Source organism: Phacochoerus africanus, chromosome 10 (genome assembly GCF_016906955.1).
Source record: "Phacochoerus africanus isolate WHEZ1 chromosome 10, ROS_Pafr_v1, whole genome shotgun sequence".
Taxonomy (NCBI): Eukaryota; Metazoa; Chordata; class Mammalia; order Artiodactyla; family Suidae; genus Phacochoerus; species Phacochoerus africanus.
Genome location: NC_062553.1, coordinates 86,585,097 through 86,657,185, shown reverse-complemented (window position 1 = coordinate 86,657,185; position 72,089 = coordinate 86,585,097). Strand labels below are relative to the sequence as shown.

At 37.5% G+C, this 72,089-nt stretch overlaps 2 protein-coding genes across 4 annotated transcripts; one reads left to right on the top strand and one right to left on the bottom strand.

The window, feature by feature from the left end:
• Positions 1 to 1,840: 1,840 nt before the first annotated feature.
• Positions 1,841 to 11,965, top strand: SCOC (short coiled-coil protein). Its single transcript, XM_053743533.1, is given in 5 exon segments — positions 1,841 to 1,882; positions 1,884 to 2,022; positions 8,648 to 8,719; positions 9,080 to 9,163; positions 10,768 to 11,965. Coding segments are annotated over 5 exon segments (480 nt in total). The 3' UTR covers positions 10,911 to 11,965.
• Positions 11,966 to 18,334: 6,369 nt separating this feature from the next.
• On the bottom strand, positions 18,335 to 71,879 carry CLGN (calmegin). Of its 3 annotated transcripts, none has more exons than XM_047799265.1 (16): positions 71,694 to 71,879; positions 69,046 to 69,151; positions 55,659 to 55,811; positions 52,837 to 52,910; positions 51,845 to 51,903; positions 47,472 to 47,613; positions 42,849 to 42,930; positions 41,306 to 41,498; positions 37,677 to 37,866; positions 26,706 to 26,819; positions 26,431 to 26,581; positions 24,478 to 24,693; positions 23,219 to 23,344; positions 22,865 to 23,024; positions 21,499 to 21,599; positions 18,335 to 19,513 (listed from the first exon to the last, which is right to left on the bottom strand). In XM_047799265.1, the coding sequence occupies exons 3-16, from the start codon at positions 55,800 to 55,802 to the stop codon at positions 19,433 to 19,435; spliced, it is 1,833 nt and encodes a 610-aa protein (XP_047655221.1). In that variant the 5' UTR covers positions 55,803 to 55,811; positions 69,046 to 69,151; positions 71,694 to 71,879; the 3' UTR covers positions 18,335 to 19,432. The 3 variants fall into 3 exon arrangements, with proteins under 3 accessions (XP_047655221.1, XP_047655223.1, XP_047655222.1); XM_047799267.1 differs by having other exon boundaries at positions 71,744 to 71,879; XM_047799266.1 differs by lacking the exon at positions 69,046 to 69,151 and having other exon boundaries at positions 71,744 to 71,879.
• Between the last annotated feature and the right edge of the window lie 210 nt (positions 71,880 to 72,089).

Sequence of the window (72,089 nt, the reverse complement as noted above, 5' to 3'; positions counted from 1 at the left end):
GTAATCCCACTTCTAAATGTATTCTCCAAAGAACTGAAAGCAGAATCTCAAAGAGATATTTGCATATACCACAATCATAGCAGCATTCATAGTAGCTGAAAGCTAAAAGCAACTCAAGTGTGCACTGAGGAATTAATGGATAAACAAAATATAAATACACACACCCATATACACAATGGAATACTATTCAGCCTTAAGAAAAAATCCTAACATGCCACAACATGAATGAACTGTGAGGATGTTATGCTAAGCAAAATGGGTTAGTCACAAAATACAAATACTGTATGATTCTACTTACAGAAGGTGCCTAAAATAGTGAAACTGATAGAGACAGAAAGAGTAGTGTTTGCCAGGGCCAGGCAGAACAGGTGAATGGGGAGTTGTTTAATGGGCACAGAGTTTCAGTTTTGCAAGATGAAAAGTTCTAGGGACTGATTGCACAAAAAGGAGAATATATTTAACGCTACTGAACTGCATACTTTAAAATGGTTTAAATGATAACTCTTTTATGCATATTTTACACTACTTAAAATTAAAAGCAGGAAAAAAACCCAAAACCTGTTCTTCTAGTGAAAAAAAAAAAAACAAACCTCTCTTTTTAACAGTTCTCTTAGTCTTTGATATTCTGCAGTTTCACCATAATGTGTGCAGGTATGGAATTCCATATTTTAATCCTGCTCAAGAATAAGTACTTCTTGAATCTAATTCAAATATTTCACAACCCTGAAAAATTCTGTTATTATTCTTTGAATACTGCCCACACCCATTCTCTCTCATTTTGTCCCTATTAGATTTACGTTGGATCTTATTTTCCACTTATTTAGCTCCTACTTCGCATTCTCCTCATGGTGTGTGTAAATTTTCATCATGGTGTGTATCTTAATTCTGGTCAAGGCACAGTTTTCAAACACTGAAGGAATTTTAAAAATATATTCCTTAAAAGAAGTAAGGCTCTATCTTAGCAAACTGTTTTCAAACACTGAATGGAATTTTTAAAATATATTTCTTAAAAAAAGTAAGGCTCTATCTTAGCAAACTGTGCTAGAAGTCAGTCAAGAAATAGGAAGACGTATGGCTCACCTTTATAACTCAGAAGAATGTGTCAAAGCAAAAATAACAAATATTAAAAACAAGCAGGATGCTGCTTTGTGTCAAGTGCCAGGTATCTGTGAATGGTATAAAGCCAGATTACATTACATCACAAAGCCTGGCACACAGCATTTCACACTGTGTCTATACCTTGAGCAGGACATTTATTTACTCTTAAGTTTCATTTTATGGGTTGCGGTGAGAATCAAATGGGATAAAGTGATCAAAAGGGCTATACACCAAAATAGTACTATGGTATTTTCTCAATCCTAAAATATTAATAAATGGTCAGGCGCACTGCGAATTTTATAACAGTTTGGGTAAGATGCTGTGAGGTACAATCCATTAGGGGTGCACTTAATGGGAAATTTAAAAATATGGAAAAGTCTGCTTTTAGAATTGAAGAACCTCAGTACTTTTCCCGTTATGTTCACACTTGCCCTCTTCTTGATATTGAATGACTTCTCTCTTGCCCAACGTTCGATTTTACCAACCTCCTGCCTGACAGCTGACAGAATTCGCCACACTCCCTTCCTGGCCTCATTTTCAGGGTCCTGCTGAAACTGAAGAGCGGCTTGTCTCAGGTTGGCTTTCACACGCTTAGTTTAGCTCCTGTACTGTCATTGGGTGTTGCGATTCCTGGACCCGCCCACAACTTCCTCAATTCTGATTGGATGCCGGTGTCCTTTTGTTATGGCAAAAGGTGGATCCCGGGGCTTTGAGATTGGACAATTGGGGCGTCGGGCAGCGAATGCGCAGGCGTGACTTCTTTAGTGGGGATTGGCTGACGACGGGGGCGAGACGGGGCGGGACTCCCGCCTCGGCGCAAGCTCTGTGGGCAGAGAGGGCGGGGCTGCTAGTGCCAGTCGACCCAAGTATCCCGGCCTGAGGCGTCCTCCCGATCCCTCCCCCTGCCGGCGCCTCTAACGGCAGGTGAGGGCCGTCGTGGGCCGTGGAGGGCCTAACCCCGGGCTACTGGCGTTGGGGCCTCGGTATCGCCGAGGGCCTGGAGGGCGGGGCGGGCTGGATGCCGCCTGGCGCTTCGGGGACTTGGGAAGAGCATCTTACGGCCGGGGCATCTGCCGGTCGACTGGGGCCTGGCTCGCTGCAAACCCCTGCGCAACCTTTTCCTCATCGTCTCATTATTGGGCCCAGAGGTTCCTTTGTGGGGGGCCACCCTCCTTCCCTGGCGCGGACCTTTCCCCGCAGCTCCTGAGTCCAAGGCCTCTGTCCAAATCCTGGCCTGAAATGGGACCGCTGGAGGGGCGTTCGGGTGGGATGAGACCAGGCACGCCTGGACTTGACCGCGGCTGCTCTGCAGCGATGGGGGAGAGGACGCCCAGGCGCGGGGAGGGAAGCGAGGGAGCGGTAAAATAAGGGCTGGCGACATCCTTTCAGGGGCTGAAACCAGCCATTGGCTTGGTGTTTCAATGGGCTACTCTTCAGGATCCTGCTGGACAAGTTCGGGGGAGTTAGGGTTGGAAAGGAGAAACCGGAGACATTCCTGAAAGGGAAGACTTTTGTTGTTCAGTGTTTTGTTCCAGTACTATGACGTAATAGTTTTAAGGACAGATGCTGTGCTCTTTTCCCATCACTGTATCTGTACCTGAGGTTCCAAAGCTATGCCTGTGTATTCTGTGCCTATACTTACTAATTGATTAAATTCAGTATAGCTAGCCACGCTGGGGATCTAGTTTATGATCAATTCCTTAACCTGGTGGAATTTAAAATTAGACTTATCTAACCACAAGTCAGTTTGAAGGGATCTGAACAAGCGTTGCTGAAAGTAGATGCAGCTTGAAGGGAATGAAATTTGCCTTCAGTTGCTTAGATAATAGAAATATCAAAGGAATTTGACATCAAACTTTGCAGAATGTTTGGCACATTTAGATTAGGGTCGTATTAATGTGTCTTTCATTGCATCGGGAAAAAGCAGGGACTTCATGTTAGACCTGAGTTCAAATTCTTGATTGTTCACATTTGTAAATTGCAATGTCTTGTTGATTTGATGAATCAGTAACAGATGTAAAGAATTTAGTATATTAATGCATAGTGATGTTATTTTAGTAGTCTTATTAGTTTACTAGTAAGTGGATAACATGATAAAAACGAGTTTTAGATGCAGAAAAGTTGGGTGGTTGAGGTTGGACTGGGAAGTCTCAAAATCTCAGGTCTCAGATGTAAGCTTACCTGTGGTGCTGTGGTGGAACAAAAACTAGACTGGGACATTGACTGTAGTCTTGGTTGTTGTTAACTTCTGCTAATGATCTTGGTAAACCGTTATCATTATCATCTTGGCCTAGGTTTATTAGTAAAATGAGGCAATTGGACTAGGTGATTTTTCTAAAATTCTTTTTGTGGCCTGAAATAGAGCTAAAAGGTAGAGAATAGCTTACATTACTGAATACCTTCTGTGTATTGTTGCAAGCACATTATATGTATCAACTCACAAAAATCTCAAGGAAACTATGAGGTACTGCTGTTACTAAGTTCATTATAAAAAAGAAGAGACAGGCTGAGATGTTAATGGTTACCTAATGGTCCAGAGTTTATAAATAGCAGAGCTAGGATTTGAATCCAGGTTATCTAAATCCGAGTTCTTAATCACCATATTTAAACTGCCTCTTGTGAAGAGGGATGTCCTGGTACTCTTGGGAGTACAGGAGAAGAAGGTAGAGGTGTATTCCATAAGATGCTGGTCCTTGGTTACAGCTGGGTGTGTGGGCATAGAAGATGGGCCTATTATTGATGCTTGCCACACTTGCTAATCCTTGTTTTCTCTATACTTCCACTTCCTGGCCTTAAATTATCAAATTAATTCTAGATTCTCTTCCACTAAGGCTAGATGAAGATGGTCACCAAAATTTACTGTGATTTTTGAGAAAAGTTTTATGAAATCTGACCTCATCTTAGGTCAGAGTCAAGGAATCCCAGACAACTGTATCCATTTTGGAGCTAAGGCAGATTTCGGTTAAACAGATTATTTTTACTATCCCACATTTATTTCATTGTTCCCACACTTGATAGTTTGGTCTGGATTCTCACTCTTTTCATGTCAGATTTGCATTTATGTATAGAAGGAGTTGAAAATGAACTCCTTTTTTGGGGGGAGGGGGAGCCGCACCCACAGCATGTGGAAGTTCCTGGGCCAGGGACTGAACTTGTGCCGCAGCAGTGACCTGAGCTGCTGCATTGACAGTGCCAGATCCTTAACCCTCTGCACCACAAGAGAACTCCCAAGATGAACTCATAAAAGCACATTTGATGTAGAATCAGATTGATATGAGAGCAACTACAGATTAAGAAAAAGAATTTTGTCGTTGAAAAATGCTGTCTTCTATCATGTTTATGATGTAGTAAGTACTTGCTAACACAGGCATTGCAAAGTTTGAGAACTTATCCTGTTTTAAAGAAAATAAAATCCATGGCTAAAATACTTTGATATAAAGAACTCAACAAACTTTTTTTTTTTTTTGTCTTTTTGCCATTTCTTGGGCCACTCCCAAGGCATATGGAGGTTCCCAGGCTAGGGGTCTAATCAGAGCTGTAGCCACCAGCCTGCGCCAGAGCCACAGCAACTCGGGATCTGAGCCGCATCTGCGACCTACACCACAGCTCATGGCAAAGCCAGATCCTTAACCCACTGAGCAAGGCCAGGGATCGAACCTGCAACCTCATGGTTCCTAGTCGAATCTGTTAACCACTGAGCCATGACGGGAACTCCTCAACAAACCTTTTGATGCCAACAGTAATTTTTCCTCTAATGAGCCCCCTCCACCCTGTTCAACTTTTTTTCTTTTACTTTTTCATATAACGTCAAACTGTTGATAAGCTCTGGGCAGATTTGCTATTGTTTGGGTTATATGTGGCCAAAATTTCAGAAACTGTCTTCTTTTTTCCTTAGCTACCACATTGGTCAGTATGGAGGACTTTGGTTTTATAGAAGACTTTTGGGCAAAAGTATAACCATTCTATGCTAAATCTAATTTCACAGTCGAGGGCATTGATTTTCTGATTATCTGTTGCTTTGTGTATCATGTAACTTCCCAGCTGCCATGAAAATCCTTTTTCAGCTGTATTCATAAAAGACTGGATATTGAGTTCCCCCTGTGGCACAGATTAAGAACCTGACTGTAGTGGCTTGGGTTGCTGCAGAGACCAGGGTTCGATCCCTAACCTTTGCAGTGCATTAAAGGATCCGGCATTGCCACAGCTGTGGCATAGGTCAAAGCTGTGGCTCTGATTCAGTCCTTGGCCCAGAAACTCCCATATGCTGTGGGTGCAGCCATAAAAAAAAAAAAAATTAAAATTAAAAAAAGACTGGATATTAGAAATTTGAAGCATTTAATATGCAGGTTTCCCCTTTATTTATTTATTTTTTGTCTTTTTGCCACTTCTTGGGCCGCTCCCTCGGCATATGGAGGTTCTTACAGCAACACCGGATCCTTAACTGAGCAAGGCCAGGGATCGAACCCGCAACCTCATGGTTCCTAGTCGGGTTCGTTAGCCACTGAGCCATGATGGGAACTCCCAGGTTTCCCTTTTAGATATGAATGTAGAGCCCATGAAACCTTTTGTAAGCTGAAATGGTATAAAGTGATGAAGCAGTTAGGACACATCTTGCTACCAAATGCATGAAATAAACAGAGTTAAAGCACAGATATGCATAGTTCAACGCTATGGCGGTTTGATGCTGAGTGTAGTTCTGGGGAAGGAGCTTGCTGGTGTCACTCTCTCTGCTCAGAGTGAGCACTGCCTCTGACAACTGAAACAAGTGCTTAATGCTATTTTGCTTTCTGCATCTTTTCATGAAAGCAAAATCGTCAGATTTCTTTTGTTTAGCAAAAACAGGTACAAATATAGGTCTCTCATACATGTGACATGGCATAAAGTGAACTTTCAAAAAACAGCAGATATCCATATTATGTTTGCAGAAAAAATAGCCAAGTCGAAGTCTACTGTTGCTGAGCATTCCCAAGATCAGTTACTTTTGCTTTTGGCTGTCACTGTCATCCCTTCCAGACTTTAGCTAGGTCAGTAGTTGAAGCGGTATGAAAGTGCACTTCTCTGGGAAAGTGCTAAATAAAGTTTTCACTGCTTACACTCTACCTCTTCAGTTGCAAAGACACATTGATGAGGAGAGGAATAATTTCTTTTCTTTTTTAGGGCCCCACCCGAAGCATATGGAGGTTTCCAGGCTAGGGGTCAAATAGGAGCTGCAGCTGCTGGCCTACACCAGAGCCACAGCAACACCAGATCTAATCCAAGCCCCATCTGCAACCTATAGCACAGCCCATGGGCAACTCTGGGCCCTTAACCCACTGAGCAAGGCCAGGGCTCAAACCCACATCCTCATAGATACTAGTCGGTTCTTAACCTACTAAGCCATAATGGGAACTCTGGAGAGGAGTAATTTTTGAAGTGTGGTCTTGGAATACCACAAAGGATTGAATAACTTAAAGAAAAATTTTTTGAAACAATTTTTGTGATTAGTCTATTTGGATTTTTGTAGATGTGTATTTATATATTCACATACACATTTGTATCACTGATCCCTGAACACAGGGGTTAGAGGTGCTGACCCTCTGTACAATTGAAAATCCACAATAAAACTTGTACACTCAGCCATCCATATATGCAGTTCTGCATCTGCAGATTAAACCAACTGCAGGTTGTGGAGTACTATAGTGTTATTTATTGAAAAAAATTCAAGTATAAGTGGACTCACATAGTTCAAAGTCCTGTTCCAGTGTTAGGTGTGTGTGTGCATCTGAATCCAGCTAATGAGTAGCTAAAAGTTTCTTTGTAGTACAAAGAACCTGAGAATTAAAACCATGTGAAAAAATGAGGGAGAGCAGCACTAATGCTGGATAAATTGCTAGAAGACTAGGGTAGATTTTTTTTTCTTTTTGTCTTTTTTGTTGTTGTTGTTGTTGTTGCTATTTCTTGGGCCGCTCCCGCGGCATATGGAGGTTCCCAGGCTAGGGGTTGAATCGGAGCTGTAGCCACCGGCCTACGCCAGAGCCACAGCAACGCAGGATCCGAGCCGCGTCTGCAACCTACACCACAGCTCACGGCAACGCCGGATCGTTAACCCACTGAGCAAGGGCAGGGACTGAACCCGCCACCTCATGGTTCCTAGTCGGATTCGTTAATAGGGTAGATTTATTAAGCATTATTTTTATACCATTTGTAGCTAGTTAATTCTTGAATAATGCCACATGTGAAGGAAGTTTAGTATCTTTCTTAGACTGAGTGATAAATTATTCAGAGAGGTAGTTTATACATGTGTACACTGAGCATTCTGGCTCCATGTTCATGCTAGTATCTGAAGTGTCACACAGTTATATTAACTGAAGATGTGCGTGGACATACAATACACCCATTACTCTTTCCATTGTGATTGGAGTTCTTATATATAGATGGCCTTGTTCAGTAGGTTTGGATTCTACTGTTAAGCATGTGGAGGCTTAACAATGCTTTGGGTACAGTAGGTGCTCAATAAATTCTTGTTGCAAGAGTAAACAACACTGACAAGTCTAAGTTGCTTCAGTGAGTAGACTGGCTAACAGATCTGTCTGCAGTAATTTGGTAACATTATTTAATAAATTTTGAGCACACTGCATGTGTGCAGAGCAGAACATGTCCCACAGGAATTTGGTGCTCTAATATTTTGGACCCTTTTATAGAATCAATAAAATGTTAACATTTATTTACTTATTCACTTCATAATTGTTTTAACCATAACCAGGAGGTAACAAGTGGACATTTTTCATTTAATCATATTAGTGTTTCAGATACCTAGTATTTTTTAAATTTTATTTTAAAAAAGTGTTATGTATAAAATAACACTTTAATAATGAAGAGTATTTTTAAAGAGGTATGTTTTCCTCACTCCCATCCTTAATGTAAGAGCTTTTTTCACTTTGCTATGTTTTTGTTATCCATACTTAGGATTTTTCACATAATTTACATCAGTGAATTTATAATGTCAAAGAGAGTCTTCTGTGTTATTATAGTTGTATTTTTAGTAGCCACTCCATTAGAAATGGCAACTATATTTAACCAGGCTCCAATTTATGTTATTTTTCTGGTTTATAAATAAGGTTGAAGAAAGATTTTTGTGGATGTTTTTTTCCTTTATAATTTTTCCTTAGGCTAAATTTTCCAAGAGTAAAATTACTTTGTTAAAAATGTTTAAATGTTTTTGTGAATCCTGCTTATTACTATACTGCTTTCCAAAAAGATTACTTACATATTTAAAATTTGTGACCAATATTTTGTGTTTTTCTGTAACTTTACTAGCATTGATTGTTATCTTTTAGAATGTTTTAAGAAGTATACAGTGGTATTTTATTATGCAAGAAACTCAGTATTTTCTCTTGTTTACTTAATACTTCTCTTTGTATTTGTACATTTCCTTTGCCTATGTACCCACTGAGTACTTAGTCTTAGTAAAGCACGTGAAAGAGCCCTCCTGGGTCACTTCTTTTGAAAAACAAGCATGTTGAAAAACGTTGCTCTATGTGTCTGTGTTTCTAACCTTTTCTTATTGCAGACCATTCATCAAGAATTTTGTATTCAAGGCCCAAAAGTTTGTCACCGAAGATGATGAATGCTGACATGGATGGTATGTTCTTCATTTTCCTTGATGTATGTTTCTGGTTTTGTGGAACAGACATTGCTTTATTAAGCAATGGAAAGAGCAGAGAATCAATATTTAGAAGACTTGGATCTTGGCTAGTTTACTTATTTATAATCCACATAGTTCCAGAAAAGATTTAGGGCAGCTTCCATTCCTTAACTGTGAATGCTAGCAGAACATTTGACCTTCACCTTGGTGTCCTCATCTGTGATGTGGGATATAACTTTTACTTCACCGGCTCTTGTATAAGTAAGAAAATGAATATAAAAGTTTTGCAGATCTTTTATGCTCTACTACACAAATGGTAGCTAATATTAATAGTAAATATGAACCTTTTCATTACAGCAGTTGATGCTGAAAATCAGGTGGAACTGGAGGAAAAAACACGACTTATTAATCAAGTGTTGGAACTCCAACACACACTTGAAGGTGAGCTTGCATTTTGTAGTTCTCTTGACTGTAACATCCAATTAATTGAAACTGTAAGCATTTGTGTCACTGTTATTGTCACAATTTTTTAAACTATCAACTTCAAAGTCTACTTCAATAGCTTCTTTCCCTCCTGCTTGTGGTTTTGGCTGGTGATTTTAAAGAACAGATGTTTCAATAAGGAAGTCAAATCATGTTTTTATCTCTAAGGCCTAACATGAGACCCCTTTTAAGGCCCTGCATTGTTACTAAATCCTAATAAAGTGTAAAGGGGGAGTTCCCGTCGTGGTGCAGTGGTTAACGAATCCGACTAGGTTGCGGGTTCAGTCCCTGCCCTTTCTCAGTGGGTTAACGTTGCTGTGAGCTGTGGTGTAGGTTGCAGACGCGGCTCGGATCCCGCGTTGCTGTGGCTCTGGTGTAGGCCGGTGGCTACAGCTCCGATTGGACCCCTAGCCTGGGAATCTCCATATGCCGCAGGAGCGGCCCAAGACCAAGAAATAGCAAAAAGACCAAAAAAAAAAAAAAAAACAGTGTAAAGGGGATTGATCTGTTTTTTCATTTTCTAAACATCTTCCATAAAATTAATTCTACCCCAGAAACATCTCTTGGTTTTTAATGAAATTAAGAGGTGGTGGTGTTTGTTTTGAAATCTGATTGAGCAGATCATGTCACTTCACTGGCTTCCCATTTTAAGGCTACTGAAAGCCAGGTTACTATCTGAAGTCTCAATTCCTTTTCACCTTTCAGAGTCCCACTACACTCTGACTCACACTTTGTACCTCAGACACTGTAGCCTCCTTGCTGTTCATTCAGCAGGCTTCTACTGAGGATCTTAGTTGCTGCCCCCAGGTGTTTGAATCTTTTCTCTTGGTCATTTGCACGTCTATGTGGCTGACTCCTTCACTTCTTTAGGTCCCTGGTGAAATTTCCTTAATCAAAATAGCCATCTCTGACTATACTATTTAAAAGGACAACTTCCTTTTTGCTTCCTGAACCCTTACCCTTCTTGTTTTATCTCCTGACCCCCATCCTGAGCCCCCTAAATGCACAAGTGCCCACATACGCATTAGAATGTAATTCTGTAAGAGCGGGGCCATTCTTTATTACTGTTGCCTCTAGAACAGTGCCTATCTCTTAGAACACAGTCAAAATGACTGAATGTGGGTAATATCTTTTTTTTTTTAAATCATCAAGATCTGCTCTTTTGAATTTCTTGCAAGTTTAAAACTACAAAATGATCAAGTATGTGTATCTAGTTATGTTCATCTACTACATTTTCTTAGAAACATTTCTAGGAAAGACATGGTTTTAAGATATGAATCAAAATTCACATCTTAAAAAATAGTACTTAAAAATAACCATTGTAAGAATTAACTACTTAACAAAAAAACACTGATTATAAAGAATAACATTTAGTCTAATATAAAATCCCTTTTTAGGAGTTTTGGGTATTGATTTGTACTCAGTTTAACTTCTAAAATAGTCTGAAAAAACAAAGTTTAAGGATTGTGCTGTTTCTTTGAAGAATGAATCTTAATAAGCATTTTATAATTTGGAGTCATTGCCATCATTTTATTGATAATGTGTTTTTATTTTTGATATAGATCTCTCTGCAAGAGTAGATGCGGTTAAGGAAGAAAATCTGAAGCTAAAATCAGAAAATCAAGTACTTGGACAATACATAGAAAACCTCATGTCAGCTTCTAGTGTTTTTCAAACGACTGACACAAAAAGCAAAAGAAAGTAAGGGATTGATATCCCTTATGTCTTATGGAATTGCTGCTGATCTTTTTTCTTTAAAACTTAGATTCCAAAAGTTATAATAGTTTTGTTTGTGGCTTCACTGAGTATTTATGAAGATAATGTCAGATCTAGGCAAAATTAAGATCCTAACAGAAGACTTCCATGAGTTTGTGTATTATGTTAGTCTATGAAAATGTGCAAATGTATTGTAGAGACTTTATAATTAGAATTGCATATATTTATGAAACTTGAAAATGAATGTTTTATCAAATTTGCTTTTATAGGCTTAGCACTGTCTTTTATTATAGGCATAGTTAAAGATATAAGAAAATAACCACCACGTTGTGAGAAAGTGACCAAAATCATGTACTGAATGCACAGCTTTCTATACCCTGTCCACCATTGTGTGCCTCTTTTCCATTTGCTTTCTTCTTGTTTTCCTTCCCCTAAAGAAAAAACTGCTTTCACATTTATAAGAAGTAATTCCAAGTGTTAATCATCTAGGAGAGTAACCTGAACTCTCAACTGTTGAAACTTAACCAAAATAAGATACTTTCTCCATTAGGGTTTATTTGTTATATTTAGTAATAAGATAGAATATTTGGTTTCTCTGTAATCAGTTGAAAATTGAGGCTATAAAAATGATTTTTCCTTGAAACTGAAATGTCAAATTGGGGAAGATGTGTTGTTAAAAAATTTTTTTGCACAAAATAACCCACTTGGTTATCTGAAAAGATGAGCTAAACTGTGTTTCTGAAGTAGAAATTTTTGAGGAGAAATAGAAATAGGGTGGGAAAAGTACTTGCTAAGTACCTTCTTAACCAACTTCAAATGTTTTTACTCCAGATTTGTGTTATCTCTGGCACAGGTTAGATTTCCGGGGGAAGGGGGTATATAAGAAAATGGATTAAGTTTGGCTAACCTTGTGTAAACCATACCTGGAAGAGAATAAAGTTTAGTCTCAGGTTTATTTGTAGTGCCCAGAGCATCAACTTTGCAAAAATTGAGTGTATTAGTATCAGAATCATGAATAAAATGGGAGTTTGACATGTATACTAATTAATGCTTTCTTAGTATTTTATCTCACTACTTCTCCCAGAATTTTCTGTAAACCCAAGTACTAGTTTGCAGAGTTTTAGTCATTCGACAGGTTTTTTTTTTTAAACTTAGTTTGTAGATTCTATTTGGTAAGGAAATCAGTGTCAAAATAATGTGAAAATGTTAACTAGGAAAAGAGATCCATTAATATAGTTTATGGTTGTTAAATGTAAGCTAATCATGAAATAATCCTATGTTTGTATTGGTATAAGATTTGATGAGTTTAGCTGTATGAATAAATAACAGTCCTACTACAAACATCGTGCATCCCTTTGTGACCGAATTTTCAAATCTTTAAATTGTTGCAATTATGCTTTGCTGTTTCAAAAATTGCATGTTTTGGAGTTCCCGTCATGGCGCAGTGGTTAACGAATCCGACTAGGAACCATGAGGTTGCGGGTTCGGTCCCTGCCCTTGCTCAGTGGGTTAACGATCCGGCGTTGCCGTGAGCTGTGGTGTAGGTTGCAGACGCGGCTCGGATCCCGAGTTGCTGTGGCTCTGGCGTAGGCCGGTGGCTACAGCTCCGATTCAACCCCTAGCCTGGGAACCTCCATGTGCCGCAGGAGCGGCCCAAGAAATAGCAACAACAACAACAACAACAACAAAAGACAAAAAAAAAAAGCATGTTTTGATACAGTTTCCTAGGTAACTAGGATATATAGTGGTGTATCCAGGGATGTTCAAAGCTACAGGATAAGAAGCATATCTAAGTACCAGTTATTGGATGTTTAAGGGGATACTATTTTTATTAAAACAAATATAGGATATTAAACATTAACTTAAAAAATAAAAATTCAAAGAAAAACATCCAAGATTATCATGGGAAAGGTGGTTGTATTTTTTAGCTTAAGCTAAGCTCTCGTAACAAGAGATACAGTGATAAAGAATATGTTTTCCTTCCAACTAATGGTTCAGAAGTGAGCGTTGTAAACTAGTAGGTTTTGTGAGCTGGGAATGCATCTGCCGCTTTCAACTATGGCTGCCAATTCACATAATTATCACCATTCTAATTTGCATAAAAATGTATGGTGCACATAAACAGGGGTTTATGGCTTGAGCCTGCCTAGGAATGGCTGTCTGCTCGCACTCTGAGCATATGGAGATTTAGTTAGATCTGGATGCAAGAGTTGCTGAGAAATGTAGTTCCTGCTGGAAGCCACATTCAGCTACAGCTGTTAGGGAAGCAGTCAGAGGATAAGGGGGACACCTCACAGCCTCAGCCACAGCCCTCTTTTGCTAAATATCTGTGCCCAACCTTCCCACACCTGGAACATACTTAACCTTTCCTTGTCCAACTACTGATTTAACTGAAAATCCAAGATCTCGAGTATTCTGTCAGTTGTAGATGTGGCTTTTAACAGCCTGACCACCTCTAAACTGATGACAGATTGTTTGCTCTGCCTGTTCATAATGCTGTAGTGGGGATAGGATACCCAAATAAAAACTCTCAACTTGGCAGATGGAATAAAGGGAAACACATCAATTCAAAGCAACTGTGGAATACTCCTGGAGAGAGAGTGAAGATATTCTTCTGATAGGGGACAAAGTTCCTTGACGAGACCCTGATTCTAATCTCTGGCAAAGGACTTCCCTTACCGCCCTCCACGGCTCTCATAATCTGAAAGGTTATTCCTTATCCATTCCGCATAGGGACTCAAGTTTGGGAGTGTTCCCTTCATGGGAGTTGTGAAAACAGTCCACTTCTTGCTGGTTTGAGTTCAGTGCCCACTGTTTGAAGGCCAAGCTCACATTCCTTGGGCAGTACAATTCCCTCAGCAGTCTTTTTTGTCTGTATGCTTCAGTTCCATATGCTAGGGATCACAATCAAGCTCTTTTCTAGACCAAATTCTCACAGCAAACTTTCTTTCCTTCCTCCCAGGGCCCTGCCTCTCTTATAGGAGGCTACTTTGAAAGCAATGAAAGTAAGACTGCACTGGGAATGCTCTACCCAGGTATCGCTGCAGGGCTGGGTCCCTTTGGCTTAACACTTGGTAGAGAGGTCTTAACCAGGCTTCCCCTTCTACCTCCCACACCTCAAAAAGAAAATTTTGAACCTTTTCTACCATTCAGGGTACAGAAGCAATTAGCTTTTCCAATCCCGTGAGGTACCTAATATATAATATTTATTCTCTTCTATCGCTGTTTGGACACTGGTTAAGTTCCTTCTTATGATACCTTGCTACAAAAGCATCATGGAACAGACAATTCATCTCACATTTATTTTCCCAATGGCTACCCCAACACCATGAAATACATCCCCCACCTGCTTGTCATAAGAATGATAAACTAGGTCTACACATTTTTTCATTATGGCAATTATTTGCTGGATATCAATTTCTACATTAGAAATTCAGGTGGTAAACAGTGTGCACAGGGTCTGTGCCAAGCTTCTGATACTCTCCTTGACCAAACTCGAGCCAAATTCTGAGAACCTCTTTTTGACTAGGCCTCATCCTGGGCTCTGTCTTCAGCCTGCAGAGTCCCATTTTAGTAATAATCCAGCTAACTCAAATTAGAGCGAAATCCCCTACCCTCAGAATCTCATCACCCTGCCTGCCTTCAGCAAGAATCCTGCAAAATCTGCATAGCAATCCTCCCCCACCTTTGATGTCTCCTTAGTAATTTTTTATCCACCAGCTCCCACTCTACTCAGTGACCATAAATCTCCAGGTGTCTTCACTGTATCTAGAGTTGGATCAATCTCTCTCCCCTACTGTGACAGTCTTGGCCTCTAATTACAACAGTCCTGAATAAAGCCTTCCTTACTGTTTCAGCCAGTGCTGAGGATATTTTTCTTCAATACCTCCTAGCTCTCAATGCTGGTGGAATGACAGGCAGGGAAAATCAGCATACCCCCTTTCCTCAAGGCCTCCCAGGAGAACTTCCCTCAACACTGATAACTAGTACTCCATCCAAAATTTGTTCTCTTTATATAAATTCACTTTGGATGTTACTTAGATTAAATTAACATAGCTCGCCATCCCTCATCTGGAGCTCTTAGGATCAGGTGTTGCACAATTTCATAAAATATGACTCATATACCAATAGGTACTCATATACTAATACTCATATACAGCTCAGGGCTGCACTTGTAATCAAAAACTAACTTTTTTGTAGCAAAATATAAGAATTTAATACTAAGTATGATAAACAAGGACTATATATATATCCTTTTAGGGAAATCAGATTTGGCTGCCAGATGAGTTTTGATGTCAAACATGAAAACACTTTAGGGATTTTTGGAATTGTATGTTTAACAACAATTAGTGGGGAAGTAACCAAAATCATCTAAGCAGGCAATCCCAACCAGTTTATGAAATCACATTTACATTCCTGTCCAATTATACTTCCCTCTGATCTAGTCCCTTTCCCAAAGGAAAAGTGAAAGATGAATTATATATTCTGGAATTAATTTTATAGTGCAGAAAAAGGCAAAATTCATCTTAATTATTTAGAATGCAGTCTTTCTTTACTTTCCTCAATAATTTTGTTTTTCCTTATCTTGAGTTAACACCCTCTAGTGGTTGTCATCAGATATTTCCTCAATGTTGATATAATCAAAATTACCAGCAACGATCAGATATTTAGTTGTTGAGATCATTTGCAAATCATGCAAGAATAGAGAATTTGGAGTTGCCGTCGTGGCTCAGTGGTTAGCAAATCCGACTAGGAACCATGAGGTTGTGGGTTCGATCCCTGGCCTTGCTTGGTGGGTTAAAAGATCCGGCGTTGCCGTGAGCTGTGGTGTAGGTCGCAGACATGGCTCGGATCCAGTGTTGCTGTGGCTCTGGCGTAGGCTGGCGGCTACGGCTCCAATTCAACCCCTAGCCTGGGAAACTCCAAATGCCGAGAGAGCGGCCCAAGAAATGGCAAAAAAAAAAAAAGAGAGAGAGAATTTGAATACATGAAAGGTTAAGAATTGGAAGAATGACTTAACTGCCTTTTAGGTACTCTATCTGAAAAACAAAATCACAGAGATGAATGATATTTAAAGACATTTACTATAACAAGGACTTTATGTTGGCCTTAGGACTGAATTACCATATAATGGGAGAGGGCATTGAGAAGTGATGACAAAAGCTAAAGTAATGTATTGAAATCAGTTGTAAAACTTGCTTTTTTTTTGTTTTAAACTTTCTATATTATCTATATATGGCTTAGCAAATGTTTAGTCTAAGTAATTTAAACTTTAAATTATTTCCAAATAAAATTGTATTCATTTAGCAAATACAAAATATGTGGTAAGATACTATGTTAGGTGTTAAAAAATCATTTATTAAATTATCCATTACCCATTTTCTCTAAAACTACCACTGCTCTTCCATGCATTTGGATCTCTATAAACTCCAAATGCATTCAAAAAAACATTTTCTCTTCCATCAGCCTACTTCATCTGACCTGTAAGATTAGGGACAATTTTATTCCCTAAATTCCTCATAGGTATCTGAGTATGGAAACAGAAACTATAATTTGGGAAGAGATCATTAAAGTTTATGTAGAAATGCTAGTAGAAACGCTATTATTAGGTTTAAATAAATTCTGTACATGAGATTTAAGTAGTTATATGATGCTGGCCATATGATAGTTCATCTCTAAAGCCTGAATAAGTTAAAAATATAGCCACAACCGAAAAGCTTTACAGATGCTTAGAGTATATTTATGTTTTCAATAGTTTTTTGCTGAAAACAATTAGTTTTCTAAATTAGTATTCTAAATTTCTAAGGTACATTAAATTCATTGCTAGTGGTTAATTCTGATATGTAAGCAGTTTCATCTTCTGTCTCTTGCAAATGTGCACTGACACTTCAAAAAAGCTCCTAGTTCTAGTAACATGTATCTTCCTAGAGGAATGACCAGTGGAAGCAAGGCTACCTTAAAAAATGTTCAAGAAAAAGGAAACAACTATAGCCTGATCAAGCTAGAAAGCTTCTAAAATAGGCCAACTAAAACAAAAAGCAAAATATATTCTTCTTCTTTAGTAGAGAAAAGGATAAAACTTAAATCATCTTAAACAATAAAGTCAGATTAGGGTGGTAAAAAGAAAAAGCCATCTTGTTATTATTATTATGTTTGTCTTTTTGCCTTTTCAAGGGCTGCTCTTGCGGCATATGGAGGTTCCCAGGCTAGGAGTCTAATCGGAGCTGTAGCCACCAGCCTGCGCCAGAGCCACAGCAACGTGGGATCCAAGCCACATCTGTGACCTACACTACAGCTCACGGCAACAGTGGATCCTTAACCCACCGAGCAAGGTCAGGTATCGAACCTGCAACCTCATGGTTCCTAGTCGAATTCGTTAACCACTGCGCCATGATGGGAACTCCGCCATCTTGTTATGAAAGGAGACCCTATGCTTTGTCTCTGCATGGGATCTAGTATGCAACTTTGTAGTTATGTTTTGGTTAAACTTAGCAGCCCTGGTACATCCCCAGAGGGTACATCCACAGCAAGGAGCAGTGAGCTGGCAGATTGTACCACTGCAGGCTCATGGAGTTTAACCAAATGTTAAAAGTTAAAATGAATCTGCAACTAAGAAAATTAAAAAAAAACTTTAATAAATCTTTAGAAAAAAATTCACATACAAAACATTTGTCAGGCAAGAAGGTTTCCATAAAATTTTAAAAAGATTTATCTCATGAAGTAGTAGTTTACTTTCAGAAACATTGTCACCTAGACTCATTCAAATATGTCTAGTTCACTTGGACATTCCAAATACAGAACATTTCAGAAAGGGAGTCCTTGCAAGATGTGTTAAGTCCAGTTAGTACTAAATAAATACAAAGTATGGTTAACTATGTATTAAGATTTTCCACCATCAATTTACGTAAAGTTCAGAACACAGCAATGGAATAATGCACTTATTTTCAATTTATTTCCTGAAATAGGAGTGAAGAGTGGCTATATAACTAGAGGAGAACCAGAGACTCATTTCCCTTATATATGAGGCTCTACCTACACTTTTAGGGAGAGGGCCTACCCAAGGATGGGGTGTGTATATCCATGAAGGAATCCAAAATATTACCCTACAAGCAGAGAGTTCTCTAGATAGTATTAAACTAGGTTCCATGGCCTCAAAAGATTTAGATCACCTTCCAAAGGGTTTGTCACCCAAATGCGAAAAATCCTTAAATAAGTTAAATGGAACAATACAGCTCCACTAGAATGTAGTTCTGTGACTTTCAGTACCTACTGTCATCCTGTGGTGTCGGTATCCATGGGGGATTGGTTCCATGACCCGTGGCAGATACCCAAATCCACAGATGCTCAAGTCCCAGAGATGACCATTTATTATCTGCAGATTCTGCATCAGAAGATTCAGCCAACTGCATACCATGTAGTACTGTAGAATTTATTAGAAAAAAATCTGCATATGTGATCCACACAGTTCAAACCTGTGTTGTTCAAGGGTCAACTGTACTTTAAAAAGAGAAGCAATAACCATAGTTATTACTATCTACCATACAGGCAGCTTTGAAGTTAGATGAGACAAAAGACTAAGAATAGATTTGTATTTTTTATCTATTTTCCCAACAAATTCAAAGTGTGATAATACCTATTAGCCTTTAGAACCTCTTAGTCAGATAAAATAAAGACTCCCCAACAATAATTTACCTAATAATGAAGGTATAATTAAAGGAGAGAAATATTTTAAATTTTATTTTCAAGAGCAATGTCGGCATAAGCAATCTTGTGAGGGTCAGCCATTCTGGCATAACAACTATAACAGCTTAAAAAAAAATCTGTACACCATTTTGTTTTAATAAACCTCTTATCTCTGTTTTCAAATGTAAATATGCTACACTATTAACCAGTGATTCTATGAATGACACATAGACATTTCTGTTTTGCTGAGTTGTCTGTCAACAAAGCACCTTTTTAAAGGCTCCTATAATTTAAGTGAACAAAGGATCATAACTATAATTTGACATAAACTAGGTAAATGTAGGCCACATACCAACACTTTCAATTGTTGATAGAATCAAACAACCGTTCAGAAACTTTATTGCATTTAGCTCTGTGCAACAGAACACACTCTCATTTATATTACAAAACTACCAGTTATACTGTAGTCAAACCATTTAAGAGGAAATTCCAATAGCTGATTTTTCTAATAGCAGTAAAGCTGCTGCATATTATTTTGCTCTGTAGAAACCAAAACTTTCTCCAAAACTATTAAAACTCCGTAACTTCTGATATTAATCTTTTAAAATCTAACATGCAACGTGCCAGTTTTTTTTTTTAATTCTAAATTCAAAGACCAGGTAACTTCAAAATTCTTTCTTTTCTGAAAAAGGAAATTAAAATAAATATCTGGAAGAATAACATTGCAATATAGTAGAAACAGGATGTGCAGATTAATTCAAGTTCAATTCTGGAACATCGACTTTAGAAAGCCAACTCTATTAGGAAATAAAAATACTTGAATACAGGCTACTCCTTTCGAACTCTTCTTTTGCGTACTGACTTTACTGGCCCGTCTCCAGATCCTGTGCTCTCATCTGCTTCTTTCATCTAGGAAAAAAATTATGAAAGTGTTTATTTTCATACAGTGGCCAACTAGTAAATAGTAGTAAATTGCTTATTCCCTAAAATACATGTTCTAACATCAATTGGCTTATCTTTAATGTTCCTTTACTTAAAAACTGATCCAAAATGTGTTTATGTTTATAGACATGTGTTTCAATTTGTTTATCTTTTGGCATGACTACATTTTTAGAATAACTCTGCTTGTCAAACATACATCTGATATGGAAATGCTAACAACTCAGTTCAAAATTTTATCTTTTGATTTAGAGCTTAATCTAAGTCATGGTTAATTAAAGGCTACATATTTTCACTGCAGGATAGTAAGCACTAACTATACACCACAATGCTTCTGTAAGTAATGAATCGCTGAACTGTTTTTTTTTGTTGTTGTTGTTGTTTTTTCCTTTTTTGGCCACACCCATGGCATATGGAAGTTCCCTGGCCAGAGATCGAATCCAAGACACAGCTATTACCTACACAGCAGCTGTGGCAACGCTGGATCCTTAATCCACTGAGCTGGGCTGGGGATTAAACCTATGCCAACTCAGAGACAACACCAGGTCCTTAACTCACTTTACCACAACAGGAACTCCCATTGAGCTGGTTTTACAGAGACTTTTTCAGAACTTCTGGCACACAGTACTTTGAGAAAAATTAGGAGAGAGGACAGAGAAAAAAAATACCAAACTTAAGGTCTGGGTTTTTCTTCTTTCCTTTATCCTTCCAGAACAATCATTTATAAATAAACTTGTGCTAACAAAATAAAATAATGAAGGTATACACAATAGTTATTATTTCCAAAAACTGATGTATTTTAGCTCACTGACAAACATATAAGACTAAAAGACTGGAAGACGGAATTAAGATATATTTAAAGGTACACAAAATATTTTAAAAAGTAAAACATAACTAGAATACACATTTGACGAATGATTCCAAGTATTATTATTAAGACAGTGACAGCAGGAAACAAGGGCTATTCAAAACTCTGTTCTGGAAGAAATTATCTTCACCTAGCTCCCTCTAAATAAAGATATTTGTACTATGTAATGATCCCTAAAGCCCATTTAAAAACTCACAAGTCAATTAAGACCAGTAACAGGTACATGTACTGAATAAACTTTAGAAAACTAAACAATAACCACAAAATAAATTTGGGAGATTTCTCCAAATGGACAAAAGAGAAAGTTTTATTTCACTACATGCAACAGGCCAGACATACCTATATCTTTACCCTACCTAACTCCAAGCTATGAGAGTGGGAATGACATTGACCCTGTAGGGAAGGTTATGCAGCTCTTAAAGGGCTAGAGAAGTAGAAAAAACAGGCTTTTTTTTTTTTTTTTTGTATATACTGGGTAAAAAAAGAAAACTTTGATTTTGAATTATACCCTGGATGGTTTCTGACTCCATAATAACTGACTTTAAAAAAAGGCACTGTGAGAAGTTCTATTACACATCAGGATGGAAAAAGGGCCAGACATATCGAGTTAATGGGAAAACCAGCTGATTAAAGATCTGAGAAAAATACATTATCAGGCAGACAGTACTCAACTACCCAATGAATGAAATCCTTCAAAATGTGACAGTAAATTATTGAGATAGAATGTTTTCACAATGGCTATAAAGAAAACTGAATTATTATAAATATCCAGGTAGTCTGCTTTTTACACCTTTCAAGAGAACACTTTAATACCAGTCAATTTTTATACACACAGCCGTCTATATTTTGTAAACCACAGGCTTACTTTATACTATTTCATTAGCCATTAAGATGATACAAATTATAATATTTTCATGCTTTCCTCATGGATACATTTTAAAACAATACGGATGCACTTAAAAAAAGCTGGGAGAAATAAGCTAAAAAATTCATCACAGATCAGACTGCTGCCTTTATAGAAATATTTTTTTATGGACTAAGAATCATACATAAAAACTAGCTTATTTCCTGTTAAAGAGTTGCTTACCTCATCTTCAGATCCAGACTTATTTGATTTATTACCTTCTTCTTGTCCCTCTATGATTTCAATATCTTCTTCACTCTTTTCCTCGGGTTCACATTCTTCTTCTAGAATACAGATTGTATTAAAGGTAAAGGCTCAAGGAATTAGAATTTTGCCAGTGAAAAGATTAAATAAAAGTGGTGGGTGTATTTTTAATCCCAATATTTAAAAGCAATTCCTTCCAATAGGAGTTTTTTTTAATTAAATATAATTACTCATTATTCCCCCACATTTTATAAACAAATCCTCATATTTGAGGAAAGGGACAGGCTTAAAGAATTTTAAAGCATTCAGTCTGTATGTAAAATGAAAACCAAAGAATATGTGTGTGTATATGTACACACATATATATGTAAAAATACGTGTGTGCAAGTGTGTATTTTGAAAGAGTATGGCTTTTAGATCAACTATTTCATCAACTATTAAGTTAAAAATAGTGCTCTAGATATAATTTAAGTTATAAAGGGCTCAATCTGGAGCTTGGCAAATATCAATAATTTCATTGCTACCTACATGTGCGTAAGGAGGTCTCCCTGGAGAGTCACCAAAAAGCCTGTTTTCTTCAGTTCTAACATCTTCTGGAGTTTAGCAGAGGGTGAGAAGGGTACATATGATCCAGCAACCCTTTTAAGAGATTAAACTATTTGTTCGATATGATAAACTATCTGATAAATAACAGCCCTTGGAATCTTTGCTGTGGATTTTGTTGCTACAATCACCTGCCTTAAACTGATTACTCTTCTACAGCAGCCATGGTCTGTACCTCCCTTCTCATCCCTGGAGGCAAGAAAAGTCTTTGCAAAAGCTATAGCATATGGGATTCATAGTTGCTAGGCTCTGAAGCAACAGAACAATTTTTACAACTCTTTCCTCCCAGAAGACAAAAATCATAGAGGATGTCTGCAGCTAGAGCCCAGGCAAGGGTGCTAACTCCTCTTCGCCACAGTCATGGATTCTTGGAGATTCAGATGGTATAAATCTGACAATAAATAAGTGTAACAGCTACAGTTTACCACTTAGTCTACTTTTCTCTTTTAAGGCCACACCTGCAGCATATGGAAGTTTCCAGGCTAGGGATCAAATCAGAGCTGCAGCTGCCGGCCTCCACCACCACCACAGCCAACAACGGGATCCAAGCTATGTCTGTGACCTACACCACAGCTCACAGCAATGCTGATCCCACTGAGCAAGACCAGGGATTGGAACATGCATCCTCATGGACATTATGTCAGGTTTTTAACCTGCTGAGCCACAACAGCAACACCATAATCTACTGTTTTTAATGATTTTCCTCCAGGGTCCCCACTATTAATCACCATCATCATCTTACCTTTTTCAGGAACTTCACCATCACTTTGTTTTTTTTCCTCTTCCAAGTCTACTGGTTTCTCAAGGGCTGCTTTCTCTTCCTTCACTTCTTGCTCTAGTGCTCCCTTCGTTTGTGGTTTACATATGTCAGTTTTCTTGAACTCTGCATCTTTGAATTTTTTCTGTGGTGGTTTAATACAAGCTATTTTTACTAAAAGCAAGGTTTTTTGCAGTAACTGATATACACAGTGAACTATCAGTAAAAACTTTTAGGCAATGTAGTTTATTACTTTTAAGAACCACTTGCTCTATTCACAAAATTCCTAAATATCAAGCGATTTTTTGTCAAATGTTGAAGAAAATTCATTTTCTTTACCTTTACTTTTCTTGGCCAACAAAATGAAGTAATTAACACTATTGGGAGCCCTGCTGTCAGAAGGTAAATGAACCAAAGCCAGGGGCGCGCTTCAGTCGCTGCCATGAGCTGTCTGAATACACTGGGCTAGAGACATAAACAGAAATGCAGTCTATAAACCTTCACTCAGAAACACAGCATATAAAATAAAAAACTTAACCTCACCTAGGTGTTTTACATTAAGGAGTCACGAATTTGTAAGCTAAAAAATACTTTATTTTCCCATTTTATACTTCATAAAGTTTAAATAATCTTTAACTACTCACATGTGCTGCTCCTGACAAGTGGTAGTAAAAGATAGGCTGTATTATATAGGTGGACCTGGCTAGTGTAGCAGCAAGAGTTAAGACACTTTTCTTTATTGGTAAGTTTCAGGACAGAACTACTCTTTATAAAAGAGTATAAATACCCCTAATAAAAAGGTGTATTATCTATCTATCTGGTTCATTTAGAATTATACAACTCTCTGTACTTTAAAAGACTTCCTTGAAAAAAAAAAAATCAACCTGAGAATTGCTGTATTTTCTTCTTCTTGGTTATTAACACATTTCACACACAATTTTCAGGAAGGAAATTGTTTCTCCTACTAAAAGAAAATCTAAAATCATCATATGTTTTAGTTAGAAGAGTTTCAAAATGAGAATCCTTTTACCTTTATTTTCTTACTCTTTTGATGGTTTTTGCTAATATCCAAAGAAACCAAATGTAAGGTATGAATTTTTCTTTAACTGGTTTTAAAGACAGATTCTTCAAGATGCACTGTGTTGAAATATTTACTGTTTTTTAAGTAATGTTAAGATTTTTGGGAAAAAACAGGGCATAATAATATTAAATTTTAAAAGTTTCTGCACTCCACTAAGTGAAAAGTTGTTAAAATGAATAAAGAATATTTAGATTACTGTTCCCATTTAAGCATTGAATTGACAAGGTGACAAGGATATTGAGTAGTATCATTTCTATAAACATCAAAAGGCATTAAATCCCATTATGTTATCATAATTTAATAAGTGAAATAAAGACTTACATAAGTTCATTAAATAGTTTGTAATGAAGTTGTACCCTGATTTGGTAAAGCTAAATATTCTGTTCACATAAATTAATTTAAATATGTTTCCTCAGCATTTAATCATTATTGCACATTTATTTATCTTTTAAAAGATCATTTGTATAACTTATAACCAGGACCAAGTCCTATTATTACTATATGGTAAATCATGTACCTCATTAGCATTTTCTACCATTATTTTCACTCCCCAACCATCTGCAGCCCAGCGATCTGCTACTGCCTTTTCTGAACAGATAATAAAATTATCAAAGTAGATATCAGAGGTCATGGACCAAAGCTCTAAGCCAAGGGCACTGAAAGAAGTCAGAAGAAATGGGTGATCATCTTCAAAATAGTCTGGATTAGGGATTTTTCGAGGACTCCAGACACCCTGGAAGAAAAAATAAAGACATTTTCAATTAAAATAATTTCATTATAAATGTTACTCAAGAAGTAGCTGCTGTTGAATTAAATTAGCAATACTAACTGAAAAAAAAGGAAACTTTAACTGATATTTAATTCATTAGTAATTCACTGGAAATAAAATCTTATTTCTTTTTACCCTGTACACAATGTTCCCTATGAATAATACTGACTTTAATCTCTGAAAAAGAAAAAAAAAAAGAGTGAAAATCCAACACACACAGAAAATTGAGCAAATTTCACAAGTGATACAATTTTAGACAAGTTGTTTGTTGCTTGTCTTTTTACATTTAGTAAAAATATTCAAGTCAAGATAGCATTAAAAACTTCAAATCAGAGAGATCACCTTATGGCAAAAACAGGAGCCATGGTTTTTAACATATAGCCATGATAGGCATCAATAATCAATCATAATTGAATCTCAGAACAATTATTCAACACGGAAGTTTCACTAGATCTTCAACAATTCAACTCAACCCAATCTATTCTGCTCCAAGCACTATGCCAGATGCTAGGATATAGTGATAAGCAAGGCAGACATGTTCCCTGCATTATGGTGCTTAAAGTCTAATGAGGGACATGTTTAAAAAGTTACCAAAATAAGCCTTTTTGTGATAAATACCACAAAGAAAAACCACAGTGAGCAATTCGAGTATATTACTGTATACGTAAGATAAATGTCAGAAAATGTCAATGAAGGAGTTCCCGCTGTGGCTCAGTGGGTTATAAACCCAACTAGTATCCATGAAGATGAGGGTTTGATCCCTGGCCTCATTCAGGATTCAGTGCTCCCGTGAACTGTGATATAGGATGCAGCTGGGATCTGGCATTGCTGTGGCTGCAGTGTAGGCTGGCAGCTGTAGCTCCAAATGTACCCCTAGTGTGGGAACCTCCATATGCCGCAGGTGCAGCCCTAAAAAGCAAAAGAAAAAAGAAAAAAAAAGAAAATGTCAGTGAATAATTAGACAGATAAAACTAAAACTACAGGGTTAAAGGGATAACACAGGACTTGAGTATACCTCAAACTAGGGTACACTAAAAAAATATCTGATTCTTATTAGAAAAAAAAAAAATCCAGTTATAGTAATGCCAGAGTAAGGAGCATGTTAATCCAGCACTGACTCAAACTACTAAAATGTACATGAGTCCTCCTTTTTTGGCAGTGCCCACAGCATATGGAAGTTCCCAGGCAAGGACTGAAATTCAAGTCACAGCTGCAACCGACACTACAGCTGCGACAACACCACATCCTTAACCACTGAGCCCAGGAAGGGAGCTCCCAAATGGAATGAAAACATGCCTCTGCTGTGAACCTAACCTGAGCCACTGCAGTAGGATTTGTAACCTACTTCTGTACAGCAGGAACTCCTGTGAGTCCTCTTGATCAGAACTCATTTCTTAAATATAACTCTGAAATAAAATTTTATTCCAAAGTGATCATCAGTTGATTACTGAGATAAAAACAGTACAAAGTGACTGATCTTTAGTTGTTAATTTCATCCCCCTCCGAAAATTAAATAAAGAATGCTTTACTTTTTAAATGTAAATTAGTTAGTGTCTATTTTCTTTGACTTCTTAAGATAGCTAAGGCACACTATTACAAATCAAAGTTCTGAAAGTTCACATAACATTAGCAGTAACTAGATCTATAACAGAAGTAGCACATTTTAAACTTTACTATGGGATTGGAACAAGTGGTTGTTACCTGGTAGTTAGGGTTATCTATCATTGGAGGCCTCCATACCCCTTTGTACTTTGGGTTATCTATCATGGGAGCTCGCCACTCACCACACCCAACCCGACATGCTGGATTAGAAATATGAGGTGCCTCCCATTCTCCATCCATGTCTTCATTCCTTAGGATATTAGAACAAAGCGAATTTAGGAAACTCAAGTCTTTCCTGTCGGTCATATAAACTAGTAACAAAAAAGCTGGCGAGAAACATATAAAATTGACATTTGAAGATGAAGAAGGCATACCAGTCACTAGGTTTTTCAGCATTAGGATCTGGAATAAATTTTGGTTCATCATCAAGCCAGCCATCAGGTTTAACAACACTTGAATCTTCTATTTGAGCAGGTTCGCTTTCATCCCTGTAAATACAGTATTTTTTGATACTTTATTTAAACAGTTTAAAAATGGACGTCACAAAATTCAGAAGGTACCGAAAAGCATTTCCTACCCTTCTGTCTCTGTACCTTCTATCTCCTCCATCTCTCATCCACCAAAACCTTCTATATACTTTTTTTGTAAATTACCTGTTATGCTCTATGCATAAACAAATGGGTATATACATAAATATTCTTTACACAAATAATAGCATTCTATACAGGGTATGTTAAGACTTTGCTGCTATTCGCTTAAAAACTCATTTGTTAACAAACATATATAGGATATCTACTACATGTCAAGACTGTTCTAGGAGTCCTATTTTATATAAATTTGTACCTGCTTGATTCTCAATGGTTCCATAGTCTCCTACTCTGTGAATATACCATAATTTATTTAATCTGTTCTGGAGGACACAATTTTCCAAAAACTATTATTATAATGTTATACTTAATATCCTTAAACACATTAGAAGTTAATATGAAATTGTCAGCTATGTGAATTAAAATTTTTCCCAGTTTCTCGTGTTATTTTTTTTTGGCCACCATGGCATGTGGAAGCTCCTCGGCCAGGGATCAAACCCATGCCATGGCAGTGACCCAAGGTGCCGTGGTAAAAATGCCAGATCCTTAACCTATTCTGCCAAAAGAGAATCCCTCAGGTATTTTTTTACATAGTTTATGGTGAGGTTTTTTTGTGCCATATAAAAATCATTTATTTTCATGTAGTTGAAATTTATTAGCATTTTCCTTCTTTGATTATGGACTTTTATGTCATATTTGAAAGATCTTCCCTACTCCAATATTACTTTTTAAAAACTCCACATCTCTATATTTAATTCTAGAAATTTTTATATTTTCATTTAAAAATAACAAAGTAAATTCTAAATTATATAAACATAGTCATAGTAAGTACTGAATAGAATTACTCACATAATTTTCATCTTTATAGAAAAGCAGGCATTTTAAACGAGAGGTTACATTATAATTTTCCAAACAAAAGTTGAATAACCAACTGAAATAATCAATTCTATGTAAAGACTGAGTAAGAAGCTGAAGTAATCAACTCTGTATATGCAAAGACTTGTAACTGCCTGATATCAATGTTATCCTGAAGTTGGAGGGCTCAGAGTAACCAGAGTGTAAAAATTTTTTTTTGTCTTTTGTCTTTTTTTTTTTAGAGCCACACCCGAGGCATATGGAGGTTCCCAGGCTAGGGGTCTAATCGGAGCTACAGCTGCCGGCCTACACCAGCCACAGCAACACCAGATCCCAGCCCCGTCTGTGACCTACACCACGGCTCATGGCAACACCAGATCCTTAACCCACTGAGGGAGGCCAGGGATCGAACCTGCAACCTCATGGTTCCTAGTCGGATTCGTTTCTGCTGTGCCATGACGGGAACTCCAGAGTGTAAAATTTAAGGGCACATCTCTTTTAGCATTTAATAAAACACATTGGAACACATTTCACCAATCAGAATGAGGCTGTTTACTTAGAGTTTCTTTCATTTAAGGGCACACGTGCTTTCCGGCCTTACTCTTTATGGGCAAACAAGTATGAAGCAATGTTAGAAAGCCTACACTGAGGGATATAGTCCTACCTTTCCCACAGTACGAATTCATGAATTCTTACTATCTTGCACAAGTTACTTCCCTATTATACTATTTTCCTGAAGGCAAAGACATTTTTCACCGTTAACCATTATTCCTCTTCATCTACAAGAGAGTTAACAAGTTAACATTTTGGTTTTCCAGGAGCAATAGGTAGTACTGTGGAAGCCCAATGTTCACAAAATCAAGAGCTTGAAGGAGTTCCCATCGTGGCTCAGTATGGGTTAATGAATCCGATTAGGAACCATGAAGTTGTGGGTTCCATCCCTGGCCTCACTCAGTGCGTTAAGGATCTGGCGTTGCCATGAGCTGTGGTGTAGGTTGCAGATGTGGCTCAGATCCCACGTTGCTGTGGCTCTGGCATAGGCTGGTAATTACAGCTCTGATTAGACCCCTAGCCTGGGAACCTCCATATGCCACGAGAGCGGCCCTAGAAAAGGGCAAAAAGGCAAAAAAAAAAAAAAGAGCTTGAAGAAACAGGAATAGACACTTGCCAGATGGAGTACAGAGAGAAAAACCAGATTAAAAAATGAACAGATCTTCAGGGATGTGGAACGAACATAAAGCCGTATAACATAAATTTAAGTGGCATCCCCAAAAAAGAGATGGGGAGGCATTCATAAATATTTAAAAAAATAATGGCCAAATATAACTTGAATTTGATACAAACTATAAACTCACATATCAAAAACTTAAAGAACTCTTGGTGGGAATGTAAATTGGTACAACCGCTATAGAAGAGTATGGAGATACCTTAGAAAACCATATGACCCAGCTATCCCACTCTTGGGCATATATCTGGACAAAACTTTCCTTGAAAAAGACACATGCACCTGCATGTTCACTGCAGCACTTGTCACCATAGCCAAGGCATGGAAACAACTTAAATGTCAATCAACAGATGAATGGATTAAGATGTGGTATATATACATAACGGAATATGACTCAGCTATAAAAAAGAACAAAATAATGCCATTTGCAGCAACATGGATAGAACTAGAGATTCTCATATTAAATGAAGTAAGTCAGAGAGAAAGAGAAATATCATATGACATCACTTATATCTGGAATCTAGTATACAGCACAAATGAACCTTTCCACAGAAAAGAAAATCATGGACTTGGAGAACAGACTTGTGGTTGCCAAGGAGAAGGGGGAGGGGGAGGGAATGGGATGAACTGGGAATTTGGAGTTAGCAGATGCAAACCACTGCCTTTGGAATGGATAAGCAATGAGATCCTGCTGTATAGCACTGGGAACTATATCTAGTCACTTAAGATGGAGCATGATAATGTGAAAAAAAAAGAATATACATATGTATGTGTGACTGGGTCACCTTGCTGTACAGTAGAAAATTGACAACACTGTAAACCAGCTATGACAGAAAAAATAAAAATCATTAAAAAAAAAACTTCAAAGAACTCAAAGCAAGGCAAACACACACACACACACACACAACACACACACTTTATCAAGTCACAACAAAATCAAACTTCTCTTGTTGTTGGCCATGTGTGTGCCATGTAGAAGTTCCTGTGCCAGGGATCAAACCTGCACTACAGCAACAACGTGAGCCATAGCAGTGACAATGTTGGATCCTTAACCCACTAAGCCACCAGGAAACTCCCACAATCAAATTGTTAAAAACAATTTGATATTAAAATTAATAAAGATAAATCTTAAAACTAAACAGAAAAAATGATATATTAAGTAAAGGAGAACAAGGATGAGTGTAACAACTGACTTCTCATCAGAATCAACACAGGCCTCATGACAAGGAATGGTTGTTGCCAAATAACTATAAACCTATAATCCCACAGTGAAAAATCCTTCAGAAATGAAGGCAAAATAAAGAAATTTTTAGACAAATAAGTTGAGAGAATGCAATGAGAGCAGACATGTACTATAATATGTTAAGACAAGTTTATCAGGCAGAAGGAAAACAGTAACAGAAAATTTCTATCTACACAAAAGAAGGCAAGTACCAGAAATAGTAAATATATGGATAAATAAAAGGACTCTTTCCCCTCATAACTGATCAAAAGATACCACTGAAGAATAAGTATGTGTGGCCTTCACAGTATATACAGAAGTAAACATATGATAATAGCATAAAAGGATGGAAGGGACATGAAACAGTATTACATTATCTGAAAGTAGGTGGAATAAGCTTAAGGATACTGAAAACCCTAGAGCAACCATGAAAACAAACCACAAAGGAAAAGTCAATAAGCCTATAACAGAGAAGAAAAGATAGATGACCCAAATTAAATAAAATAACTCAATCCAAAAAATGTTAGGAAAACATTTTCATAAAAGACCACAGAATACATGGGGCAAAGAGAAAACAAGTGGTGATATGGTAGATTTTCATCCAACCATATCAGTAAGTACATTAAATGTAGATGGTTTAAAACACTCGAATTAAACGGCAAGACTCAGGGAGTTCCTACTGTGGCTCAGTAGGTTAAGAACCCGACTAGTATCCAAGAGGATGTGGGTTCAATTGCTGGCCTCGCTCAGTGGGTTAAGGATCTGGCGTTGCCATGAGCTGTGGTGTAGGTCTCAGATCTGGCTCGGATCCCGAACTGCTGTGGCTGTGCGTAGGCCCACAACTACAGGTCTGATTTGACTCCTAGCCTGGGAACTTCCATATGCCTCAGGTGGGGCCCTAAAACGCAAAAAAAAAAAAAAAAAAAAAAAAAAAAGGCAAGAACCAAATGTAATTGCCTACAAGAAAATCACCTGAAAAATATAAGCATATACAGGTTATAGGTAAACAACAGAAAATAATATTTAATGGAAACATGATTTAAAAGAAAATGGGTGTGCTGATTTAATATCAGACCAAGTAGACCTTAAGACAGACAGCACGGTAAGAGTTTATAAAGGACATTTTATAATAATAAAAATGTCAGTTCCTCAATATGTCATGAAATATCACGAATTGATCTAGCAACAGATCTTCAAAATACATGATGCAAAAACTAAAGAACTCAAAAGAAATAAAGATAAATTCATAATCACAGATTTTAATTCTCTTTGTTCAGTAAGAGAACAGATTAAAATCCATTAACGATATAATTGAACAATGCTATCAACCAACCTGATGTAAGTGACATTTGCGAATGTTTTTTGACTACAATAGAATCAAATGGGGAGTCACAATGAAAATCGTATCTGGAAAATCCATAAATAACTGACAACAAAGCAACACATTTAGAAACACATGAATCCAAGAAGTAGTCTCCAGGGAAATCAGCAAACAGTATGAACTGAATGTCCTCATAAATAACATGTATTTGTGGAACATAGTTAAAGCATTGCTTAGAGAAAATTTACAGCTGCTTGTATCAGAAATGATTTTCTACCTTAATAAAGCAGAAATGAGAAGCAAATTAAGTCCAAAGTAAGGAAAAGGAAGCAAATAACAAAATACTAACGGCCAATGGAGGGTGAAAACTAAAGCAAAAACTGGTTCTCCAGAAAAAAAATCAATAAAATTAAACCTTTAGCTAGATACATCAAAAAAACATTAATTATCATTTCAGAAATAAAAGGGAGGCCATTACTACTGACCATTACAGACATTAAATGGATGACATGAGATGCTGGAACAATTAGACATCCATATTTTCAAAAATTAACCTTGATTTATATCTCAAACTACATACAATAACTCAGAACAGAGTTTTAAGTCAAAATTATTTGTCTAGAAAACAGAAAAATTTTTGTCACATTCAGGCAAAGACATCTTAATAAGATGCAAAAAGTATGAATAGGAGTTCCACTCGTGGCACAGAGGAAACGAATCAGACTAGGAACCATGAGGTAGCAGGCTGGATCCCTGGCCTCACTCAGTGGGTTAAAGATCCGGCGTTGCCCTGAGCTGTGGTGTAGGTCACAGATGCAGCTTGGATCTGATGTTGCTGTGGCTCTGGTGTAGGCCAGCAGCAATGGCTCCAATTGGAGCCCTAGTCTGGGAACCTCCATATGCTGCGGCTGTGGCTCTAAAGACAAAAAAAAAAAAAAAAAAGACACTCCCCCCCACCCCCCCAAAAAAGGCATGAATCCTCAAAGGCAAATACTGATAAGCTAGATTTCACAAAAATTTCTAACTTCTGCTCTCTACAAAGAAAATTAAGGAGTTCCTGTCATGGCTCAGTAGTTAACGAACTTGATTAGTATCCATAAGGACTCGGGTTAGATCCCTGGCCTTGCTCAGTGGCTTAAAGATCCAGTGCTGCCGTGAGCTGTGGTGTGGGTTGCAGACACAGCTTGGATCTGGTGTTGCTATGGCTGTGGTGTAGGCTGGAGGCTGTAGCTCTGATTTGACCCCTAGCCTGGGAACTTCCATATTCCGCGGGTGCAGCCCTAAAAAGATTTAAAAAAAGAAAAATTATATAACAAAAAGATATAAAAAAAATGACTATTGCCTTTGGAATGGATAAGCAATGAGATCCTGCTGTGTAGCACTGGGAACTACGTCTAGTCGCTTACAATGGCACATGAAAATGTGAGTAAAAATAAAGTATACATGTGTAACTGGGTTGCCATGCTGTACAGCAGAAAATTGAAAGAACACTGTAAACCAGCTATGAAGAAAAAAATTAAAATCATTATATAAAAAAAAAGATATTAAAAAGAAAAAAATTAGGACAAGCCTCAGAGTGAGAGAAATTATTTAATACTGCATATCCATATTAATTGACTATTACTGCAAAACAAATTACCCCCAAATATAGGGGCTTAAAATAACATTTATTATTGCAGTTTCAGTATTGTGAAATCTGAGTACCACTGAACTGAGTCCTCTGCTCAGGTGCTGTGGCAGGTTGCAATCAATGCCCTGGCCAGGACTGCAGTCATCTCAGACTGAGGTGGGCAGCTTCTGAAGTGGTCTTCAAGGATCCTGGCTCCTGGTACTCATGCCGCCGTGTGTAATCCCCTTTCCTTGAGTGTAGGTGGGATCTGATAACTTGCTATTAATAAACAGAAATCAGTAATGGGATGTTACTTCCAAGATTAAGTTATAAAAGATTGTATATTAGTTTCCTTAGGCTGCTGTGACAAAATACCACCATCTGATTGGATAAATTGACAGATTTATTATCTCACAATTCTGGAGACCAGAAATCCAAGATCAATGTTTTGGGCAGGGCCATGCTCTCTGAAGGCTCCAGGGCAGGATCTTCCTTGCTTCTGGTGGCCGCTGATGACCTCTGTCGTGCAATACATCACTGCAATCTGCCTCAGCTGTCACATGGTAGTCTCCCTGGGCAACTGTGTCCAAACTTCCTTCTTCTTCTTATAAGGACACCAGTCATACTGGATTCACGGCCCACTCTAGTCCAGTACTACTTCGTATTAACTTCATTACAGCTGCAAAGATACTAATTCCAAATAAAGTCACAATTCCAGGTTCTGGGTAGGCATGGAATCTTGGAGGACAGTGTCAAGCCAGTGGAGACGTAACCTTCATCTTCTTGCGCTCTCTCTTCTCCCCTGTTTCCCCCTGCCTTGCTTCCCTGGAAGGGAGCTACCACATTGTGGGCTACTCTGTGGAGAGGTCTAGGTTGCAAGGAACCAAGGGAAGACTCTGGCCAACACCCAGCAAGTAACTGAGGCCCACAGTCCAACAACATTCATTCCCTGGAGAGACTGAATACTGCCAACACCCACTTGAGTGAGACTGAAAGTGGACCCACTCCCAGCTGTGCCTTGAGAAGACAACAGTCTCAGCTGACATCTTAACTGCAGCCTGAGAGACCCAGAACCAGAGGACCCGCCCCCCCCAAGCTGCACAGAGGCCTGAGTCAAAGAAACAGTGAGATAATGTGGTTCTAAGCCGCTAGATTTTGGGGCGGGGGAGGGGAATTTGTTACACAGAAATAGATAACTAATACCATACCTGTGTCCAGAATATAAAGAACTCTCATAACTCAATATTTAAAACAACCCAATTAAAACATGGGTAAAAAATTCTGAAAGGATACATCTCCAAAGAAACTGATATAAATGACAAGTCAATTAAATTGGGAAAATTAGTGATTAGTCATTAGAGAAATGTAAATGAAAAGTAAAATTAGACATCACTACAAATATTTTAGAATAGCTAAAAAAAGAAAAGAAAAAAAGAAAAACAAAAACATATAATATCAAAAGGTCAAAAGGCATAAACTTTCAGATAAAAGATAAATAAGTCTTGGGGATACAATATACAGCATGGTGACTATTATCTATTTGAAAGCTGCTAAAAGTGAATCTTAAATGTCCTCATCACAAGAAAAAAATTTTAACTATGAGAAGTGATGTATGTTAACTAAACAATGTAGTGATCATTTTGCAATATATACATGTAACAAATCATTTTATTGTTACAGATATCCAAATGTTGTTAGGTAGAACATCTGGAACTCTTATATATAATGGTGGGAATGCAAAATGGCACAGCCTTTTGGAAAAGTTTAGCAGTTTCTTATAAATGTAAATATACACTTAACTGTACAATCACACTCCTAGGTATTTACCCCAAAAAAGGTAAAAATTATGTCTACACGAAGCCTTGTCCACAAACGTTTGCAACAGCTCTATTCACAATTGCCCAAACTGGAAACAACCAAAACTTCCATCAACATGTAAATGGATAAAATTATAACACATCCCTACAATGGGATATACTCAGCAATAAAACTAATCACTGATATAAGTAAAAAATAGGGATGAATCTCAGAAGGCATCGAAGAGAAACAAAAGCTATATAACATTTGATTCCATTTTATATGATAGCCTGGAAAAGACAAAGCTGTAAGGGACAGAAATCACCTTAGTGGTTTTCAGAGGTTAAGGGTGGAAGGAGGAAACTGACTGTAGAAGGATATGAGAGGCTTGTGGGGGATGAGGAAAATATTCTACGTCATGATTGTGGTAGTGGTTACATCATTATATATATTCATCAAAACTCATAGAACTGTATATCTAAAAAAAATGGACTTAACTATATAAAAATTATACTTCAATAAATCTGAAAGAAGAGTTCCCTTGTGGTACAGTGGGTTAAGGATCTGGCATTATCACTGCAGTGACTTGGGTCACTGCTATGGCATGAGTTTGATTCCTGGACTGGGAACTTCTACATGCCATGGACATGGCCAAAAAATTTTTTTAAATTATAAATAAATAAATCTGGAGTTCTCACTCTTGCTCACCAGGTTAAGGACCCAACACTATCTCTGTGAGGATCCAAGTCCGATCCCTGGCCTTGCTGAGTGGCTTAAGGATCCGTCGTTGCCGAGAGCTGTGGTGTAGGTAGCAGATGCAGCTCAGATCTAGCATTGCTGTGGTTGTGAAGTAGGCCGGTAGCTGCAGCTCTATCTGACCCCTAGCCCAGGAACTTCCATATCCCACAAGTGCAGCCGTAAAAAGTAGAAAGAAAGAAAGAAAGGAAGGAAGGAAGGAAGGAAGGAAGGAAGGAAGGAAGGAAGGAAGGAAGGAAGGAAGGAAGGAAGGAAGGAAGGAAGGAAGAAAGAAAGAAAGAAAGAAAGAAAAAGAAAGACAGAAAGAAAGAGAAAGAAAGAAAGGAAGAAACCTGACAGAAAAACTACGCAGTCAGAAACCAGCAAATATAAGGACAATACTTGATGACCAAATGGATTGCAAGGTTAGTCCAACATTAGAAAAACCAATTCACCATACTAGGATAATAAAGGAGAAATGCCATATGATCATCTAAACAGATGCACAAAAAGCAATTTTACAAAATCCAACATCCAATGGGGAAGGGGAGAATTTCTTCATAAACTAAGAACATAAGATTTTTTTTACTCATACTACATATCTCTTTATGTAGTCCCCTCCCAATGGCACCAGGGTTGATCTGTGTGACAAATAGATGGCATATCACTTCTAAGATTAGGTTATAAAGGCACACTCTCTCTCCCTCTTGGATCCCTCCCTCTGGGGCAGCCATCTGCCAGGCCCTGAGAGACCTGAGGAGAGGCCCAGGTGACAGCAAATGGAAACTTCCTGACAACAGCAACAAAAGCCAGTGGGAAGCAGATCCTCCAGCCGCCCAGGTCAAACCTTCAGATGTACACGGCTCTTACAGGTAGCTTGAATACCCTCAGGAGCCTCATCCAGAACCAGTGAGAAAGCCACTCCAGATTCCTGCCTCTCAGTAACTAGGTGAGTTCATGCTGTCTTCAGCTGCTACGTTTTTTGGTAATTTGTTACACAGCAATAGATAATCAATAGGGTTACATATATAAATACATAAAGAGAGACAATCTACTTAGCAAAATCATAAGAGTTACCAATAGGCAGAAAAAAAAAAGGTTCTTAGGAATAAAGGTAACAAGATCTTCATGGAGAAATTACAAAGCACATTTGAAGGATGAAGAAAACCTCAGAAAATGGAGTAATATGGAGATATCTCTCACCATCTAAACGCAAGCTATGGGAAGTCTGGAACTGAATACATTTTTTTAAGGAAAATACTCATAATCCTGGCAGAATGGAAACCACACAAGTACACAGCCAGTGAAAAATTTATGTGTAAGCAAACTCATATGAGTGAATCCCATATAGGTTTATAAGATGCTGAGGATATGGTTATTTTAAGCCAGCTAGTTATTACTGAAAAGACTGCAACAATGTAAAGGATGCACACATATGCCATATGCATTCTTTGGTAAAGATCAAACTGGGAATTAAAGTGTTGGTGTTTTAGACTCACGGAATTTTTCCCCCACAGCACTGAAAGTATACAAAATAAAAATACTATATTGGGAGTTCCTGTCGTGGCGCAGTGAGAACGAATCCAACTAGGAACCATGAGGTTGCAGGTCTGATCCCTGGCCTCGCTCAGTGGATTAAAGATCTGGCATTGCTGTGGCTGTGGTGTAGGCCGGCAGCTGTAGCTCCAATTAGACCCCTAGCCTGGGAACCTCCATATGCCTTGGGTGTGGCACTTAAAAAAAAAAAAAAAAAAACAAAAAAAAACCCTCTACTGAAAAAGACAAAATTAAAATATAAATTAAAATGAAAATTAAGATAATTAAAAGGCAGGAAAGAGCAAAATCCATTTTAGAGAAATATTTCACCCAAAATAGTCAAAATAAATAGTTCTCATGTTTAAAAGAGTAAGTTTCATTGGTTGTAAACTTCACTTATATGCTACATTTCAGTACTTTATGCCAAATGATGCTCTGCTGCTGAATTCTTTGCTTACCAATCTTCCGGTTTGACGGCAGAAAGATCAGGGATTTTCACTCTTTCATCCCAATCATCAGGTTTTTCATCATTGGGATCTTCAATTTCTTTGGGGGGATTGATAGGTGGAACCACATCCTCTAGTAAGCTTCCTTTGTTTACAACTATTTGATCGATCAATACTTCAAATGTGTCATCTGGATTCATCACTAAAGGCCAATTTAAACATGTTACACTTATCATATTGATAGACATGTTAAAGATAATCTTCTAAATAATAAAACTACACTCAACTTCAATAAAATTTTCCCCTAACCAGAGTAGAGGAATTACCAATGTATTAAATCAAAATATGCTGAAATTACTAGATATAATGCTTTCTAAAATCAAAGGTAAAACTCCAAGTAATAATTTAATAAAATGTTCTATTACTTCTCAAATAAAAAATACTCAATAGCTAACTCGGTTTAGGACTCACAGATTAGACATCTTTACTCTTATAACAGAGTACCACCCTATCTTCTTAAATATATATGTGTGTGTGTATATATATATATATATATATATATATATATATATATATATAGGGGGGCTTTTTTAGGACCACACTACCCAGGTTTGGGGTCATATCAGAGCTGTAGCTGTCAGCCTACACCACAGCCATAGCAACACGGGATCCTTAACCCATTGAGAGAGGTCTGGGATTGAACCTGCATCCTGCTGAGCCACAATGGGAACTCCCTTCCTCAATATTTTAAAGTAATTGTTTGAAATGACCTCACATTTTTAAAAGTTGCAAGTATACTATGAAGAACTTTATTTTTTCTTGAATTACTTCAAAGTAAATTACTGACCTCATCCATAACTTCCCTGAATGTTTTAATATATATTTGCTATAAACAGGGACATAACCCTACATAACCCCAACCTAGGCACCAATATCAGGAATTTAACACTGATACATCCTTTTCACTTCCTAGAAATCTATAAAGCTCATTGGCATTTCAAATTCAATGGTTTATGCACTTTAATATAAAATCTCTTAAGGATGACTTAAAATGTTCGACCTCACACTTTCATATGTTTGTTTCAAGGTAAATTCTAGCTCTCTAAAAGTCCCTAAGCCAAAAGTTTCTTAAAGGATTCCCTTATGACTTCCATAGCAAAATAAAAGCTCTCTCCTCCTTCTGTAAACACTGGGTAGGGAGTCCCTGAGTATAATTTATGCCTTTGGAAGAATAGGAAATGAAAATAGCCACCTCACATTCACTTTCAGTAAGTTAAGGAAGTTGGAATTGACAGTAAATGTCAAGAGCATCCTGACTTAACTAGGTGAGTAGGCCACCACTTCCTGAAAAAAACAGTTCTGAAGTAATAACAATCTCCAGAGATTTCAGTCACAACAATGCCAAATTATTTGTATCAAAATCAAGTACTGCAGAGAGTTCCTGCTGTGGCACAGCAGAAATGAATCCAACTAGTATCCCTGAGGATGTGGGTTTGATCCCTGGCCTTTCTCAGTGGGTCAGGGATCCAGCGTTGCTGTGAGCTGTGGTGTAGGTTGCAGATGCAGCTCAGATCCTGGGTTGCTGTGGCTCTGGTGTACGCCGGCAGCTATAGTTCTGATTTAACCCATAGCCTGGGAACTTCCATATGCCATGGGTGCAGCCCTAAAAAAGCAAAAAAAAAAAAAAAAAGAAGAATCAAGTACTGCAACTTATATACAAATTTAAATAACGCAAACACTCAGTATTTCCTCCCTTCTCTTTTTTCTCCACTATTTTCTCTTCTACTACAGCTGAGATTAGAAAACTCCAATATTACCACACAGAGGAAAAAAGTCAAGATTGAAGCAGAACTAAGAGTAAGATCTTAAACACAAAAAAAGCACTAGATACTTCCTAATTCAAAAAAAGGCTTTTCTCAAGAAGAGTCCTGAAAAGAATATTTCTGAATAAAATTTTGCAACTGAAATTTTTAAAAATTACAGTAAAACAAAAAATACATGACAAATATACATATGTGAAAAGACATATTTGCCCAAAATCTTTTAGCCAAAAAAAATTCCATTTAGAAAACTTTAAATATTTGAAATGAATCTACAACAAAAGGCATTGGATTAATAGGTCTTTTAAAAGTACCCTGTAAAGTTCTTAGAACAAAACAGAAATATAGTAGTTTTAAAAATATAATAGTATTACAGAAAGTTTTTTTTTTTAAGGAAAAAAGTCACTCAATAATCCTAGTACAACAAAGTTTTTTTGTATAGTAATAAGAAAAGCAAATGCTTAAGAGTCAGACTGGAATAGAATTACTTTTGATTCCTAGAGCAAGTTACTTAACCTAATTAAGACAGAAACCACTCACCTCACGTGATGGTTCTAAACAAAGCATAGAGCACAGTACCTATCAGGTGATTAATAACAATTAAGTTTTTTCTCGTCTTTTTCTATTTATATGCATAATCTGTCTAGTGGACATCATGATGTGCCTCCAATTTGAGTCTTGTTTTCTTTCCCTATTTTAACATTATAAAAAGCTTTTCTTCCTTGTTGTAAACATTTTCATAGTTATCATCTCGTATTGTATAGAAAACCCCTAATGTAAAATTTGGGTTGCTTCCAATTTACAGTATATTTTTACATACAGTTCATTTTATTTCTTCTGGATTATTTTCTTTGGATAAATTCCTGAAAAGTGGAATTGTGGCATCAAAGGACATAAACCTCTCATAGCCTTTGATATACACTACACCACACTGCTTTTGATCAGATTTATATAGTCTAATTAAATCATTTTTTCTGTTCTAATTATACTTTATCATTATTTTTATGCTTCTACAATTTATGTTTCCTAAAACATCCAGCACTATTTTCCAACTTTAGAAAAAGGTCTATCAACGTTGACAGTAAAAATAAAACTGGTCCCTACCTTTGTCAGACAAAATGAATGTTTCTGTAATGCAGTCTTTAGAAAGAAAACTGAAATACCTTATTCTTGGATGGAGCTGTCCTGTTAGGTTCTGATATGCAGTGATTTTAAGTAATCATGGGCAGACCAAAGCTCTATAACCATATGTACTGGGGAAGAGGAGAAATAATCCCATAGGGTGTGCCCCCGCTCCACACCCCCAAAGTCTAGCAAACTCCTAGTTAAGTAAGTAAAACTAAGTATGTTAAAAGATGGTTGCTCGATGCTTTCCAAGCTTACACATGTTACACAATCAGCATGCGGCAGGATACAACAATGACCACAACTGCCTACAGGGCTTCTTCCTCTTTCATGTTATTCATCAGTTTGCTATTCTTTCAGCACCACTCATGTCAAGGTGCCTAAAATATCCCTTTCCCCTTAATTATCTTCCATATTCTATCTACACTTCAAGACTAGGCCAAATATAATCTCCTTCACTAGGTTTTCTCCCAGTCTCCAAACTGGAAGTAATATTGCTTTTGAGCTCTTAGCTGTACCTCACCCTCATATGGCACTTCCTCTTCTACCTACCACTATAAGGTAGTGTCTTGTTTTCCTAAAAAGATAAGTTCCTTAACAATAGGATCTGTGTTTGTTTTTCCCAAAGCACTTATCATGAAAACATCAGTAGGCATCAAATATTTTTGAATTAACGAATAAATTAAAAGGATATACCAAGGGTATAAAGATGAGTCTTCCTGTCTGTAAAGAACTTTTTAAGGTCTACATCTGGAGGTTTGGCATGTTTCTCTTCAAAAACTCCAGTTTTGGGATGTTTATGTCTGAAGATAAAATGAAGCTTATAATCTTCTCCACATTTATCTGGTCCAAACATAATGGTATAGGATGTCTTATCATAAAAGTTTTCCTAGAAAGAAAGATGAGTGCTGGGATTAGTCAAGAATTATTTAATAAATTTCTCTATTCTATCCCATTAGTTAGCATTTACAAAATGTACTAAAGGCTAATTCACCAAAGAATTAGTTGACACAATTACAATACAGGCTATAGAAAAAAGGTGTGTTTTTTTTGATGGACAAACTTCTTCCATCCTGAGGATGTAGGAAAGAAGCTGGAACCACCCTAGCAACATCAAGATATTCTTTAATTACTTTATGTACATCTGTATCATTAATATTAAGAAACTTACGCATAGAGAAAAGCATACTGTGACCTTAAGACTACAATGTTTCTTTAGCCATTACCATTATTCACTAAGACACTAGAAAATTATGCTTATCACAGAGTAAAAAAGAGATTCAGACTCAAAAACAGACAGAGATATGCTCCCTGTTTTACTACTAGTAATTTCTCTTCAGTTGGCATGGCCTACTGGTTAAGAGCATGGGATCTGAAGTCAGATACTGGGGTTCAAATGCTACCACTGCCTTTAAACTAGCTGTGTGTGCTCCTGAGCACATTTCTCAATCTCCCTATAATTCTGTTTCATCACCTCTGATGGAGATAATATTACTATGTATCTTGTAAGGTTTTTCTGAGTGCTTAGAAAAATACTTGGCATTTGACTTTATTGTTGTCACCGTACCTTAAGGTGATCATCACCTCACAAAACAGAAAATAAGATTCCACACACTACAAATGGATTCTCCTTTATCAGATTCTAGTAATAGTATATGAATCCTTTCATCTGTTTCACAGCCAGGTGTTCTGACAAACAGCTCATCAATGTCTCATTTACCTTATTTCTACTATACGCAGAAACCCTGACACAGCCTCCTGAAGGAGGATGCTACAAGAAGTGTCTCCAGACTTCAAGTGGTCCCAATATAACCTGCTTCACTATGAAACCATTTTTAACTTAGTTAATTTTTGCAGGCTGCCAACCACTGAACTGGCCTGTTTTATTTAGTTGTCCATTCTTTGCTCTATTATCTTACTTCTGTGAACAAACTTATGATTATTAGTTTGTAAGGAAAATAACTATAAGCTCATCTTTCAGTGACATTTGTAAGTACCATGTTATTTTTTACTTTTAAGACATGGCAAACATTTTTATGTTGCTAAAGATTAGAAAACTGATGACATCAAGTAATACAGCTGTGTGTGAAACTTGAAGGCACACTTCAAAAGCTACATAAACTCATGTTGAATAAAAATTTTGATTCCAGTTGAAAATGAAAATTTCAGGTGTGTCAATTACTCCTTAAAAATACTTATTAACTTTAATAAGGTTTTCTTAAACATTAAAATATCATACCAGATTCAAACCATCAGTGTCTGTTAGGAGTTTAATGTATGCACCTCCACAATCAATACCATCTTGAAAATTTACTTCATATCTAAATGAAGGGAAAAAGAATCATACTGCTGATAAATAAAAAGTACTGATTGCTCTTCAAAATCTAATGTATTACTCTCAATGATTTAAACGTGAACATTTTACATTACCAGAAAGCATATCCACAACCTATAGGGAATAAGCAGAAATGTCTTTTCTATGCACTTCCTTAGAATATTAAAAAATAGAATGATTATAATTAACTATTGAAAAGCCCATAAATTTGTTGAAATTTCCATTTTTTTCATCAAAACAGTTGAATTAAGAATAAGATACTTTGGAGTTCCTAAAGTATCAGCGGAAATGAATCTGACTGGCATCCATGAGGACACAGGTTCGATCCCTGGCCTTGCTCAGTGGGTTAAGGATCCGGCATTGCCCTGTGGCTGTGGTGTAGGAGGGCAGCTGCACCTCTGATTTGGCCCCTAGCCCGAGAACCTCCATATGCCACAGGTGTGGTAAAAAGACAAAAAGATACTTTGACTAAAACTGTAATAGGAAACTTCAAATTAAAATAAGGTATGCACCATACATACTCTTTACAACCTCAAAAAGAAAGACTATAGGGATCAGAGCCACAGCACAGATTTCTAAGAAATTGCTAACAATCTTAGATACATAGTTCACTACTAGTTTGTTTTTAGTTCAGCTATGCCTAAACCATGTTAAATAAATTGTGCACATAATTAAATACTACCAGCAAAGAGATTTCATAATCTAAGGCAATAACCTGGAATATTTCAGACCATAACAGCCAGGTGACAGGGGAAATACAGTGTAACAGCTAAATGAATGAACATGACATGGCCGCCTTTCCATGGATTTATAACACCATGTAGTCTTTAGCAAAAGTTTTGTTGTTGTTGTCTTGCATAGCAAATGAGACAGAATTACTGAACAATATTTAGAAGGGATTTTCAGTAAATTGATGAATCATATGTGACAAAAATCAATGAGGAAATGGCTATAAAAATGAAAAACAGTGAAAACCCAAAAGGTTATTACTTGGTTTAATGAATTAAAACAGAGAGATGAAAACCAGAGAAGCAAACAGTAAATAGTGGTAATTTTAATAAAGTTCTACAGTTTAAAATGTTTCTGAAGAAATTTATGTAAAAAAAAAAATGCAAAACTTTGACCGTTCGAACCCAATTAATATATGCATTTTATATAGAAAAGAATAGAGAAAATATAGTAAAATTTTAAGTGATCTTTGAGTTGCTGGAGATTATATGGTGATTTCCCCTTCCTACTTTCTACTCAGCTTTATTTCTCAAAATAGTGGTTATGAGCAAGTACTTTGGAGTCAGAAAGACCTAGGATTTACTCTTGATTCTTCCACTGACTCTGGCGACACCTAAGCTAAAGGCATGCTATTGAAGCTCCAGTCTCTATGTGCTTGTCTATAATGTGGGGACATTGCCCAAACCTACACCTCAAAGATGTTATGATCATTAGAAGTTGTCACACATAGTGATGGCCAAAAAATGCCCCAAAATGTTAGCTTCTGTTATGACCAGAGAAAAGTTTTCTTTTGTTCTTTCTTGTTTTTAAAATAAAGGAGTTTGTTTTCCTTAAAGCCTTATCAATACTTTTAAGCAGTAGCTGAAAAACGTATTATCCATGAAACATGTCTTTCAAGAGTGTAAAGTAAAAGAAATAATGCACATAGTGAACTAAAGGTAAATATTTGCTATTCTTTTTTTTTTTTTTGTCTTTTTGCCATTTTCTTGGGCCACTCTCACAGCATATGGAGGTTCCCAGGCTAGGGGTCGAATCAGAGCTGTAGCCACCAGCCTACACCAGAGCCGCAGCAATGCTGGATCCAAACCGCATCTGCAACCTACACCACAGCTCACGGCAACGCCGGATCGTTAACCCACTGAGCAAGGGCAGGGATCGAACCCGAAACCTCATGGTTCCTAGTCGGGTTCGTTAACCACTGCGCCATGACAGGAACTCCAATATTTGCTATTCTAAGTAAAATAAAAAGTGATACAGCTTTATTATAGAGATCTAAGGACAAAGGATTCTGTGAAAAGGTCAGAACTAAAAATATCAATTGTGTAAATGGTCTCTATATATAAACACAGATCTGCTGTCCTATTATACCTCGACTCAATCACTATACCTATTTCATATACTGCAAACTTCCAGAGTTTTCAAGTTATAATTTGTGCCTATTATAAACAGTTCACAATGGATTTGAGAATCAGTGAAATGCATGCCATAGAGCTTGACTGCTACTAACCTTAAATCACAGGAAAAGTGAGGACAAATGCAGAGTATGCGTTAACCCTACTTTCTTTAGTGTATCATTTCCTAAACGTCCCATGAAATAGTAATTATTATTAGGGGGGAAAATACTTCTGTGGTCACATATGTTTAGGAAACACAATATTCAAGTTAAAAACAGGTTTTTATAAAGAGTTCCCTTCGTGGCTCAGCACTTAACAATCCTGACTAGGATCCACCAGGATGTGGGTTCAATCCCTGGCCTCGCCCAGTGGGTGAAGGATCTGGCATTGCCGTGAGCTGCGGCATAGGTCTCAGATGCAGCTGGGATCCTGTGTTGCTGTGGCTGTGGTGTAGGTTGACAGCTGCGGCTCTGATTTAATCCCTACCCTGGGAACTTCCATATACCACGGGTGTGGCCCTAAAAGGCAAAACAAACAAACAAACAAACAAAACCTAAACAGGATTTTATACATAATTACTCTCAAAGTCTTTAGCAGGCAAATATGATTCCTGATCTCCAAGGTTCAGATAGTCTCAGTTTCTGAAACTTTTATGACCAGATAATGGATATTATATGTACACAATTTGGGAAAAGCAGCTTTAGAGAAAAGGTACATCATAAATGCATAGTATTTACAGTAGTCAATATAAAATTTCTTCATTTTATTTATCCCATTTCATTTTATCAATATTAAGAAAAACAAATATGCACTATCCTCCTTTAAACTGTTTTCAAGTGTAGTTCCCATCATGGCTCAGGGAAAGGAATCTGACTAGTAGCATCCATGAGGACGCAGGTTTGATCCCTGGCCTTGCTCAGTGGTTAAGGATCTAGCGTTGCTGTGAGCTGTGGTGTAGGCCACAGATGCAGCTCGGATCTGGCGTTGCTGTGGCTGTGACATAGGCCAGCGTCTTCAGCTCCAGTTCAACCCCTAGCCTGGGAACCTCCATATGCCGCAGGTGTGGTCCTAAAAAGACAAAAAAATATATACATATTTTTTTTTCAAGCATATCAAAGACTGCTAAACAATTCTTGATTTTTTTTTTCCAGGATAGTAACTTCACAACTGTTTTAATAATTTTTTAGACTTATTATACAATCTTTGCTTCTAAACTTTTAAGCTATCTTTCACTTACTTGCCTAGCAGTGATTTACATTTTCTAAAAATACCAAATTTGATTCATTTTACGCTGGAGAAGTTAAACTTTATATATTTTCCTTTATCTTTTCACTTAAGCCACAAAAAATTAAAATAGAAAATATTATATCCACCTAAGTTCAACAGAATAATAAGATTATTTTCAAATTTCCAAGGAAAAAGAGATACCAAAGTCTAAAAAATGACAAATAACATCAAGCTCAAATTTAATCCCAAAATAATTATAATATTTTTAACTTATTTAAATGGCTGTATACGCTTTGATATTTAATATTTTTAATTTATTGCAATAACAGTGAAACTAAGCCAAAGCATCACAACTGAAAAATTAAGCCAATTACACCAAATGCCATATTGTTTTAAATTCCTAAAATACAAAATGGCATTGTAGTTACAGGACATAGGAATATAATTAACATGTTCACAAAAAAGTCGGTTCTGGAGTGTTAAGTTTATAGTTATTGGTAGTTCCTTATGCTGTAATTAACATTGGACAGCCCAATCTTCTGATATAAGGCAGAAAGTAACATTTCTACATTTCTACATCTTGTTTTTACTATGAATTTCATTGGTTTTATACTTGAATTTATAGATCTATTCTTGTTGTATACTAGAATAGGTGAAATAAGCTTGATGAATTTATACCTGATGTTACAACAGTTATACATGCAAACAACATCACAATAAAACTAGTTTATGTCACCCTGCAGGGTAGGGAAGGACTGTGAGAACATGTGCCCTTTAAAAGGGCCTTTCCCCTTTAAAATAAATTTGCTACCTTTGAATCTTATAACTGGTTTAACAGCAATATTTACTGTTCCATTTTGAATATACTGAAGTTAATATATCTTAAAAGCAAGTAATCTTAAGAGAAGAATTAAAAATGGTGATTTTGGCATGCGTCATATAGTTTACGGTGGTGGAATGCTACATAGTAACAGCATATACTATATATTTTTCAGCTAACCTGCTTTTCACTAGAAACCTCAGGGTGTTTGTTTATATACACACATTGTAAATGAAACAGAAAAGGCAAATCTGGATTTTTTCCCATTTTATACCCATTATACCTATATTCAGAAGTCAAATTATACAAAACTAATACAAATGTCAGAAAAAGTATTAAAGCATTAATAAAACTTACTGAACTATCAGAGGTCTATCAGCAAAGACGAAGGGTTTTGCTAATATGGCAGATATTGCATGATGCTTTGCTCTAGATTTCAATACCAGTCCTCGGTCACCAGGTACTCGGTTTTCTTTCAACTCTTCTATTTCCCATCTTCCTAAAATACAAAACAAAGCAAGTTAAACTAAAACCAAAAACAATTACTTAAGAATTATTCATCAGCAGTGGTGGCCAATAAAATTTTTGCATGAAGGGTGATTTTGGAAAAATAAGATTACATTTTAAATCAGGAAATAATATCTGAGCTTGTATGTATGTCTGCTCTTTTTTACCCCTCTTATCAGAGAATGGTCTCATTTTCTTAGCTAAAACTATGAAAACTACTAAGTAACAGACACTACAGTATTTAATTAAAGCACTTCTAAAGCTGGCTTAGTTTGGATTTCTCTGAAAGACTTTTTTTTTCTTTTTTTTGTCTTTTTGCCTTTTCTAGGGCCGCTCCCGTGGCATATGGAGGTTCCCAGGCTGGGAGTCCAATTGGAGCTGTAGCCACCAGCCTACGCCAGAGCCACAACAACACCAGATCCAAGCTGCGTCTGCAACCTACACCACAGCTCACGGCAACGCCGGATCCTTAACCCACTGAGCAAGGTCAGGGATTGAACCCGAAACCTCATGGTTCCTAGTCGGATTTGTTAATCACTGCGCCACGACGGGAACTCCTAAAAGACTTTCTAATCAATGAAGTCACAAAATGTCGTCTGTCTCACAGGGTTCACCAGCATTGCATTTTTTTTTTTTGTCTTTTTGCTATTTCTTTGGGCCGCTCCCGCGGCATATGGAGGTTCCCAGGCGAGGGGTCGAATCGGAGCTGTAGCCACCGGCCTACGCCAGAGCCACAGCAACGCAGGATCCGAGCCGCGTCTGCAATCTACACCGCAGCTCACGGCAACGCCGGACCGTTAACCCACTGAGCAAGGGCAGGGACCGAACCCGCAACCTCATGGTTCCTAGTCGGATTCGTTAACCACTGCGCCACGACGGGAACTCCAGCATTGCATTTTTAAGATGAGGTATTTTTAAATTACATAGGAGACAAAATATATCCTTAACACAAAATAAGGAGTTTGCTTCAGTCTATTTATTTTGAAATTCACAGAATTCATCAGCTACTTTTCTTACTCCACAGAAGTTACTATAGGGATTTAAATTTTATTTTGAAATTTGTATGTCCAAAGAACACATACTGCAGTTACCCTTCCCAAGCTAAAGCTAAGCAGCTCTCAAAACTTTTGGCCAAGTAAGTCACACACACTGGATAAGCACTGGGCTGTAGCAAGAAGATGAGTTAGGTTCTCCGGGCTGGAATTTCCCAAGTTTAAGATCAGGATGCTCTTGAAATTAGATTGTGGGCTGCCTACAATGCAAAGTTAGGTGCAGCCCAAAAGTTACAGGTTGGATTTTATTCCTTTACTCTTTTTAAAAACAAAAAATAATGTATATCAATTTGTATAAAATGTTATACTTTTGAAAATTAGAGGCATTGAAAATTGAATCCAGCGAAGATGGGCTATTTTCCAGTATTGTGCTAACTTGAAATATTAATGGGCACTTTTGAATTACTAATGCACTTTCTATGTTTTTTCTCCCTAAAAGACTGTCAAGAACCTGAGCAATCTCATGAATTGAAGAGGGGGTGCTTTTTGGCCTCACTGTGCACGCTTCACTGGGTTTTTAAAAATTCATTTTTTTTGAGTTTTCAGGTTTCTTTTCCTTTTTGTCCCCTAGTATGGCTACTTCATATTTTCTTATACTGAATTCACTTGGTGTTTCCTCTCTCACACAGATGATCAACTCTATCACCATAAACCTGTGGTTTGACCAAACCAAAAGGGTCTTCTTTAAGAAGTAACAACTTTATCTTTAGAATTTTCAGGATAGTAAAGGATTTTTAAAACTATGTTGTCTTTTTTGCAACATAGTTACCAGCTATGAAAATGTACTATCTAAAGTACACTTACCAGCTATGAAAATGTACCATCTAAAGTTATTACTTTTAATTTTAGAAAATTTGTGACAAGGTGATTATTCCTCAACGATAAGAGGTTTTTCCCACCTTCAAATCAACAACTTTCCATTAACCAGTGATTTATTCAAATTCTATACAAGATAATATAAGTTCTGATGTAAGTCAAAATTCAAATATAATTCACACAATTTTGTAAGATTGGTAAGTTGGTCACTTAAAGAATTGATGATTTATCAAATACCCACACTTTTATTAATATCTTTGAAAACTTTAAATAAATCTCCAAGGAGTTCCCATCATGGCTCAGTGGTTAACGAATCCGACTAGGAACCATGAGATTGTAGGTTCGATCCCTGGCCTTGCTCAGTGGGTTAAGGATCTGGTGTTCCCATGAGCTGTGGTGTAGGTTGCAGACGCAGCTCGGATCCCGCATTGCTGTGGCTCTGGCACTGGCTGGCAGCTATAGCTCCAATTCGACCCCTAGCCTGGGAACCTCCATATGCTGAGGGAGCAGCCCAAGAAATGTCAAAAAAGACTAAATAAATAAATAAATAAATAAATCTCCAAATGCAAACCCTGTTCCCCAGCACATAATGCTTCACATAGATCTGCTTGCTCCTGAAAATCTAGGAATTAGTTTTACACAAGTGGCACTGGAAAAAAGCTGTGATTAATGACTACAAACACTAAATAATCCTGGAAAGAAACTGAGACTGGTCTCAACTAACCACTGTATAAACAACATTGCCAACACTGATATACAAAATGCCATTTCAGGACCTGAAACTTTAAGAGATTCTGTATTTTTCAAAGTTGCTTTCAAGAAATTGAAAAAAGTCAACCAACCACACCAAATCGAATATGCTAAGATATTATTTTCATTGATAATCATGTTTAATAAGACTACTGACCAAACTTGAGTGTTAAGAAGCTTGTCTTTTACTTGCTTGATTGATTTCTAATAATAAGTTGGGGGAAAAACCTCATTTAAACATTAGGAGTCATTTCTGTCCAGCAGGAGAGACTTAAACTCACTCAATAAAATAGACTACATCTTAAAAAAAAAAAAAATTTTTTTTCTGGCTACACCTGTAGCATGTTGAAGTTTCCAGGCCAGGGATTAAATCCACACCACAGCAGTGACCCAAGCTACTGCAGTGACAACACTGGAACCCTAACCTGCTGTACCACAAGGGAACTCCAAAACAGACTATATGTTAATTTTAGGAAAATTCCATCAACGGGTCCTTCTAAGATAAAAACATACAGCAAGTATCTATTCAATGTTGTCCTAAAAAACTGTAAAGTAAGCTAAACATCGATGTTTTAAGGTCAGGTATTCTGTTTGATGGTGTATACATCAATGGGTATTACTTTAGGTACTGTTCTAACCTTGGAGACCTGCTACTTCTTCAAGGGAAATTATTATTTTTCTCTAAATGGATTTAGACTGAATACATAACTGCTTATTCTGTGCATATGGTAGAGTTCTTTGGGGTACCAAACACATATAGGCACAGAAGATTTGCTGAGATGGGAACACTGCAAAGGAAGATGTGCAGGTATCAGCTTTATCTCACACTGAAACAAACACTACCAAAAGGAAGTAGACAGTTGACATCCTACCCATACTGTTATTTGTCTTACTGCTGTTCTCTTGCGAAGCCTGTTGGAGTCTGAGTGTAAGGTCACATCCTAATGGGTCTAAGGTCCTCTAAGAGAGAGGAAATTACCACTATCCATCACCTTAACCAAGGCTGAGCGTGCTTTAGGCCATAACAATTGAAAAGGCTGGTTTTAGACTAGGAGGAGGAAGAAATTCTTTCATCATACTCCGGGAGAGTTCTAATAAGGAAGAAAAGACGTTTGCATGTAGGACTTTTCTTTTTGTGGCTAATTCTATCAGAGAGCCAATGATAATGGTTGTGGGCCTGGAGACATGGGCTCCAGGAGTAGCCACATTTCTCAGAGCTCTCATCTCTGCTTTGCATTCTGTAGGAGGATCTTGCAGTAAAAGATGACGTGATCTAAGTGGGGCCCACACTGGAGATGAAACGGTAGAGAATGGCAGTAGACTGGGAAATCCTGCTTCAGGAATTGGTAAAGACTACCTGCAGTGCAGTGAAAATTCAACTGTTCAGAAGCAAAAAAAAGAAAAAAAAACCCTGAATGCTGGCTGAAGCATTGATTACCCAGGGACTTTCAGAAATAACTGGAAAGGAAACAAAAGATTGAGCTTTCTACTGTGAATCAGTATGTGGCCTCAAGCCCTACATATATATTTAATAGAAACACAATCTCAAAAGCTAGGAATTCTTGGTCACACCAGTTGTATCGAATATTTAAATAAATATTTTACCATCATATATAGAAATCTCTGCATCTGTATCATCTTTTTTTGCTTTTGATAAGACCCACCTAAAAGTTGAAAGAAATGTATATCATTAAAAATAAAATTAATAATTTAGAGATACAATGCATGTTTGAAATACAAGAAAAGATTACCCAGCACTCACTTTTCATTCTAAGATAAAGGAACACTTAGAGGCTAAAGAAGGATGTCTATACATAATCTTGCAAGGAGAGAGTTAAATTAAATTTGGAATCTGTAATTTACTAGCTGCATGATCACAGGTAAGATACACTGAGCCTCACTTTCCTTACTGATAAAAGGCAGATAACGACAGTATTTACCTACCTACTTAGGACAGTGTTTGCTATATAATAATCAACAAATGGGAGTTCCCGTTGTGGCGCAGTGGAAACAAATCCAACTAGGAACCATGACATGAGATTGCAGGTCTGATCCCTGGCCTCACTCAGTGGGTTAAGGATCTGGCATTGCCGTGAGCTGTGGTGTAGGTTGCAGACATGGCTTGGATCTGGCGTTGCTGTAGCTGCGGTGTAGGCTGGCACCTGTAGCTCCGATTAGCCCCTAGCCTGGGAACCTCTATATGCCACAGGTGCGGCCCCAAAAAGCAAAACAAAACAAAACAAAAAACAAATAACTTTATTTTTTTTTTACCATTATTTAGGATGGAACATTAGCTTCAATTTGTAATCTAAAGTTAATTCTTAATATCTGTTCTAAGGAATGAAGAAATGCAGTAGGATTTCACTTTACAGTCATAATTCATTTGTATGTTTTCTTTGTATAAATAAATAACGATTCAAATTAAACACTTCTATCAACAATAAAAATGTGTTAAGGTACTGGCTTACAATGTCAAATAAAGTAGTTTAACCATTTTTTATACTTCTGAGGTAGAGGCAATTTTCATAGGCTAACAACCAATAGTTTCAAAAAAGCTAATCCAAGAAAGGAAAAAATTCTCCTGAATGAATACTCACCCAGCCAACCTTCCACTATCAAAAGTTTCTGTAAAATATACTTCGCCTAGAGGCTGAGGTGTCTTGTATTTAATCTAGAAAAAAAAAAAGATTTAAAAAATCTAAAGTTATTCATCCTGACAAATATTTTAAATAATCTCACTAAGAATCTAGTTTGGAACGCACATATGGGGAATATAGGTAGAAGATGCCATGATCTCTGGCCTCAAAGCTTTGTATTTTACTGGTAATAATAATTAAAAAAAAAAAAAGAAACAAACAAAACAAAAAAAAACAAGAATATAAGAGATACATGAGGGAAAAAAAAAAACACCTTGTGCAAAGAATACACAGACTCCTAATACAGGCAGACTGGGAGGCTTCAAGATACAAGTTCTTGCAAGGATTCTTATGATACTATTTGTGGATAGGAGTTCCCATTGTGGCTTAGTGGAAACGAATCTGACTAGCATCCACGAGGATGCAGGTTTGATCCCTGGCCTTGCTCAGTGGGTTAAGGATCCAGTGTTGAGCTGTGGTGGAGGCCAGAAGCTGTAGCTCCAATTTGACTCCTATCCTGGGAACTTCCATGTGTCATGGCTGTGGCCCTAAAATGCAAAAAAAAAAAAAAAAAAGCGGGGGGGGGGGGGGGGGGGGGGGGGGGGTAAGAATCATAGATGAAAACAGCAAATCAAAAGCATATGAGATGAAAAACTTAGTATAAAGTTAGTTTAGGTTAGTTTAAATTAACTCTTTGGGGAGTTCCCATCGTGGCACAGCGGAAACAAATCTGACTAGGAACCATGAGGTTGTAGGTTTGATCCCTGGCCTCGCTCAGTGGGTTAAGGATCTGGTGTTGCCACAAGCTGTGGTATAGGTCACAGACATGGCTCGGATTTCATGCTGCTGTGGTTGTGGTGTAGGCTGGCAGCTGCAACTCCAATTCAACCCCTAGCCCAGGAACTTCCATATGCCATGGGTGCCGACCTCAAAAAAAAAAAAAAAAAGACAAAATTATTAACTCTTAAATTTCACTGTTACATGAATAGAGCATGATGACACCATTTTGAAAAATTAGTAACCCAGAGGGAAAAAAGAGTCAATGGAGAAAGGACTGCAAAGCAATTATCTACAAGGCACTGTTTCCAGTGCCAAGTAAGCTGCTAGGATGATAATGATGATATGAATGGTGGTAGGAAGGCTTTTAATCCTGTGGGAGAGAGGCCAAATACTGTGCATACTCTTGTACAGTTAGACTCTTGCACAACTTAAAAATATGAGCCCAGGCTGTCTGGTTCTAAGGTTATCCACTTAACCACTACACTACACAGAATGAACCAATAAGAGAATTTAAAAGATTTATTGACAAATTATCTAAAGATGATTTGACTTGATGATGAATAAATAAAATTTTGCCTATAGTAATAGATAAATCTTGGTACTTTCTGAAGTGGCCTCTGTGATTTTTCTTAAAAGATGAATCATGACATTTCTCAGCCTTACGAGAAAAGGATGCAGAAGCACTTTTCCCATTTTCACTGTTCTTACACTTCCCTGATAGTATATGTCCTGTCTGTTTAAGGGAGGAAAATCAGTAATTAAACAAAATTCCACATAATTACTAACAGGGTCAAGACTCTACTATGAGAATTGCCAATCTCCTATGAGGTTTACTGAATACAACCTCACTGTTCTCTGTATATTTATAGACTAGCAAAATGGGCAATGGTGTCACAAGAGGCTTCCTTCTGTTAGAGGATGCTTTAAATAACCTGCAGATTATTTTGTGCTTCATTTTTATGTTACTTGTTCTTTACCATGCCTAGATTACTCAATGCTAAAAAATTAGAAGCATCAACAATTATTCTTTCCCAATTTCTATTCAAATTATCACCAAATATAGTTAAAAGTCATAGGTACCTGCCAATTTCTCTTAAATATTAACCTCCAAAAACCCCTCATAATAGCTGTATCTAAGTCAGCCATTAGCATCTAGAATACTTTCTGTGGATTACAGAACCAGGTTTAAAAGAAATTTCCTTATGGACCTTAAAACTTAACAGGAGAGAGGATATTCACCTTAAATAGCTAAACAACAGTTGCATTTACAAATAAAAAACTCTAAAAGGAAGTGAAGCAAAGGAGTCTGCAACAACTATTCTCCTCGGCCCTTTAAACAGCAGCTAGAACAACAGAACCGATGTTTTCTCATCAAAATATTTCTGGAAAAAATTTTGATTGTCTCAATATTAGAAATGAATATTTCTCAATGTGAAAGCTCTCATGGCTTGTCTAAGTGACGAAAATCTCTCTAGTTTTCCAAACTCCTGTCAGTCACCACCTCCAGACCCATGCTTAATGAATGCTGAGACAGAAACGTTGTGAGCTTTTCAATGCCTACCTATCCTCACACCCCTTTCTAATTCACCCTCCTATTGAGCATTTTCTTTCCAAACAAAGAATTGCTAGTTTATTTACTTCTAGGAGAACTGAAAATTTTACTACTTTTTCTTTTATCTGAAAAGGGCTGGCAGTTTCAGAAATAAGACTAAAAACCTTTCTCCTAGCTAAAGTATTGAGTCCTCTTGAGCCAGTGACAAAGTCATAGTTTGATACTAAAAATTTTCCCAAATTTATTTGGTAATAAAACTATGCTAAGTATCGTGCACACATTTCTGTAGCACATAGGCACCCTAAAAAACACAGCAACAAATAGCTGGAAAAAAGCCTTATTTTTTCTATTTACTCAGAAACTATTCAAACGGAAATGAATTTTAAGAAATCAGTCACGCTTACGCATCATGTAAAGGAACAGTTTATAGCTGATTTCTCAATAACCTTACCTCTGAGGAAAGTTCCTCTTCACTACCATCAATCTCTTCTGAATTTTCATCAAAGTCATCTATCTCAACACTATCATCCATAAATTCTGCATTAATTGAGATGAACAGAAGACCCAAACATAGCCGAAAGCCGTGGAAACGCATATTTATTATCTGTGAAATCGACAGTAATCAGTAAAATAAAACAAAGTTGTGAAAAAATGTGTAAGTAAACTTATAAAGAAATAATTTCTCCTTAATACCTTTTATTCCCCCTTAGGATGGCTCTTAAAAAATCATTACCAAAATCATTTAAATTATGCTTTGAACAAGTCATAATACAAACTTCAAGTCTCACAGGATTCTATAGCTGAAGACCTGTCTCCAAAAGCAAAGAGCCAATGGCACAAACCTAAAGATACAGATAACAGTGATCACCAAACTCATAATATGTGCTCCCCCTTTAAAAAAAAAGATCATGATTCCTATTCACTCGAGTTACTTTTTATTATAATGTTTGCCTAAGTGTAAAGAAGCATACAATTTTATAAAAACAAAATGCATTTATATATAAGCACCCTAAAAAAACAAAGAAAATAATTTTAGCACAACTTAATGTGATAGTCTTTTAATCAAATCACAGCCGAAAATTCAAACAAATACAGGGCTTACTGTAATCAGGTTGACTGCTATGAATAAAGTTCTTTTGCATTTATCATCCCCATAATATTTTGATGACTCAATTACATAACTATTTCTCCATTCAAGTACCGTAAAACTTCTGGTTCCTCATAGCATTAATTGAGATAAGTAGAAGCAAAATATTATTTGGCTGCTTTCTTAGCAGAAACACATATTTTATATAATTATACCCTCCTCCATTCCCATTAATATGTTAAAAATTCAAGTTTTACTTCCTGGTGCCAGTGGACTCAAATAAGTAAATAGGAATACAGAAATTGTGTGGCAATTCTTGGTTATAAGTTGGTCGGGCATTCAGATGATCCACAGTACAGTTCTAGTACCATCAACATGAAAAAAAAAAAACAATTCTTTTAAAAGTAAATTCTTAGCGAGAATTCTCTAATCCTCCAGAACATATCTGTAGACCTATAGGGGTCTCCAAGAAACACAGAATTTATGAGCTAGCACGCTGTACCTGCCAGAATAGCTGTAATCAAAGAGAGACAATAACAAGTCTTGGGAGGATATGGAAAAACTGGAATCCTCTTACACTGCTGGTAGGAATCTAAAATGAGCTTTGGAAAAGTGTGGCAGTTTTCAAAATGTTAAAAACAGAATTATCTCATGGCCTAGCAATTTTACTCCTAAATACCTACCAAAAGAAACGAAAATAAATGTCCAAATAAAAACTTGGAATATAAATGTTTAAAGAAATGTTTTTCATAATAGCCAAAAAGTGAAAACAACCCAAATGTCCATCAACTGATGAATGGATAAACAAAATGTGGAATATTCATACAACAGAATATTATTAGCAATAAAACAGAATGGAGCATTTATGTGTTACAAGATGAATTTCAAAAACATTATGCTAAGTGACAGAAGTCAGTCATAAAGAAAGATATTGTATGATCCCATTTAAAAGAAGTAGGCAAATCCATAGAATTGGAACAGAGATTAGTGATTGCCTAAAAGGAACGTTAAGAAAAGGGTTAATGGGTACAAAGTTTCTTTGGCAGTTAATAAAAATGTTACAAAACTGCAATATGGTAATGATTGTATAACTCCGTACATATGTTAAAACCCACTGAAATGCACTCATTAAACAGGTGAACTTGTAGGTATACAAATAACATATCAATAAAGCTGTTTCATATTTTTTTGTTTTTTAATTTTATGGCTGCACCTGAGGTATATGGAAGTTCCTGGGCCAGGGATCGAATCCGAGCCACAGCTGGGACCTACATGGCAGCTTCAGCAATGCTAGATCCTTTTAACCCACTGTGCCAGCGAGGGATGGAACCCACTCCTCCAAAGCAACCCAAGCTACTGCAGTCGGATTCTTAAGCCACTGTGCCACAGTATGAACTCTATAATAAAGCTATTTTTAAAAAAGAAACATCAGACTATAAAAAGCATTTTTCCAGGAGTTCCCATCATGGCTCAGTGGAAACGAATCTGACTAGGAACCATGAGGTGATGGGTTTGATCCCTGGCCTTGCTCAATGGGATAAGGATCTGGCATTGCCATGAGCTGTGGTGTACATCAAGGACACGGCTCAGATCCCACATTGCTGTGGCTGTGGCATAAGCCAGTGGCTACAGCTGTGACTGGACCCCTAGCCTGGGAACCTCCATATGCCGTGGGTGTGGCCCTGGAAAGACAAAAAAAAAAAAAGCATTTTTCCATACAGTTAGCTCAAACAACACTTTTTAATGAGATCAAAACTCTACATGAATGTACAGGCCATTAGCCTTGATTTCTTCTAAGGGCCACTGGCTAAAATTCTAAAGTTTACTTTGAAAATGCATGTTTATTTTTCATACCAGTACCACACTGTCTTGATGACTGTGGCTTTGTAATATTGCCTGAAGTCTGGGATAGTTATGCCTTCTGCTTAGCTTTTGTTCCTCAGAATTGCTTTGGCGATTCTGGGTCTTTTGTGGTTCCATGCAAATTTTTAGATTGTTTGTTCTAGTTCTGTGAAAACTGTCATAGGTAATTTGATAGGGACTGCACTGAATCTGTAGATTGCTTTGGGTAGTATGGCCATTTTTATAATATTAATTTTTCCAAGCCAGGAGCATGGAATATCTTTCCATTTCTTTAATTTCCTTGATTAATGTTTTATAGTTCTCAGCATATAAGTCTTTTGCCTCCTTGGTCAGGTGTATTTGATCTTTGGGGATGCAATTTTATAAAGGTATTATATTTTTGCATTCCTTTTCTAATATTTCATTGTTAGTATACATAAATGCGACTGATTTCTGAATGTTGATCTTATATCCTGCTACTTTGCTGAATTTGTTGATCAGTTCAAGCAGTTTTTGGGTTGAGTCCGTGGGATTTTCTATATATACTATCATGTCATCTGCATACAGTGACAGTTTTACCTCTTCTCTTCCTATTTGGATGCCTTTTATTTCTTTTGTTTGCCTGATTGCTGTGGCTAGAACTTCCAATACTATGTTGAATAACAGTGGGCAACCTTGTCTTGTTCCAGATTTTAGTGGGAAGGCTTTCAGCTTTTCTCCATTGAGTATTATATTTGCTGTGGGTTTGTCATAAATGGCTTTGATTATGTTAAGGTATCTTCCCTCTCTACCCACTTTGGTAAGAGTTTAATCATGAATGAATGTTGGACTTTGTCAAGTGCTTTTTCTGCATCAATTGAGATGACCATGTGGTTTCCGACTTTTCTTTTGTTAAGGTGGCATATGACATTAATTGATTTGCATAGGTTGAACCATCCTTGTGAACCTAGGATGAATCCCACCTGGCTGTGGTGTATGATCTTTTTATATGTTGTTGGATTTGGTTGGTTAAAATTTTGTTGAGAATTTTTGTGTCTATATTCATCAAAGATATTGGCCTATGGTTTTCTTTTTTGGTGGTATCTTTGTCTAGTTTTGGAATTAGGGTGATGGTGGCATCATAGAATGTCTTTGGGAGTGTTCCTTCTTCGACTTTTGAAAAAGTTTAAGGAGGATGGGTATAAATTCCTCTTTGTATGTTTGGTAGAATTGGCCTGTGAAACCATCTGATCCTGGACTTTTACATGTAATGACATATTCAATTTCACTTCTAGTGACCAGTCTGTTCAGTTGATCTGTTTCTTCTTGATTCAGTTTTGGCAGGCTGTAAGTCTCTAGAAAGTTGTCCATTTCTTCCAGGTTGTCAAATTTGTCACCATACAATTGTTCATAGTATTCACAAATGGTTTTTTGTATTTCTGTAGTATCTGTTGTGACTTCTTTTTCATTTCTTATTTTGTTTATTCAGATTTTTTCTCTCCTCTTCTTGGTGCATCTAGCCAGAGGTTTGTCAATTTTGTTTACTTTTTCAAAGAACCAGCTCTTGGTTTTATTGATTTTCTACAGACCAGTGGAACAGAACAGAGAACCAGGAAATAAACCCAGACACCTATGGTCAATTAATCTTTGACAAAGGAGGCAAGAACATAAAATGGGAAAAAGACAGTCTTTTCAGCAAGTATTGCTGGGAAACCTGGACAGCTGCATGCAAATCAATGAAACTAGAACGCACCCTCATACCATGTACACAAATAAACTCAAAATGGCCGAAAGACTTAAATATGAGACAAGACACCATCAAACTCCTGGAAGACAACATACAGGCAAAACATTCTCTGATATCAACCTTGCAAATGTTTTCTCAGGTCAGTCTCCCAAAGCAACAGAAATAAAAGCAAAAATAAACCAATAGGACCTAATCAAACTGATAAGCTTCTGCACAGCAAAGGAAACCCAAAAGAAAACAAAAAGACAACCTACAGAATGGCAGAATATAGTTTCAAATGATGCAAATGACAAGAGCTTAATCTCTAAAATATACAAACAACTTATACAACTCAATAGCAAAAAGGCCAACAACCCAATGGAAAAATGGGCAAAAGACCTGAATAGATATTTCTCCAAAGAAGATATACAGAGGGCCAACAAGCACATGAAAAAATGCTCAACATCCCTGAGTAGTAGAGAAATAAAAATGAAAACTACCATGAGATATCACCTCACACCAGTCAGAATGGCCATCCTTAACAAGTCCACAAATAACAAATGCTGGAGGGGGTGTAGAGAAAAGGGAACCCTCCTGCACTGTTGGTGGGAATGTAAGCTGGTACAAACACTATGAAGAACAGTATGGAGGTACCTGAGAAAACTATACACAGAACTATCATATGACCCAGCAATCCTACTCTTGGGCATATATCTGGACAAAACTTTCCTTAAAAAAGACACATGCACCTGCATGTTCATTGCAGCTCTATTCACAATAGCCAAGACATGGAAACAACCCAAATGTCCATCGACAGATGATTGGATTAGGAAGAGGTGGTGTATATACACAATGGAATACTACTCAGCTACAAAAAAGAACAAACTAATGCCATTTGCAGCAACATGGATGCAACTAGAGACTCTCACACTGAGTGAAGTAAGTCAGAAAGACAAATACCATATGATATCACTTATATCTGGAATCTAATATACGGCACAAATGAACCTTTCCACAGAAAAGAAAGCCATGGACTTGAAGAATAGACTTGTGGTTGCCAAGGGGGAGGGGGAGGGAGTGGGATGGATGAGGTGCTTGGGGTTAATAGATGCAGATTATTGCCTTTGGAAAGGATTAGCAATGAGATCCTGCTGTGTAGCACTGGAAACTATGTCTGATCACTTATGATGGCGCATGATAATGTGAGAAAAAGAATGTGTACATGTATGTGTAACTGGGTCACCATGTTGCACAGCAGAAAATTGAGGAGTTCCCGTCGTGGCGCAGTGGTTAACGAATCCGACTAGGAACCATGAGGTTGCGGGTTCGGTCCCTGCCCTTGCTCAGTGGGTTAACGATCCGGCATTGCTGTGAGCTGTGGTGTAGGTTGCAGACGCAGCTCGGATCCTGCGTTGCTGTGGCTCTGGCGTAGGCTAGTGGCCACAGCTCCGATTGGACCCCTAGCCTGGGAACCTCTATATGCCGCGGGAGCGGCCCTAGAAAAGACAAAAAAAAAATTGAGAGAACACGGTAAACCAGATATAATGGGGAAAAAAATAAAATCATAAAGAGAAAAAAAAAGAAAATGCATGTTTAAAAAAATCATAGGAGTTCTCTTTGTGGCTCAGTGGTAACAAAGCTGATTAGTATCCATGAGGATGTGGGTTCAATCCCTGGCCTCGCTCAGTGGGTTAAGGATCCGGCATTGCCATGAGCTGTGGTGCAGGTCACAGACACGGCTCGGATCCTGCATTGCTGTGGCTGTGGGAGCTACAGTTCCAATTCAACCCCTTGCCTGGGGACTTCCATATGCCATGGGTGCAGTCCTAAAAAGACAAAAAAAGAAAAAAAAATCATAGAAACATTCTATATTAAAAGATGTGTTAATGCCACCATTTTTTGGACAAAGACATACAGAAAATGATGTATACTAATTGCAATTACAACAGTTTAATCTCTCTTGAGTCACGGGATAGAAAGTAAATATAAAAGGATCAATGTGACTCAATAAATAGTAAGGTTATTGTGTCTTTTTTTGTTTGTTTGTTTTGGCTAAGACTGCATCATATGGAAGTTCTCCAGGCCAGGGATCAAATCTGCACCACAGCAGCCATGCAAGCTGCTGCAGTGACAACCCCGGATCCTTAACCTGCTACACCACAAGGGTACTCCTCTTTTTGAAGTTTTGAGTAACTTCTGTACTGTTTTTCATAGTGACCGTACCAGCTTTCCTTGTCATCAAAGTCTTACAATGATTCCCTTTTTTTTCCCCCATACCCTTGCCAAAATTTATTTCACAGGGGACTGCAGGGTAGGAGTTTTTAAATTTTCACATATTGGCACAGGAATGAGTACATCTGCAAACTGCTTATCAATCATTAATAACCCTAAAGCTTCATAGTTCTAAAAGTCTAAGAGCTTTCCATGACTTACAGAATGGAGTAATGGTGTTTCTCTTGACTATCAATAACATTTGAATAAAAGAGAAATGCATAAAAATAATAACAGCAGTAATAATTTTCATATCTCTTTAGCCTATTTTCTTCTTTAAAATGAATGCACACTTTAGGTTATTAAAAATTAATTTGTTGAAAAAACATTTTCTATGTTCTTTGTTTGAGCTCTGGTGGACTGGGAAGAATTACAGGCAAGCCAAGCAGGCACTGCTCTCTCTGAGCACCTACTCTTACTTAAGCCAATTTTGTTTGCTTTCTGTATTCCAGTTCTTCCTAACTTTCCTTCAGAAATAGTTGCCAAAGCTTCAGAAGAAAAGTTTAGAAAACCCTTTATCAGGAAGGATTATCCCTTCTCTGAAGTTCCATGACAATGATCATTCACTTGCATAACGGAGGTAGCTAACTTAAATCTTTGCAGCCCAGAACATCAATAGGCTAGGCATTGTTACTCCCAATCTAAAACTGCAAATAAAGACAAAAAAACCTGGTTAAATGTTCATGATTGAAATGTGAGACAAGATGAGAATCCAAAACTTTCCATCAATATACCATGCTACCTCCTATTTTAATCTTATCCCATTGGATTATTATACATTTACTGATAAAACAATGGGGGAAAATCACAAAAATGGTAACAGTATATATTTTCAAACTTCTTAGAAATTTCCAAAATTTAGGTAATTATTAAGCTATGAAGCTATTTACCCAGAAATGGTCATAACAAGTGAATAAACTGCAAATGGACATTAACCATTTTGCAGACAATGCAGTTCTATAGGAAAATAGTCTCCATTAAGAAAATGGTACAGTCCAAAGTTGTTGCTATTCTCCAAAAAAAAAAAAAAATAAAAAACACATACCTAACCACTGCTGCCTAATTCTGAAGTATCCTACCATTATACAGTGGTGTACCAGCTGATAAATGAGAATCACATCATGAAGTTCACGGTACTACTTCAAAGTCTACCACACTATGCTGCCAACATGTCATCAAGCTTCAAACAAAACTGTGAGGTTTGTCACATATCATTTCTGAAGAAGCGAGGTAAGATATTTCTAAGTTTGCACTGGAGCCTGACGATGGGGTAATTTACAACACAATGAAGTAACTAATTTGTGCAGTTTAAAAATTTTTTAATTTAAAAAGTTATCATTCGAGCCAATTTTAACTGCTCAGTTTAGCAGTACTAAGTACATTCACACTGTTGTACAACCTATCTCCAGAACTCTTTCCATCTTACAACACTTAAAACCCTATACCCTCTAAATAATAACTCTTCTAATTCCCTTTCTCCCAAACTCCAGGCAAACTCATTGTTAGTTCTAACAATTTTGGGAGGCATTTTCAGGTTTTTTCTATATGTAAGATTATGTTGCCTATCAACAGATATAATTTTACTTCTTCCTTTTCAATTTGGATGTCTTTATTTTTCTTACCTAATCACTTTGGCTAGGACTTCCAGTACCATGTTGACTTGAAGTGACAAAAGCAGCATCCTTGTCTTGTTCCAGATCTTAGAAGAAAAGCTTTCAGTCTTTTACCACTGAGTATGGTACCAGCAGTTGGTTTTTTTCAGAAATAGCCTTTATTACATGAAATTGTTTCTTTCTATTCACACTTAATATATTGAGTTTTTATCATAAAATAGTGCTGGGATATTAAATGCTGTTTCTGCATCAATTGGGATGATCATATGGTTTTCTTCCCTCCATTCTGACAATGAGTTTTCATGTGTTTAACCATCCTTGCATTCTAGGAATAAATGCCACTTGATCATGCTGTATAAGTCTTTTAATGTGCTTTTGAATTTTGTTTGCTAGTATCTTGTTAAGGATTTTGAAACAATATTCATCAGGTATATTGGTTTGTAGTTCTTGTGTAGTTTCTTTGACTGGTTTTGGTATTAGGGTAATGCTGCCCAGAAAGAACAAGTCTGGAAGTGTTCCCTTCTCTTCAATGTTTTGGAACAGCTTCAGGAGAATTGGTATTAACTAATTTTTCTTTCAGTGTTTGCTAGAACTCCCCAATTAAGCCATCTGCTCCTGGGCTTTTGTTGAAATATTTTGTGTCTGTGTATGTGTGTGTTTTAAAGAGTACAGTTGATTTACAGTGTTGTGACAGTTTCTCAGTACAGCATAGTGAAAGATTTTTGATGACTGATTCAATTCCCTTACTAAAGTTCTGTTCAGATTTCCTATAACATCATGATTTGGTCTTAATAGGTGGTACATTTCTAGGAATTTGTCCATTTCATCTAGGTTATCCAGTTTATTAGCATATAACTGTTTATAGTATTCTCTTATAATATTTTTATAACTATATAATCAGTTAAAATGTTCCCTCATTCATTTCTGATTTTAGTTATTTGAATCTTCTCTTTTACTTCAATCTAGTTAAAGGTTTATCAATTTTGTTCCTCTTTTCAAAGAACCAACTCTTGGTTTCGCAGATTTCTCTATTGTTTATCTACTCTCTGTTTCATTTATCTCTCATTTAATCTTTATTATTTCCTTCCTTCTGCTAGCTGTAGGTTTTTCTAGTTCCTTAAGGTATAAAAATTAGGTTACTAGTTAAAAAAATTTTGGGGGGGGCCAGGCCCATGGCATGTAGAATTTTCAGTGTCAGGGACTTCCCTCTGCTACAGCAGTGACCCAAGCCACAGCAGTGACAATGCTGGATCCTTAATCTGTTGAACTACCAGGGAACAAAAAGATTTTTCCCATTTAATGTTTTTATAGCTATAAATTTCCCTCTTAACATTGTTTTCACTCTATACCATAAGTTTTCATCTGTTGTGTTTCTGTTTTCATTTATCTTAAGATATTTTCTAATTTCCTTGTGATTTCTTCTTTGACCCTCTGGTTGTTTAAAAGTGTGTTATTTAATTTTCACATATTTGTGGGTTTTCTTGCTTTCCTTCTGCTACTGATTTCTAGTTTCATTACACTGTAACTGGAAAAGATACTCTGAATGATTTCACCTTTTAGAAATGTACTAAGACCTGTTTTGTGGCCTAAACTATTGTCTATCCTAGGGAATACTCCATGTACACTTAAGAAAAAATAAGTAATAAGTAATTTCATCAATAGTCATTTGGGATATTGGTCTATAGTGTTGTCTTTGCCTGGCTTTTGTATCTGGGTAATGCTGCACTCACAGAATGAGTTTGGAAATGTTCCCGTCTGTTCAACTTTTTGGAAGAGTTTGAGGAAGATGGGCATTAATTTTTTTTTTGCTATTGTTAGGTAAATTGTTCTGTGTATGACTATTAGGTCCAATTGCTCTATAATGTTGTTCAAGTCTTCTAATTCCTTATTGAGTTATATAGCTGTCCTAAGATATATAGTTTTAGTACACCAAGAATGTGTTTATATAACATAGAACACCTAGCACTGATGCTATGCACCCCTCCTTATAAATTATAAAAGATAGCAAGCCCAGGAGTCTAAGCTTCCTGTTTATTCCCTACTCCATACAAGCTGTTGAAATCACAAAATATTTGCGCCTTCTTGAAGAAGAGAGGCACTGGGGAAGCATATCCATTTGCATATCTCTTTGATCTCATGTATGTTCTCTGCACTGCCTTTGGGCTGGTTCAATAACAAACTGAATTATAAGTAACTTTGGCCAAGTATGAGATACCTAATCTTTGAAACCAAAATCAAGGAGCTTGAACTACTTTGAAGAATGTTACCAACATCACCAAAAAGCCCTACTGAATCTCCACCGCCAGCTCCAAGTCACAAATTTTAAAGTGCAGCTCACTTACTAGTACTGACATAATGCTCAAATACCACATCGAAGGTAGTTAGAGCACTAAAAGAAAGACAATCACAGGGTGTAAAGTGTGGGGGAAATTGCTGGCTGAATCCTTATATAATAGATGTCTTTTACTATGGTTTTATGAGAGAGAAATCGTTATGTCAATGCTTCTAACATTGGCCCTCCAAAGTTTTTACAACATTGTTAAAACTTAACATATACGACCACTGTGGAAAACAGTATGGAGGCACCTCAGAAAACTAAATACAGTACTACCACATGACCCAGCAATCCCACTCCTTGGGATATATCCAGACAAAACTGTCATTGAAAAAGATAAATGCATCCCAATGTGCACTGCAGCACTATTCACAATAGCTAAGACATGGAAACAACCTAAATGTCCATCAACAGATGAATGGATTAAGAAGATGTGGTGGGTGTGTATACACACACATACTCTGGAATACTATTCAGCCATAAAAAGAACAAAATAATGCCATTTGCAGCAACACGGATGGAACTAGACACTCTCATACTAAGTGAAGTAAGTCAGAGAAAGACAAATACCATATGATATCACATATCTGGAATCTAATATATGGCACAAATGAATCCATCCACAGAAAAGAAATAAACTCATGGACTTGGAGAACAGACTTGTGGTTGCCAAGGAGGAGGGGGAGGGAATGGGATGGACTGGGAGTTTGGTGTTAGTAGATGCAAACTATTGCATTTGGAGTGGATATGCAATGAGATCCTACTGTTTAGGACATGGAATTATATCTAGTCACTTGTGATGGAATATGAAGAAAATAATGTGAGAAAAAGAATGTGTGTGTATACATATATATATTAAAAAAACTGGGTCACTTTGCTGTACAGCAGAAGTTGACAGAACATTGTAAATCAACTATAATATAAAAAATAAAAATCTTAAAAAAACAACATAATTAAAGCATTCCTATAGAGAGAGAAGAAAATAATCTAGAAAGTTTGCAGTTTTATAATCTAATTTAATATGGGAGAAGTAATCATATTTTTCAGTTCTACTCTATATCATGAACAAATATCTCTTATTGTTATTTCAGAATCTTGCTATAGACATGCTGCATTTTAACAATACTTAATTTGTTAGAAAAGATAATAAACAAAAAATTAGATTAAAAAATTGTTAACACATCACAAAAATAGAACCAGACAAATTTTTCCCAAAATTAAAGGGTACTCTCAGAACTACCTGGCTATGTAGCACAAAGTTTACTTTGAAGGATTAAAAATAAGGTGGAGAGGTAGGTAACAGTGCCATCTTAAAGAGGCCGCATCCTTCCAAAGAAGCTACAAGACTCTTTGAAATGCAGGTACCTTCTCACAGAAGAAATGAGCATGCTTCAGTATAAGCTGGACCAGGGATTGATTAATTCTGTTTCTAAACATTCAGGACAGGTTAGCCAGTAGGTAATAAAATGCATCATTTATGAATTCATTTAACAAATAATTATGGTTGTCAATTATGTGCCAGGCATGATGTTAGACAGTGAATTTATAGTAATAAGTAAAAAATACGTGGCTCCTCATCTCAAAGAGCTTATAGTCTAGGATGGAAAGCAAGGGTTAAAACAAATAACCCAGGTATAACATGTAAACTGTAATTAGTGACAGGTAAGTAAAGAGGTTGTAAGTGTTGGTGATTGGGGAGTTGTATTTACATGGTGGGGGAAGAATGCCTCCCTGAGAAAATCATAGTCAAAGTGAGGTGCAAAGTATACAAAGGATTGATTTCCCCAGGACCAAGGACAAAAGAAGCTGCACTAGAGAGAGGAATTGAAAAAGGCAAAGTGGAACAAGGAGAATAGGAGGTGCTGTTTCAAGTACTTAGTATGTTTTAAGAATGTTAATTCCAATCCTTACAGCTACTCTGTGGTGAAAGTATTAATACCCCATTATTCACAAAGAAAGCAAGGCTCAAGGAGGTTAAGTAACTTACTCAAGAAAACAGAATGCTACTAAATAGCAAAGGCAAGACTCAAAGTTAGGTCTAGCTTCAAACTCTACATTCCTTTCATCAAGGCTCTAAAGGTAGAAGAGGTTTAACAATTTAGCCCTCACTAAATGGCTCTAAGGTTCTAAGCCTATAAAACAGGTTAAATATTTTCTTAGTATGTTCCATCATTTAGACGCACATTCCAGTTTCTGTGGGTTTTATACTTTAAAAGCAATATTTTGATGTATGACTAAATTATATTTTATGCACATATATCTAGCCAGCTGGTTCAATGGCCTTTAAAAGCTTTCCAGCAAAGATTTTAAAGCAGCCTAAGGCTACATAAAAATATAAGAACTAACAACTTCATGGTATTACTTTATATTCCTATGACACTAAAATTTTAGTGTTCACACAAAGTTCAAGCTATTTAAGATAATACTTGCATTTTAGTTACAAAGATTAAGGATAAACAGTAAGGCTTATCACATGCTAGATAACAAATATTTCTAGGTGTCATCTTTCCTTAACAAAAGCATCTAGAAAAAAACCATCTTCATTAACTGTGAATATTTTTAACTTCCCATCATAGACAGAACAATGACCCCCTAAAGATATCCACACCCTAAGATTTGGGTTCCTTCACATAGCAAAGGGGGCTTTTTTTAGATAGAATTAAGGTTGTTAATCAGCTGACCCCAAATTGGAATTGTTAATTAACTGACCCTAAAATTGGTAGAGTGTCCTGGATTATGCAGATAGACCTAACATAATCCCTTTTCCCTTACAAGTGGAAAATGAAGTCAGTGAGAGAGGGCAGAAGAGATATGAAGAGTGAGAAGGACTTCACCCACCATGAGGACCTTGAAGATGGAGAGGGGGCCATGAGCCAAGGAATGTGGGTGCTCTCCAGAAGCTGAAAACAAACCCTCAGCTGACAGTCAACAAGGAAACAAGAACCTCAGTCCTACAACCAAAAGGAACTGAATTCTGCTACCAACCTGAATAAGCAAGGAAGCAGAATCTTCCCAGAGCTTCTAGTAAGGGATGTCTGCCAACACCTTGATGTTAGTTTGGTGAGACCTGTCAGTCTTCTGACCTACAGGACTGTGAGAAAATAAATTCATGCTGCATTAAGCTGTTAAACTTGTGGTTATTTGTTATGGTATCAATGAAAAATGAATAATTATTCCTGTACTTGATTCTAGCTTCTTAGAAACAGTTCCTACAAACCAAGGCTTAGCTGGTAAATGCAACAGCATTTTTCAGCCCTACTGCTCAGTGCTCACTCTTGACCTTGCTGAAGCCCTGCCTCCTTTCTGAAGCCCTTTCCTCCCTGGGTGTCTATGACGCTTTCCCCACTCTTGGTCTTCTTCATTTGCTCTGACACCCTCAGGGGTTCCTTCTCCAATCTTCTGTAAATGTTGCTATTCCTCAAGGTTCTGTCCCCAGGCTTTCTTCCTACCTTATATGTACTCCAGACTTCTAACTATAAAAGCTAGCTAAAGACTCCCAAATCTTATCCACAGCACAGAAACTACTCTTTAGTTTCAAATCACTATCCATCTTGAAGGGTGTCCCCAAACCTCCATTAATTTCAACCTGGTCTTTCCTTCCAAACCTGTTCTCTACTTCCTTAACTCCCTTCTCCCATGAACTGCCCTCCAGTCAACCAAATCAGCCAAGTTACTCTGCCATTATCTTAAGACTACTCTTTCTCCCCACATCATTGGTAACTACATGCATTTGTGTATTTCTTGAATGTCTCTTTCTGTCCCAATGCCACAGCCTTAATTTAGGAATCCATCATTTCTGAAAAGGATTAGTAAACTCCCACTTTGCTTCTTCACTTCCAGTCTAGCCAAGAGATCTATCCTCCACCTTCTCTCCAGCATGAATTTTCTAAAAAGTCTTAACTACCTGTTTATAAAAGTGTCCAAGAGTTCTCAGTAGTTCTCAGCATAAATTCTGCCCTTTTAGGACTCATTTCTTTCAGTCTTAAAACTCATCTATTAACACATTCATGCTTCTCTATATGCTATTTCTCATAACTGAGATGCCTTTCTGCCATTCAGATTTATCGGCTGACTGACACGACTATGCCTCAAAAGCAGTGTTTGAAAAATCACTAAAGTTTTTTTTTGGGGGGGGGGGAATCACATAAAAGTGTAAAGCGAAAATAATAATAATGTGTTCTTAAATCTCAAAAAAATAAAAAGTTTTAGTAGTCACAGTTTGAACTACAAAATAAAGCTTCAAAATGAGCTTCAACTTCATAGCTCAACTACAATATGATAGAATGTAGTCTGAACTTGGCACTGTAGCACCAAGTTTCATGTTCTTTTATTTAAAAGGCAAGAGTTTAAAACTGTTCTAAGTGGTTTTTTTAAGTTGTCAAGGGAAAAGGTTAAACTAGATGATCTAAAGGTTCATTAAAGTTGATACTTCTAGCTTTTTCGTTAACAGCACTAAAACTTATTAGGTTCTGAAAACAAACAATAGTACTGCTCCATTTCTACAGATCCATTAGCACACTCATTCCCACCCAATAACTAACTTTATCAACTAGATAATGAATATAGTCTATCTTCGAAGGATTTCGCAATAAGGTCTAAATGTGGTCTCAAGAACCAATAAGATGTGAAGACAAAACTAACTGAAAAGAGATCAGCCGATTACCCAAAGGAGGGCTACCTCAAGTGATTAAATGACCCAGAGTGACATAAAAGGTTTAAAGCAAGCAAAATCACAAGGCTAGACCAGGATTTTGATGGCTTTTATGTATCAAAAAAATTCAACATAAATTAACTCTTCTAATTTGAGAGTTCTTTCCATGACCATTCAATTCACTTTCTCCTTTCAGAATTTAGGGGCTTGGGACTTTTAAGTCCCAAGCAAACTCCTCCTCCTTATTGCTTGGGCAGGTGCTATAAATAAAATCAACTAAAGTATCTGATCGTAAACGGGCTTTCGGCGATAATAAGTCTCCAGTAATTAGCGCTTCGTTGGATTCAACACAAGCCTCTCGCTCCCTCCCCAGCGGCGCGCACATGGCTCCAGGGAGCTCATCAAGAGAACGGCCCGGAGTTACAGGCCCCCACCGCTGTAAGGGTTAGGTCCCTTGGCCTTTAGAGGTGGGGAGGGCGTAGGCGCAGCCTTTTTTGGGTCTGTTCGCTTTTTCTGTGAGAAGTAGCCGACGGAGTGAGCAGCGCCGGGAGACTACCGGGGGGCCCCCCCTCTCCATTCATCCCTCGGGAACGCGCACCGGGGCTCGAGCGAGGAACCGGCCGAAATGGCAACCGCTGGAATAACCGACGGCTCCCTGGGGGCCCTTAACCCGCAGGAAGAGCTCGGGCTTGGGGGGACACCTGGATTTCCCCGCGCCAGCGCAGCAGGTGAGCACAGAAGTTCCAGAGAACCCAACGGACCCCAAGCGGCCTCAATCCCACCGCCCGGGGCCGGCCTTTCTACTCCCGAAGCCGGGAGAGCCCTCCCAACCCCCACCCCACACTGACTGCACCGGCGTCCCCGAACTCAACACCCACCCCCTTGCTGGCCCCAACTCGTTCCGCCGGCGGGTTGCCAAAGAAAGGCGTGGGGCGCAGGAACCCTCGCCTTGAGGGAAGGTTTGGGGACTCCGATTGCTCACCCCAGCTCGAGCGCAGAGGGACGCAGGAAAATGGCCAAATGACCACGCACCTGTCTTGCCGGCCTGTTTTCGGCAGTGGCAGCTCAGATGTCCCGATCGCTGCCACTTGGTCCCTGCGTCTCCCTAGACCAATCCCGCCGGCATCCGCGGAGCAGCGACTGCTAACTGCGCATGCGCGTGCGGCCGCTGGCGGGCGGGGGAGACGGCGGCGGGTGGCGCACGCCTCGCGCACCTTCACGGAGGGGCTCAACCGCCGCTGAGGGGCGCCGCTCCGCCCCCGCGCGCCACGGATGCCGCCCACCACGCGCTGCACCGCCCCTGCGGGCCAGTTGCAGCGCGGATCCCGCTCCAGAGTTGACCTGGGAGGAATTCCCCGTTATCCATCCAAAGACTTCC

Excerpts from the sequence above, each read along its gene's own strand:
- CLGN (XM_047799265.1), bottom strand. The coding sequence starts at position 55,802 with ATGCGTTTCCACGGCTTTCGGCTATGTTTGGGTCTTCTGTTCATCTCA. Across the intron at positions 51,904-52,836 it reads GATAGTGGAAGGTTGGCTGG|GTGGGTCTTATCAAAAGCAA; the intron begins GTGAGTATTCAT and ends TTCAACTTTTAG. Across the intron at positions 42,931-47,471 it reads GATAGACCTCTGATAGTTCA|ATATGAAGTAAATTTTCAAG; the intron begins GTAAGTTTTATT and ends CCCTTCATTTAG.